This window comes from Neofelis nebulosa, chromosome X, assembly GCF_028018385.1.
Source record: "Neofelis nebulosa isolate mNeoNeb1 chromosome X, mNeoNeb1.pri, whole genome shotgun sequence".
Classification (NCBI taxonomy): Eukaryota; Metazoa; Chordata; class Mammalia; order Carnivora; family Felidae; genus Neofelis; species Neofelis nebulosa.
This window is the reverse complement of record NC_080800.1, coordinates 769,820-841,383: the sequence shown is the minus strand read 5'-3', so window position 1 is coordinate 841,383 and position 71,564 is coordinate 769,820. Positions and strand designations below refer to the sequence as shown.

Genomic DNA, 71,564 nt, shown 5'->3' with positions numbered 1-71,564 from the left:
GTCGTGGGCAGCAAGGAAGCCGGGCTTTCCCGACACACAGTGTGTCTACCCTCCCATCCTATTTGGAACGTTCACGCATGCTGGTCCGTTTCACGGCCGACCGCTGTCCCGTTGCGTGGACCCCTACGGTGTTCATCCCTTCACCCGTCAGTGCGCATCGGGGTTGAGGCCACCCTGTTGGGCTGTTGGAGATGTATTAGCCAGGGATCTCCAGACAGAGAGCACGTTTTCGGTCTATTGATGCCCTCAACTGATTAGACGAGGCCCACCACAGACAGCCGTCCGTGTCATCAAGTCCAACGAATCAAAATGCGACTCTCTTCCGGAAACATTCTCCCGGGCACACCCAGAAATCACGTGTGACCTCCTATGTGGGCGCCCTGAGGCCCAGTGAAGGTGACACACACAGTTAGAATCAAGCCTCACAGCTTGTCCGTAGGAAGCTGCCCGGACAAGTTTCTGTTTGGGCTTTGGTGCCCTCGGGTAGAGACAACACTGCCCTCCCCGCACCCCAACATCAGCTGCCGGTCGAGGGCCCCGTCCGGGCTTCCCATGACCCACCCGCCAGGCTCAACAACTCACTGGGAAGACTGACAAAAGTCAGGACAATATGTTAGTGACATTTATAGATTATTTATTATAAAGCTTCCAACGTTATTTATGTACTTGTTTATTTTGTAAAAATTTTATAATGTTTATTTATCGTTGAGAGAAGGAGAGACCGAGTGTGAGCCGGGGAGGGGCAGAGAGCGAGACAGAAGGGGACACAGAACGGGAGGCAGGTTCCAGGCTCTGAACTGTCGGCTGTCAGCTGTCGCAGTCCGTGAGCTCGAGGCCCGCGTGGGGCTGTGTGCCCACAGCTCGGAGCCTGGAGCCTGCTTCCCCATTCTGTGTCTCCCTCTGTCTCTGCCCCTGCCCCCCTTGTGCGCTCTCTCTCTCTCTCTGTCTCAAAAATAAATAAACATTAAAAAAGAGAAAAAAGAAATGAGGCATTTCCATTTTCAACCATAAAGACTCTTTTGATGAAAAACGGGTAAGACAAGCCACGCACACGCCGCGCACAAGTTCACCACGACCCTCGTCCTACAAGGACGCATTTGCACCTCCCTAGGCGCCCAGTGCGCCCGCAGGGGCCCGATTACCCGCTTTGGTGGGATTCGGGGGAGGACAAGGGCCTCCCAGGCTACCCCCCACCCCCCACCCCAACATGCGTGTTCTGATCCGTCAGTATTGAGCACGGACGCACGAGGTGGCCTTCACATTCCTATTCTGAGCCAACGGCAGATCTGTGCGTCGCTCAATGCGACAGGTCAGGGGAAGCGTTGGCCAGGGCGCGAGGGTGCGAGGCGCACAGCCCAATGGGCGCACCTCCCCCAGCCGCTCCGAGGGCCGTTCACCGCCTCTCCGCGTAGCCGGCAAGACGCGAAGGCTCGGTCACCCGCCCCCGCAGAAACGTGGGTCCTGTATTCAGCGCCTCGCTGGTCCGCGGGAGACGCGCCCGTGGCAAATCAGGCCTCGGAAGCGATCTGTGCATCTTAAGATACGCACATCCCCTTGGCGGCTGCGAGCGTCCCCCAGGGATGGTTTAGCACAAACGGCGTTTGCATATATTGGGCGGCGCGGGCTGACTTCTCCCTCACGCGTGACGACAGGCACTCAGCAGCCCAGAGGCTCTCGGAGGAGCCCGGCCACGGGAACAACCGCGCGAGCGGACGGGGTCATTGGCCGCGAAGAGGGCGGGCGGGCGGCGCGCGTTGACGGCCGGACGGGGGATGGTTTCCAACCGGGGAAGGTGGGGACGAGGTGTCGTCGTGCGGGGACCACACGCTCCCTCCCGGAACCTGGGGAGGAAGGTGGTGATCGCAGGCGCTGCGCAGCTCGCTGCTCCCTGAGGAACTTTTTCACGTCCCTGACTTCCGACCGCGGAGACGTGTGGCCGTGACTCTGGGGGCTACGAAGTGACCACCGACACCCTGAAGAGTTCAGTTGAAACTCGTCCACCACTTGCCTCCGGCATTTGCCGATGTTGAAAGGGGTTTGAGCGCAGCCATGGGGACAGTGGGACCCGTGAACGCACCACAAAGCTGGCAAAGCGTGAGGTCAGAAGGGCCCCACCCCCCCACCCCCCCACCCCCCGCTCCGCGATCCCAGGCCCCCTCGCCCGAGCGGCTGCAGGTGGGTCTGGGAATTGTTTTCCCCGGGACGCAGACGACAGTCGGCTCTACAGGAGACGGTTCCTTAACATAAGTCCGTCCCAGAGACCACGTGGGATAGACTTATACGGAGAAGGACTCTGACCTCCAGAGCTCCCGGCCCTGGTGTGCCTGGCAGATTTGCTTCGTGTGTGTGTGTGTGTGTGTGTGTGTGTGTGTTTCCTCCCGTCCTGGAGTCTAAAACACGTCTGCTTGATTTCACGTCCTGAGCGGGCGCCCGGCTGCCCTGTCCTGTGGTCACGTCACGGTGCCCGGGACGGCCGTGAGGGCCAGGACAGAGATGCCGTGAACCACCACTCAGAGGGGCAGCTGGCAAGGACTGCAGACCCGGTGCTGGGCAGCAGGGGGCAGGTGGAGATGCATGACCAGGTCCTGGAAGGTTCTAGAAACACACAACAGCCAGTGCAGTGAGCCCTGGGAGGAGGCAGCATCCGGGGGGAGGACAGATGTCTGGAGAGGACACGGCCACACGCCCCCGTCCTTGAGGGCCACGCACAGGCCCACGGGTCCCACCCGCGGTCACCACCTTACCTTCTCCGGATACATCGGTGGCCCCGAGACGATCCCACGATGAAGCAGGAAACGCGGAGACCCACAGCTGCTGCTCATGAGCAGGGTTTTGCAGGGTGAATAGGAGTTTGCCACGCAGCCACACCTCCGATCCTCCTTGGGGATGGGGGGGCCCTCGAGTCTCAGCGCTCCCCCCCGGACACGCTGCCTTCTCACCCCTGCGACATGCACAACGGTCAGCTCTGAGATTCAGCAACAGGGACAAACGCTGCCCAAAACAGCACCCCCCTCCATACCCCTCTTGCCAGGGCTCTTAGGGCCCGTTTGCCACAAGTTCGGTCCTGGATGGAGGCCGGAAAGGCGGCCGCCTCCCCCAGGGGCCCCCACAAGACCGGCCAAGCCTACACGCCGGATGGTGTGGGAGGGGGCTCCTCCAGTCCAGGGCCCCCGTCTCCTCTGCCACGTTATTGGCGACTCAGGTTCTGGATTTTGCTTGAATGTTAAAGAAAAACACACACACACACACACACACACACACACACACACACACAGAGCCCCGCTGGACGAGGCGTTTAATGAAAACAGAGACGCAGCCCCGCACAGGCAACGTGCTAATAAGGACCAGATGGCCCGACACGACCCAAACCCTCTTTCTTATTATTGGAAAACGGGACCCACAAAGGCAGTCTGTAAGTTGGTTCATAAGGACTTAATTTTGCCCGGCAATAACAGGGCCATTAAATCTGCTTAGAGCAGGGATTACTAGGAACCGGGAAGGGTTTATGCCGTGGCCCCACCACCCAGCCTGCCCCACGGCACGGCGCGCAGAGACCCCAAAGCGGGGACCACGTCGGGAAACCCGCTACCCCTCAGCCCGCTGCTGCCGCGGACGCTTCAGACCTAAACCCACACTCAGGACGGGAGGCAGATTCACACGTGCCGAGCCGGGGGTCACGGGGGGGCCCACGGACGGATGAAGCCCCGTCCCGTGTCCCCGAGTCAAGGCGCCTCCTGCCCCCTCTCCTGCGTGTGCCCTCCTCCCTTTCCGGGGGCAGAGGTTCGGGACGGGACAAAGAAACCCAGAGTGGCTCTCATTCTCCTCTTTTGTGTAAAAAGGAGGTTACATTTACATAACATAAAATTGGCCGGTTTTTCGTGTTTATTTCATTTTTGCGAGAGAGGGGGAGACACAGAATCGGAAGCAGGCTCCAGGCTCCGAGCTGTCGGCCCAGATCCCCACGCGGGGGCTCGAACCCACGGACCGCGAGATCGTGACCTGGACAGAAGTCGGACGCTCAATGGACTGAGCCACCCAGATGCCCCCAAAGTCGGCCGTTTGAAAGCACAATTCTGGGACCCTGGACACATTCACAACGTTGTGCAATCAATCACCACTTGTCTCCAGTTCCAGAACGTTCTCATCCCCCCAAAGGAGACCCGTCCCCATGAGCACTTGGTCTCCGTCCTCCTCCCCCAGCCCCTGGCAACCCCTAACGTGCCTTCTGTCTATGCATTTGCGTCCTTGGGACACTTTATTAAATGGAATCACACACTGTCTTTTTGCGTGTGGCCTTTTCTGCTCAGTATCACGTTTTCCAGGCGATATCCTGCTCTTCTCCACACACCGCGAGCAAACGCACGCAGAAGGTCCCGACACTGATGGCTTCTGCAGCCGGTGAGTAGCCAGAGGCGGGCTTCAGGCGGGGCTGGCTCAAGCTGCGGCGAGGAAGGGCTGGAAGGGGTTCTAGGGGGTCTGCAGGCTGTCTTACCCTCACGCTGCTTCAGGGAGTCACAGCCCTGCAGGGGAAGCTCGTGTCCCCAACGCCCCGGGTGCCGGATGTGAGCCCGTAAGTTTCATCGTATTCTTGCATCCAGTTCCATCTTGTTTTAGACGAATGACGCGAAGCATCTAGAAGAAACATCACACAATGTAAGGGAAGGGGGGGGGGTCACCTGTCTGAGAAAATGCTCACATTTTTCTACCGGCTGAAAAAGGCACACGGGACGGTGGGGGCCGCTCACGGGAAGGGACGGGCAAGCCATTCGGACCTCTGGAGGGATGCCCGTGTGCACTCGTGACCCCAGCGGCACAGAGGCCAGTCCCACCGCCGACTTTTGAGGAACCTCGAGACCCTTTCGCACAGTGCGCAACCCCACCAACAGTACACGAGGCTTCCTTTCCCTCCACACCCTCCCCAACACTTGTTATTTCTTATCTTTCTGATCCTAGCCGTGTGCAGCGCTAGGAACTTCCTTGGACCCCCAAAGCCCCCTGGCCCACTCACCCAGACATCTCAACATGCTTTTGAATTGCATTTCCCTGACGGTGAGTCACGTGGAGCGTCTTTTCACGTGTCTGTTGGCCGTGTGGACGTCTTCTTTGGAAAAGTGTCCATTCAGGCCTTCTGCCCGTTTTAAAACGAGTTTTTTTTTCCAGTTGACTTGCTTGAATGTCTTATACAGTGCAGATGATCATCCTTGACCAAAAATAAATAAATGATAAGTACCTGTGTGAATGGCAAAGTATTAACTAAGCTTGTGTTGGTCAGATTTCACAATATACACACGTTGTTGGTCAACTACATCTCCATAAAACCTGGGTGGGGGTGGGGGGTGGGGGACAATTATATCTCAATAAAACCCAGGGGGGAGGGTCAGTGAGCTTGAACAAGGAACATGGGGTCTAACGGGACAGAGATGGCCTGGTAGAGTGTCACTGGATGGGACATTCTCTGCAGACATCACCGCACGCCCCCAGCATCACCAGGAATGCTCGTCAGAGGGAGGACAAACGTCCCCATCACGATTGGGTCACTGCTGGGGCAGCCGAGCGCCCTGTGCCAACCTGAGCTCTGACGGCTGGACCCCGTCCGGGGGAAGGGGCAGGACCCCGTAAGCCCTCCAGTCGGCCCCAGGACCCTGTGCGGCCGTGAAATCTCGGCCACTTCACATTTATGGTATTCTCATACTTGAGGGCAATTAAATAAAACATTTACAAGCCGTCCATAAAGAGTTTAAAACTCTTGGGCAAAAGCCCGAGAATTAAGCCACATTCGCCTTGGCAGGAAAGCTGGAAATGACTTAATGCCGTCCCTCAAACCACCTAGTGAGCCGGCCACAGTCGCCCAGGTGAACTTGCGGGGGGGGGACCCCCAGCGCTCCTGGGGGCACGGCTGGGCCACATTCGCGGGCCTGGCAGGGATGGACCGTCACCCCCCAGGAGGGGACCCCAAGGTTTTCCAAGATGGCAGCGCCTTCTGGGACCTGCAGGAGAGCCCCCTGGGGCCACCGTCCCCGACACTGGGGAGCACCAGGATTCTTTCCTGCTTTCTTCTTTAGTGTTTAGTTACTGATTTTGAAAGAGAGACAGAGAGGGAGGGAGGGAGGGAGGGAGCGAGCATCGGAGGGGCAGAGGGAGAGGGAGACAGAGAATCCCAAGCAGGCTCCAGGCTGTCAGCGTAGAGCCCGACGCGGGGCTCGAACCCACAAACCGCGAGATCGTGACCTGAGCCCAAGTCGGACGCTCAACGGACTGAGCCCCCCAGGCTCCTCCCTACTTTGTTTCTTTTTTTCTTTTGCCAATGAGACTGGTCTGAAGACAGCATGTCATCGAGGTCTGCATTTGTCCATCAGGAACCGTGCGTCACAGCCCTATTCTAAAATAATAACCCTCTGAAAATAAAATAAAAATAAAGTAAATAAAATAAAATAAAATAATAAAATAAAATAAAAACCGCTGAAAATAAAATAAAATAAATAATACCCTCTGACAATAAAATAAAATCCCCTGAAAATAAAATAAAATAATAACCCTCTAGGTTGATGGGGGTGGGAGGGAGGGGAGGGTGGGTGATGGGGATTGAGGAGGGCACCTTTTGGGATGAGCACTGGGTGTTGTATGGAAACCAACTTGACAATAAACTTCATATATTGAAAAAAAAAAACAGAACCAGTTCTGGAGATAAAGGTACTTTAGAGTTACAGGAAACAATGCAGATTTAGGTCCTAAATTTAGATTTGACTAAGAATCCAATAAAGAAGATTATCACTAGAAAAATAAATAAACAAATAAATAAATAAAATAATAACCCTCTGAAAATAAAATAAAAATAAACAAAATAAAATAAATTAAAATAATAAAATAAAATAAAAACCCCTGAAAATAAAATGAAATAAAATAAAATAAAATAAAATAAAATAAATAATACCATCTGACAATAAAGTAAAATCCCCTGAAAATAAAATAAAATAAAAACCCTGTGAAAATAAAATAAAATCATAACTCTCTGAAAATAAAATAAAATAGTAACATTCTTAAAACAAAAGAAAACAAAAAAAACAGTAACCCTCTGGGAGAAATCCAACGTCCAGAGCCAGCAGGAAGGACCCATCCACTATGCACTTTCCACCCAAGGGACGTCACAGAGCCACCAAAGCAAACACATGTCCGCGACGCCGTGGACCTGAACCCTCCCGGTTTCCCGTGGAACATTCGTTCTGACACATAACACTGCCCACAGTATAGACCGTTTTCGTAAAGTGAGACGCACTTAACACAGAGACGTACGCTGACTCAGGGTAGCAAACAGAGACACGGATGTCGGACGGCACGACTGTGTTAGATCGCGTTAGACAATTAAAAGTAACCAGGACTCAACAGAACCGCAGGGTTGTATTCGAGTTTTGATTTTTTTAAAGATATTTATTTATTTTTGACAGACAGAGAGACAAAGCATGAGCGGGGGAGGGGCAGAGAGAGAGGGAGACACAGACTCCAAAGCAGGCTCCAGGCTCCGAGCTGTGAGCGCAGAGCCTGATGCAGGGGTTGAACTCACGAACGGTGAGATCATGACCTAAGTCTCACTTCACCAACTGAGCCCCCAGGCACTCCCGTATTTGAGTATCAAAAACACTAAAATGTACACAGAAGCTGACATACGTAAATGCCGAAACCAGTCGTCACAAGCCCAGGGGCCTAATTTCCATTTCCAAGCCCCTAGGGACTAATTAAAGCAACAACCATAGTAAGATGGGCCCTAGCCTCTGGCACTTGGTTTGTGGGGACAAATGGGAACATGTCTGTTCGATTCAGACTTCACCAAATCTTCTGCTTTTTGCCCCAGATCCTGTCTCTCCCCGGTAACCTCAGCAGCTCGGCTGTTTGGATGTTCTGTGCTTTTCCCGTTAGACGTTCCCCACACCCACACTTTTAGCGCATTTGCGACCACTGCCCCATCTGCGTGAACTCTCCCCAGGGTTGCCTGGAAAACTCCAATTCACCCTGCAAAACCCTGCTCACCCTACCCCTCCTGAGTCACCTTGATCGTCCCGCACAAACCAACCTCAGCGTTTCCTCCTGTCGTATGTGCATAACAATTGCTCTCTAGAGTTTGCAAAAGGAGGGCGCCCTCCAGCCACGCTGGGCAGCCACGCTCAGCTTAGACACATTGTTGCATTTTCAGCAAAGAGCTGCCAGGCTAAATGCTGCTTTCCAGGTGCGTGTGTCTCCTGCTGGTGGGACACGGGCCGCTTAGACGGCCCCTTGGAGAATTTGCCCAGGGCCGCCTGGGGCGAAAGGCTGCATGGAAAACCCGACCAGGAGACACATCGCCTCCGCCCATGGTGGCACAAACGCCCCGGCCAAATCAGGCGATGGCAAAGTATCTGATAAGGTCTGCAAACCTCTGTTTCTCTCTTGGCCGGTTCCTCAACTCAGATTTCCCCGGGGACCATCCGAGGCCACAGAAATGAACGCCCCCCGGCCCCCCCTCCCGTACCAGGTCCCCCCCCCCCACGCCGCTGCTCCCCTCAAACTTCTCGACTCCTAATTGGGCAACAATAAAACTCGGCATTCCAGTGTCTGATTACAGACCCGCACTTCATCTCATTCTGTTATTACGTTGCGAGTGTGTCCTTACAGGAAACCGCACACTTGAGAACTTACACACGAGTCCGTCGGAGTGAAATGTGTTTCAGGTTAGAGGGTCTAAGGAGCCAGCGGAACCCGCCCCCCCCCCCCCCCCCGCCCCCTCTGCGATCGCTGGCTCAGAATTGTAACAAAACTGCGATCGCTGGCTCAGAATTGTAACAAAACTGCGATCGCTGGCTCAGAATTGTAACAAAACTCAGCAGAAAGCACTGGGCCGGAGGCGTCCTTTCAAAGCCTCAGTGACGCGGCCACATAAATCGTGCTGGGCCCGAAAATAGGTAAATAACACGTATTAAACTGGCTGCACTTTCCAAGAGGCGATTGTGGCCGGTTGGGGCTTGGGCTCTGGGTCCTATGACATGGAGGGAAGAAAGCAACGGCCGGTTGAGCGCCTAGGACGCCAGACTGTGCCTGAAACGCCAGAACATTCTGCAGAAAATCCTGTGGTCCGAGGTCCCGAGGGCCTACGCGCAGAGAGTCTGGTCAGCGTTTGCTTCTGAATGGTCCTTGCTGACTCTCTCCTCCCCACCGGGACCTAAAACGCAGCGTTTTGACCCTTTCCAAGTGCACAGGTTGCCGGCATTTAGCACGCTGACCCTGCTGTGCAAACCCCGCCAGCTCGATGTACTTCCAGAACATTCCTATCATCCCACAGGCACCCCTGTCCCCATTAGGAGGTGGGCCCCAGCCCCCCCCTCCCCGCCCGGGCCTTGGGAACCCCTAGGACTGCCCCCCACCCCCACCCCGACCCGGGAACGCCTAGGACTGCCCCCCCCCCACCCCCACCCCGACCCGGGAACCCTTAGGACTGCAGGCCTTGGCCTACCCGGGACATGTTGCAGGAACAGAGAGGGTGGGTCTCCCTCCTCTGGGGCTCCCATCCGTCAACACGGCAGGAAGACCCTCCCCCGAATGCCGTTTCATCCGTACGGGAGTCTCAGCGACCACTAAGTGCCCCCTGTGCACCTTCCCGCCTGGCCTGCCCCCAGCCTTCTCCCTCCGCCGTGGCTCCTGCTGGACACATGCGTGTCTGTGCTGCCCCAGGCCTCTGGGTCTCTGTCTCCGTCCCACCAACCCACACACCAGCCACCTGCTCATGACTCAGATCCCCTTCTGTTTCCTGTGCCCACGGGAAGGGCACCTCCTGATCTGGTGAAGAAAACACACTCCAGTCTTGTGTTTTCACAGATAATTGGGGGGCGGGGGATGGGACCGGTTTGAGTAACTCTTTACAGGGGGCTGTTGGCCGAATGCACACAGGGGGAAACGGCTGGTGTCAGTGTCCTGGGGCACCTGTCAGAATGAGCACACATACAGGGAGAGGGTACAACAACAGGGACGGACAGGACCACTGAGATCCAGGCAGGGCAGGGCTGCTGAGATCCAGTAGGGGCAGGGCCACTGACATCCAGGCAGGGCGGGACCACTGAGATCCAGGCAGAGCAGGGCCACTGAGATCCAGGCAGGGGGGGACCAGTGAGATCCAGGAGGAGCAGGACCACTGAGACCCAGGCGGGGCAGGGCCCCTGAGATCCAGGCAGGGCAGGGCCACTGAGATCCAGGAGGGGCAGGACCACTGAGACCCAGGCGGGGCAGGGCCCCTGAGATCCAGGCAGGGCAGGGCCGCTGAGATCCAGGCAGGGCTGGGCCGCTGAGATCCAGGCAGGGCAAGGCTGTTAGGATCCAGGAGGGAAGACCACTGAGATCTAGGGGGCAGGATCACTGAGATCCAGGCAGGGCAGGGCCGCTGAGATCCAGGCAGGGCTGGGCCGCTGAGATCCAGGCAGGGGAGGGCCACTAAGACCCAGGCAGGGCAGGGCTACTGAGATCCAGGAGGGAAGGACTACTGAGATCCAGGAGGGGCAGGGCCACTGAGATCCAGAAGGGGCAGAGCCGTTGAGATCCAGGCAGGGAAGGGCCCCTGAGATCCAGGCAGGAAGGACCAGTGAGATCCAGGGGAGGCAGGACCTGAATGGACTGAGCCACCCAGGAGTCCCATCAATAGACATACTGATGAGATCATTTCACGGTTTATCCTGAGGAAACACAATGTACCTGCGACACTGAAAATCAGTGAACCGTCGTGATCCCCACACAGACCTTGATGTTGGATGTTTCGATTTGGTGCCCGGAGCTCAGAGAAGGGAACAGACTGTGGGTCAGCCGGGCTATAACCCTCATAGAACCCACTTTGCGGGGGTGAGAGAGCAACTCACATTTGGTTGTGATCGATCCCCCGCATTCATTAATCACAGATTCTCAAAGGTATTGACTGACAGTCCATACGACCCAGAAAAAAAAAAAAATACAGTTCCAGTGAACAGAAATGTAGTTTAAAAGGCACCAGATAAAAACGTATTAAATATTTAAATGCACTTGTAAGGCCACTCTGGTTTTTAAACAAACCTACGTAAAACAGCTGCATTGTTAAAACGAGTAAGGAAAGACCTCAATCTTTGAAAACTCCTGTCGGTCTTTTTTTTTTTTTTTTTTTTCATGCAGAAAACAACCATCGCCTTTTATTATTTCTGTCTGCGTCTTTGTAAGACGGGATTCTTCTGAACAGGTCTGAGTTTCCAAGACGCGGGAAACAAAGGGATCATGTACCAGGAGGAAAAAAGAGAGAGAGAGAGAGAGAGAGAGAGATCATAAAACAGGCAAGAATTGTTGAGGAAAGAAGAAAAAAAACGGACTGAAAACACAGTGTCTATGACAGGAGAGACCACTCAGCAGGAGAGCCCGGGATGGAGAGGTGGAGGGGCGGCCGGCACAGACCGTGGGCTCTAAGTGATTATAAACACATGTTCTGGGGGCCGAAGGAAGCCTGTGAACGGGGGTCGGGGGGGGACTGCAATTCCAAGGACTGTTGCACAAGCAGGCACGTCGGGGCATTCGACAGCAGATGCCTCGGGACTTGAAAGGGTTTCCAAGGCGTTGCTTAAGTGCGTAGGGACCCGTGAGTGATTGCACAAAGGGTCGGTGGCACAGAAATTGGAAAGAAAAGGGGCCTGGAAAAGAATGCATGCAGGCTTTCAGCTGCCCGTGAAGAGGTGATTTATGGGCGACACCATAAAACCCAAGACCCGTATGTCTTCTTGGGCCCAAGAGAAATACCTGGGATTTTCACACCCCCTCGCTGTGCCCCGAGAGGGCAGAAATACGGCAGGAGGCATGCTTTCTTTCCCCGGGGGTTTGGGGTGGGAGCCTTCCGAGCGGTTCCCCAAGGAACGTCGATCCGCGACCTCACTCAGGTAAGCACAGAGGTGCACCAACGTCAGGCAGAAATGCCTGCGGAGACGGACTCTGGAGCCCAGCCCGGTGCCGTGCGTCAGATCCCCTCACGCACGTCTGGTCAACTTGGATGCAGTGACCTCGGATGTCCTGTCCCGCCAGCATGGTGGTCGGGAGAAATCACGGAGACCCGGGGTGACTGCTTCCTCCTCCTGCTGACAAAGCCCACGTGGTCATGCAGCGATGCAGGTGGGGACGTTCACGCAATCCACCCGCGTAGAGAAGCAAACATACACAGGCATCGCCATCCCCTCACGTGGGGGGATGTCTGGCCTCACAGTCACAAAGCGGCTGCTGCAGCTCCGGACATCATGCCCTCCGCATGGAATTCTGCACAGCAAGGATGGGCCTGAGCACAATGGAGCGTCCTCTCCTGGGATGGGGCCGGCCACCGAAAGCAAATCGGCTTCATATTAAGGAAGGAGAAAGGGAATGTTTTGATAAGAGGGAAAGAGAATGGCTGATATGAAGGGGAAATACGGGGGCGCCTGGGTGGCTCAGTCGGTGAAGCGTCAGACTTCGGCTCAGGTCGTGATCTCACGGTTCGTGAGTTTGAGCCCCGCGTCGGGCTCTGTGCTCACAGCTCAGAGCCTGCTTGGGATTCTCTCTGTCTCTATCTCTGTCTCTGTCTCTCTGTCTCTCTTCCCGTACCCTGATTGTGCTCTGTCTCTCTCGAAATAAATATCCATTAAGAAAAATTTCTAGCACAAGCTTCGTTTTTCATGAGTGGCTCTCATCACGTCCAGAAAAGTTGGATATTTTCCTTTCCATGCAGGGTTGCCACTGGGCCGAGCGGACACGACCGGGCATCCACAGCCGTTTGTCTGTGACTCAGCCCTCACTTGCCAACTGCTTGTCCCGCCAGGCGGAGTCCTGACCGTGGCTGGGAGTTCACACGCACCGTGATCTCTGATGCTATGTGGCTCTGGACAAATCACCCCCCCCCCCCACGTGTCTGAGCCTCGCTCTCCTTTTGCAAAATGTCGATTGCTTCGTTGCACTTGTGTTCGACCATCCAAAGGAAAAAGTTACATATGGGCTGGAAACTTGTCCCACAGAAGAAACCTCCCCGCCCCCCACCAGTGTAACTTGTTAATATTGTAACTTTGGGTGCAGGTGCGCCTTGCAGGTGGCAATGTATATTAAATTAAAAAGAATCGCAGGGAAACGATATTAAACACTCAGCTCTCCGTGGTCACAGGCCACATTTGAAGTATCGTAGAGCCACGTGTGGCTAGCGGCCAGCCTACTGGGTGTTGCGGAGGTAAAACATCCCTTCAGGTATTTATTGGCAGAAAAAGAAAGACATTAACAATTCCCGTTATTGCAGAAAGTTCTGTGTAGCTAGGAGCCCGCTCGTCCCGCAAGGTAGGACGTCGAGCCCCAGGTACCGGCGAGGAAACAACATCCTTCAGGGGAGTCTGTGTTTCCTGAAGGAAACTTCATCCGGGCTCGGTTCCGGAGCAGGTGCACACGGACTCCCTCCCGAGGAGAAACAACGATTGTGCGCGGGAATCCGAAAGGAGGCGTGGGGACACCAGCCAAAGGGGGCTGGGGGCGGGGGTGGGGGGGCGCAATTTTGCATCCAGCCATTTTAAGGTATATATTCTTGTATTGCCTGTCATGTCTGTGAGGGGCACAGACTAATTATGTAAGACAGACACACGTCAGCACACCCACGAACACGTATCCATGTACGAAGGTACGCGGATGGACAGTTTATTCTTCAGGAACACAGCCATCTGGCTAACAGAATAATCCAAAGCATTGAGGGCAATAAGATGACCGGGTTAAAAACCCACGTTTGAGTTTCCTGGAAAATCACCGACGTGGATCGCTTTTTAAAAATTACGGCTTTCTTTTTGGAGAGGGGTTTCAGGCTCACAGACAAAGGGGAGGCAGGTGCAGGCAGCCCCGGTTCCAGCCGAACACCGACCAGGGGACCGTGGCCGCAGCGTGATGAACAGGAGGCCACACAGATCCGTTCATAGGACACGCAGACGCCCACAGACAAACAGACTCGAAATGCGATTCCACACGTCACGCGGAAACCTGTGCAAAAGCCAGAGGAAAGAATTCGCAAAGCTGCTGCCACAGCCTGAGACTCCTGCCTACTTGGTCACTCGTGGTTCGGGCAGAGTCTAAGAAGCTGGCGAGACACCCAGGATATGAGCCACGGGACGAAGGAGGCTCCTGCCACGGGGATCTGTACGGTTCTGAGATGTTACAGAGTAATGTGTCTTTGATAACATCATCTCCCTCTCTCTGCCCCTCCCCTGCACATGCTCTGCCCTCTCTGTGTCTCAAAAATAAATAAATGTGAAAAAATATATATATGCACACTTTAAGTAAATATATACTTGATTTATATATTTAAATATGTAAATATTTAATATATATGAAATATGTAATCTATAAATTAATATATACATTAAGATAACATAACATATAATATGATATTATTAATATATATATAAATATATAGAATTATTTATAAAATAATTTATAAATAAATTTATTAGTAAATTTATAAAAAATATAAAATAATATATATAAATATAAAATATATAAAATATTTATAAATATATAAAATGTATGTATACTTATATTTATATTATAATATATTTATTATATAAATATATATATATTTATTATTAAATATACATTATTAACATATATTTATTATGTATGTATTATATATTATTATATAAACACAAATATTTATAAATATATATTATATATTTATGAATATAAATATAATATAAATTATAAATGTAATGTAATATATTTAATATATAATATAAATTATATATTAATTCAATTTATACATTTATTTATTTAAAAAATTTTTTTACTGTTTATTTATTTTTGAGACTGAGAGAGACAGAGCATGAACGGGGGAGGGTCAGAGAGAGAGACGGAGACACAGAATCCGAAATAGGCTCCAGGCTCCGAGCTGTCAGCACAGAGCTCGACGCGGGGCTTGAACTCACGGACCGCGAGATCATGACCTGAGCCAAAGTTGGACGCTTAACCGACTGAGCCACCCAGGCGCCCCTCAATTTATACATTTAAATATATATATATATATATATATATATATATATATATATTTAAGCCTGTGCTTCTGGAGACAGAGACACAACATATGTATTGTTTTGCGGCTGATTTATGACACTAAATAACGCTTTATGGTCGCTTGAGTACTTCTCACTCGGAAACACGTTTCGCAAACCACCCAGGGCACACAGAAGTCACAGGCAAAGGAAGACAAAACACAGCCCTACGGTTTTGGAGAGGCTGGAGGCCGCAGGGGACTCAGGACGACCGCTTTGGGGTTCCTCGTGGTGGCGGGGGGGACCCACAGCCCCGTGTTTTATAGGATTCCTAATGCGACTCGTGGAATCATCCCACTCAGATTTCCCAGAACGCGTTTTGGAAAGCAGCACGGTCCGTGGCCTTATTCTTGCTGGCCACATGGGCCCCTGTTACAAGGATGTCATTCAACCTGGATGGACCTCCAGGATTGTCTGCGAAGCGACATAAGCCAGACACAAAAGCCAAATTCTGTATGATTCCACTCATGCCGAGTCCCTGGACGAGTCAAATTCATAGGAGCAGACTGCAAAATAATGCTCAGGGAACCTGTAAGGAGAATACGAAGCCAAGACAGTACATAGGTAGACCTTACATACGTATATTCGTAAAAGAAATCTCTGGTGATGAGTTTCGAGCGACAAACTCCAGCCCCGAGCTCCCTACCAGCCAAAGAGAAAGAGGAAATAAGATGAGTTTAAAAAGTTCACATGGCGTAAGAGAAAAATAAATTCACCTTAAGAGAAACAAACAAATAAAAATTCATAGGGACAGAAAGTGCATGGTGGGGGCCGAGGGCTGGGGTTAGGGACGGGCAGTTAGTGTCTCATGAGGACAGTGTTCCAGTTTGGGAAAGGGGAAAGTTCTGGGGACGGATGGCGGGGTGGTTGTACAACAGTGTGAATGTGCCTGATGTCACCGAGCTGCGCATTAAAAACGGTTAAGGTGGTAAAGTTTATGCTGCGTGTATTTTACTGCAACAGAAAATATTGAAAAAAATAGCTTTTGTACTTTAAAGAAATTAACAATTGGAAAAAACCATAAATGTCAGTTTTGCAGTTTGGGAAAAAACTTCATCAACGAACTAAAATCCTCACTTACTCAACAACAACAAAAGGAAATCTTGCAGTTTGCGTCCTGTTTCAGAATTTTATTTGAAACCCAAAGGAAAATGCCAAATGGCCACACGGAAGGACAGGAAGGCAATGGGTCATGTTGAACTCGAAGCCACAGCGGAGCCCGGGTTTACTGATTTCAAAGCCGTGGAAATGTGGGAACGTGGGGGTCCAAGGGCTCGACACAAGGTGCTCAGAAGAGACAACATCAACTTCTCCCTGCTGTCTGAGGACGCCCACGCACCCCGCATCCCAGCCTAGAGAGTCACTCTGCCTGGGGTCTCGCATGCACCCCACAGCCCAGGCTGGAGGGTCTGACTCTGTCCGGGGTCCCCCATGCACCCCACAGCTCAGCCTTGAGGTGTCTGACTCTGTCCGGGGTCCCCCATGCACCTCACAGTGCAGCCTGCAGGCGTCTGACTCTATCTGGGGTCCCCCATGCACCCCACAACCCAGCCTCTAGGGTCTGATTATCTCCAGGGTCCCCCATGCACCCCACAACCCAGCCTTGAGGTGTCTGACTCTGTCCGGGGTCCCCCAGGCACCCCACAGCCCAATCTGTAGGTGTCTGATTCTATGTGGGGTCCCCCATGCACCCCACAACCCAGCCTGTAGGGTCTGATTATGTCCAGGGTCCCCCATGCACCCCACAGCCCCGTCTGCAGGTGTCTGACTGTCTGGGGTCCCCCATGCACCCCACAACCCAGCTTGGAGGGTCTGATTATGTCCAGGGTCCCCCATGCACCCCACACAGCCCAGTCTGCAGGTGCCTGACTCTGTCTGGGGTCCCCCATGCACCCCACAGCCCCGTCTGCAGGTGTCTGACTGTCTGGGGTCCCCCATGCACCCCACAACCCAGCCTGTAGGGTCTGATTATGTCCGGGGTCCCCCATACACCCCACAACCCAGCCTGTAGAGTCTGATTATGTCCAGGGTCCCCTATGCACCCCAAAACCCAGTCTGCAGGTGTCTGACTCTGTCTGGGGCCCCCATGCACCCCACAGCCCCGTCTGCAGGTGTCTGACTGTCTGGGGTCCCCCATGCACCCCACAACCCAGCTTGGAGGGTCTGATTATGTCCAGGGTCCCCCATGCACCCCAGAGCCCAGCCTAGAGAAGGTCTGCCTGGGAACCCCCATGCACTCCCAATCACGACCGCCCTCTGGGGAGGAACGAGGCGAAGCGGGGACCCAGTTCCCTTCCCTGTTTTCTGGCCTCGGGCTCCAGCAGGGGTGGGACGGTCAGGCTGGACGCCCGCCGGGCAGGGAGGCCGCGGGCTGGGCTCCCCCTGCACCAGGTGACAGATCTGCTCTGGGCGCCAAGGGACGGAAGGGTTCGGGGTGGGGGGCTGGTGCACACACACCTGGGGACTCAGGGCTCTCAACGGCAGGTGCCCCCATCCCCAGTCCTGGGTGTCTTACCTCTCCCCAACGGGGCCCCCGCCTTGCTTGTCTCATGACCAGTGATCGTGCAGCGACGCGCGCGCCCTGGACCGCGAGGGTCACGTCCTGCTCCGCCCGCCGCCCCCGCCGCCTCTGTCGCCGCCGCGGGACGTCCGACCGGACTGTTGGCTAGGCCAGACGCGCCCCCCGCAGCCGCCGTGGCGGGAGGTGTGGCGCGCACAGCCCGCTGCCGGGGTTAGCTGTGTTCCAACGAGTCGCTGGTCAGTTACGGGTCCGGCTGGGCAGGCTTGCTTTGCGGGGCGCCCACGTCCGTGGAGGGGTCCCACGGCACCTGCGTCCTGCCCGGTTTGCGTCTCTGCGCCGTGCGTCCGCGGCCCACCTGCTCTCCAGCGGGGTTTTAAGCGCAGCGCACGGCGAACGGAGCCAAGACGGCGCGTCCCGCACGTCCCGGCGTCCGTGGAGGTGCGGGTGTGGTGCCCAAGGCTTCCACGGGCGGACGGCGGGCTCCGCGTTCCAGGGAAGGTGTGCGATCTCCCCGCGGAGCCAAGTGGCCTCGGGCTTGGCTGCGACATAAGCCTGCCATGTTCCGGCTTCAGACTTCCCAGCTCCGGCCTTGGGGCGGCTCCCGGGACAGCCCGAGGGGCCCCGGCCCCTCCGTCACTTGGCGCCCAGAGCAGATCCGCCACCTGGTGCAGGGGGAGCCCAGCCCGCGGCCTCCCCGACCGTCCCCCTCCCCCACCCCCACTTCTGCCCGTGTATCGTCTCCACGGATCAGCGTCCGGGGCTGGTGTTACGTCGCGAAAGTCAAGGGTCCGAGGTGGGAGCCGTGCCTCCCCGGGGCGGGTGTGCAGACGAGCCCGAACGCGGGGGCCTGATTTGGGGGTGCCTGGGGCTGGCAAGCATACAGCCCTCCCGGGAGGCACACGATGGAGAGGGTGGGAGGGAGCCCATCCGTGCGTGGTGGGAAAGGACCTGGTGAAGGAGGCCGTGTGCAGACAAGGCCAGGCTCGCGGCCAGCGGGCGACCCCACTGCCCAGCCTTGACGTGCCCGGAGACAAAAGTGTTTCCTACGTCCGGAGACTGACATGGACCAAGGCCGGAGAGGGGCTCAGAGGAGTGAGCTCGTCCCCCCAACCCCCAAGTGACCCCCGTGGCAGGAACACTGACTCCGGGCTCTGCACAGTGACGAGCGGGGCCTCCCAAAGCCACCCGGTCACTTACTCGGGACCGCAGCCCCTCTGTGCTCACGCCCTGTCTCTCTCTCTCTCTCTCAAAAATAGAAACAGTCAAAACATTTTAAAAGAGTCCCGCTTCCTCCCCGACCTGTGACCCCCGACTGCTGCATCCGAGGGACGGCAGATGCCTCACGGGGCCTCCCTCCTCCCTGTGGTTTCTGGGGACTGGGCTGTGGCCTCTGCACGCACTGATTTCCGCGTCCCTGAGCCTCTCTGAGGCGCAAACACCCAGGTGTGAGTGAGACCCCCAGCTCTGGCCGGATGAGCCCCCCAGTCCCCAGCACTGGGAGCTTGTTCCTGTATCACAGGGACCAGATACCTCCCCCTGCCCCCCACCCCCCTGCCCCCACCCCCGGTCCGAAACGTATGGGGTTGTGTGACAATTTAAGGCATAAGTGCTCTGCTCCGTGATGCAGTTAACAGACTGCATCACCGCTCTGCTTGGGGACCGAGGGGGCGGTGGAACATTGAACGGGTCCGGACACCGGCTCCTGGAATGTCACCGTAAGCCCTTTCCTGGCAGATGTGTCTGTGCTCAGCTGGGGTGTGGACACAGACAAGCCAGGAGGTCTAAACTAACAACGTGATTGACCGTGGGCTCACTGGGTCACCTTGTATCCGCTTGAAGTATCCGCTTGAAGCCCTCACGGGCTGGGGGCTGAGGTCAGCCACACGCGGGGTTGGGGGGCGGTCAGCCATGCCTTCGTCACTGACCCCAACAGAACCCTGGTCACCAAAGCAATGTTCTCCAAGACCTGGCCTCCTGGTCTGACCCCCAAGGGGCAGGGGAGCCAGAGGGAGGGTGGGGTCAGCGGGAGGGAGGGTGGGCAGACCAGAGCTCCACGGCAAGACCACAGGGACCACAGGGCACCACCTCCCATGATCCTTTGGCAACCTGGGGTAGACGTGACTCAGAGAGATTTCTCCTGGCCACCCCCCACCCCCACCCCCGTCTGCCCCTTCTGCATGGCGGGGGCTCAGGAGCCGGTCACGCCCACATTCGTGTGGTTCCCCGTGGAATGTCTGATACCCACTACGCATAGTAAGGTCCCCAAGGCTACGGAACGTGGGAAGAGTGTGTGAATGTGTCCATGCGTCTGTTTCCAAGTCATCCAACTCACCAACAAGTTGCAGACTTCTGTGACCGACTTCGGCTCAGCTCACGATCTCACGGGTCGTGGGTTTGGCTCAGCTCACGATCTCACGGGTCGTGGGTTCGAGCCCCGCGTCGGGCTCCACGCTGACGGCTCGGAGCCTGGAGCTGCTTCAGATCCTGTGTCTCCCTCTCTCCCTGCCTCTCCCCTGCTCGCCCTCTGTGTGTGTCTGTTGTCGGCTGTAGGAGGCACCGTCATGAGCCCCCTGAGGAACTGAGGTAACACGTGTCTACACATTGTGGGCTGCATTTGTGACATCGTTTTCCCCGCAGAGCAGAGACCCGTGAACCTGGAGCTCTGCTGTTCCAGCACTTTCTGCTCCCGTTTACGGATCGCCCCTTGGGTGCTCAAAGGAGTCCTCTATGCAGATGTATTTCACAGTTAAGTCTCCCCCCCCCCCCCCATGGAGCCTCTTGGAAGATATTCTGCAGCCTGCCAGGTGGGACCGAGAGCATCGGAGGGCTTTGTCAGCGGAGAAATGCCTCCCTTGTGTGGTTGCAAGTTACCCCAGGATGTGGCCATGACCACAGCTGTCCGGGCCCCAGAAGAAAGAACACGGGCCCCTCCCTGAGCCCCAGTGGCTTGTCTCTAATGAAGAGGTGGCTCGTCCAATGGCCTCAGACGGGTCCTGGGCAGCGGGGCAGAGAACACAGGAAACCGCACGACTTTGTTCTCTCGGGTAATCCGAGGTGCTGTGGACACAGGCTGACTTCCATCCACACAGGCAGAAGCTCCTCTGATGCCTCTTGGCTGTGTGTCTGCCAGGCCTGCTTCCTGCCCAGACCCTGGGTGACGGGTTTTCTTTGGCTCTGGTGCCGAACCTGAGACTCACCGGCTCGTGCATCCACACACGGCTGGAGGGGAGGTGTTGCAAGGCTGGATAAAGTGACCAGAACGACTCCTGTCGCTTTTGGCCACTGTGGTTCTGTTGCACAACCCTCTCCATCCCCAGAGATCACAAGGCACCAACTCGCTGTCCAAAGTGAATGGGTCTGTCCTGATGTTAGCCTGCCTCCAGTTGTGGAGGCCAGAGTCTGAGACCCAGGCGGGGAAGGGCCACTGAGATCCAGGAGGGGCAGGGCTGCTAAGATCCAGGCAGGGCTTCTGAGATCCAGGAGGGGCAGGACCGCTGAGACCCAGGCAGGGAAAGGCTGCTGAGATCCAGGCAAGGCAGGGCCACTGAGATCCAGATAGGGCAGGGCTGCTGAGATCTAGGCAGGGCAGGGCTGCGGAGATCCAGGCAGGGCAGGGCCACTGGGATCCAGGAGGGGCAGGATCAGTGAGATCCGGGGGGGTGGGGACGGGGGACAGGACCACTGAGATCGAGACGGGGCAGAGCCGCTGAGATCCAGATAGGGCAGGGCTGCTGAGATCCAGGCAGGGCAGGACCACTGAGATCGAGACGGGGCACGGCCACTGAGATCCAGGCAGGGCAGGGCCACTGAGATCCAGGCAGGACAGGACCGCTGAGATCCAGGAGGGGCACGGCCACTGAGATCCAGGCAGGGCAGGGCCACTGGGATCCAGGAGGGGCAGGATCAGTGAGATCTGGGGGGGTGGGGAGGGGGGACAGGACCACTGAGATCGAGACGGGGCAGGGCCGCTGAGATCCAGATAGGGCAGGGCTGCTGAGATCCAGGCAGGGCAGGACCACTGAGATCCAGGAGGGGCACGGCCACTGAGATCCAGGCAGGGCAGGGCCACTGAGATCCAGGCAGGACAGGACCGCTGAGATCCAGGAGGGGCATGGCCACTGAGATCCAGGCAGGGCAGGGCCACTGAGATCCAGGCAGGACAGGACCGCTGAGATCCAGGAGGGGCAGGAACTCTGAGATCCAGGCAGGGCAGGACCGCTGAGATCCAGGTAGGGCAGGGCTGCTGAGATCCAGGCAGGGCAGGGCTGCTGAGATCCAGGCAGGGCAGGGCCCCTGAGATCCAGGAGGGACAGGACCACTGAGATCCAGGCAGGGCAGGGCTGCTGAGATCCAGGTAGGGCAGGGCTGCTGAGATCCAGGCAGGGCAGGACCGCTGAGATCCAGGTAGGGCAGGGCTGCTGAGATCCAGGCAGGGCAGGGCTGCTGAGATCCAGGCAGGGCAGGGCCCCTGAGATCCAGGAGGGACAGGACCACTGAGATCCAGGCAGGGCAGGGCCGCTGAGATCCAGGTAGGGCAGGGCTGCTGAGATCCAGGCAGGGCAGGACCACTGAGATCCAGGAGGGGCAGGAACTCTGAGATCCAGGCAGGCAAGGGCCACTGAGATCCAGGCAGGACAGGGCCCCTGAGATGCAGGCAGGGCAGGACCACTGAGATCCAGAAGGGGCAGGGCCCCTGAGATCCAGGAGGGGCAGTTCCACTGAGATCGAGGCAGGGCAGGGCCACTGAGATCCAGGCAGGACAGGACCGCTGAGATCCAGGTAGGGCTTCTGAGATCCAGGAGGGGCAGGACCACTGAGACCCAGGCAGGGAAAGGCTGCTGAGATCCAGGCAGGGCAGGGACGCTGAGATCCAGATAGGGCAGGGCTGCTGAGATCTAGGCAGGGCAGGGCTGCTGAGATCCAGGCAGGGCAGGGCCACTGGGATCCAGGAGGGACAGGACCACTGAGATCCAGGCAGGGCAGGGCCGCTGAGATCCAGGTAGGGCAGGGCTGCTGAGATCCAGGCAGGGCAGGATTACTGAGATCCCACTGGGGCAGGATCAGTGAGATCCAGGGGGTGGGGAGGGGGGACAGGACCACTGAGATCCAGACGGGGCCGGGCCGCTGAGATCCAGGCAGGTTGGGCTGCTCAGTTCCAGGCGGGACAGGGCCCCGCTCCCTCCAGAGGCTCCAGGGGAGGGTCCTTCCTGCCTCTTCCAGCTTCTGGGTCTCCAGGCATCCCTGGGCTCATGGCCGCATCCCTCCCGTCTGTACCCCCGGCTTCACGTGGCTTCTCCTCTGTCTGGGTCTCCTGTTGTGTCTCTTACAAGGAGCCCTGTCATTGGATTCAGGGCCCCCCTCCTCCAGGATGAGCTCATCTCAGACCCTTCACTCCATCACATCTGCAAAGACCCTGTTTCCAAATAACTGTCTGTTCACAGCCTCTGGGGTTGAGGACAAGGATGTATCTTTGGGGCCACCACTGAGCACCCTCCTTGCAGCTGCAGGGTGGACCCTGGTGTCTCTTTAACGTTCTCTAGGTGACTGTCTTCGGTCATGGAGCTGGTCAGTGGACCCCAGCCGCACCCCCAGATGGCCTCAGGCAGGTGGCACTGGGGACCGTCCAGTGCTGGTCTCCCTCTGGGCCCCTTTGTCCTGAGGACACAGCAAACATCTCACACCTCACTGGACGCTCACCCGAGTGCCCCAAGTGGAGACCAGCCAGAGTCCTGCCCACGTGCATGGGCCCCAAAGGGAATTCGCAGCGACAGGGCCCCCCTCTGGTATCATAGAGTTCCCGGCAACCAGGGAAGTGTTTGGAGGCTGGTGTCGCCCTTCACAAGTGGGATGGTCTTACGGAATTGGTGCCCGACATCTCACGGCTGGTGTTCGGCCAAGCCAACCGGGGACGTGTCTCAGGCACAAAGGAGTGGCTGTTAACCTTTCCTTTAAAGAAGGAAACGTCTCGTCCTATCGGAAGGGAACAAGTTTATGCACACGGCCCCCACGGCCAAGCGGTCCCTGAATGTTTTCACTTGAGTCACCGCGATGTTTGAAAACACCCAGCCTGTCACGGGGCAAATGGCCGTGGATTTAAGCATAATAAATTGGAGCACAGCGCTGTGTCTGTTGATGGAATCGCTCATCGGAGGTGCTGGACGTGAGACGGGCTCATCTACAGGACACAGAGCGGGTGGCTGATGAAAACGGGGGCTCCCGGGGCCCCGAGTCCTAAAGATGCACTGAAACGAGAAATGAAATTTCTCCCTTCACTCTCATGCCTGGACAGGAGGCAGAGTTCTCTACCCCTCTGTGGCTGGGACGGGCAAGTTTCTTTGCACACGTTTGTCATGTAAAATATGTTCCGTTCGCATGTAGTTTAAAGAAAGCATTTCATGGGGCGCCCGGGGGGCTCATTCGGTGAAGCGTCCGACTCTGGCTCAGGTCATGATCTCGCGGTCCGTGAGTTCCAGCCCCGCGTCGGGCTCTGTGCTGACAGCTCGGAGCCTGGAGCCTGCTTCGGATTCTGTGTCTCCCTCTCTCTCTGCCCCTCCCCTGTTCATGCTCTGTGTCTTTCTGTCTCAAAAATAAATAAACATTAAAAAAATTTAAGAAAAAGAGAAAGGATCTTAGATCTTGTCTAAAAGTATGAATGGCCAAGGTAGGTTTCTCTCTCTTTCTCTGTCTCTCAAATAAATAAACATTTAAAAAAATTTAAAGGAAGGATTTCAAGCTGGACTGTGTGATCTTTGGTCGAAATAGAGATTAAAAGCATTGGAAAAGCACTCTTTGCTTCTGACGTAACGGCCTGTGGTTTCTACCATTTTCAAGACTGAGGCTAATTATTTAGTCAGTGCTGATGGACCTTAAATGTATGCCCTTTTAGGGAAGCGTTAGCTGTGTTTTTCTCGGGTGTCTGTGAGGAATTCTTTATTCCAACCACATCAGTGAATATTCGTGGCTTCTAACTATTGCTATTAGAAAGATCTGCCAGGGTTTTAATGCATGGCCAGGTCATTTTGGTTTTGTTTTGTTTTTACTTAAGAACAATTCTTGGGGCGCCTGGGTGGCTCAGTCGGCTAAGCGTCCAACTTCGGCTGAAGTCATGATCTCACAGTCCATGAGTTCGAGCTCTTTGTAGGGCTCTGTGCTGACAGCTCAGAGCCTGGAGTCTGTTTCAGATTCTGGGTCTCCCTCTCTTTCTGATCCTCCCCCGTTCATGCTCTGTCTCTCTCGGTCTCAAAAATAAATAAACATTAAAAAAATGTTTTTAGGGGCGCCTGGGTGGCTCAGTCGGTTAAGTGGCCGACTTCGGCTCAGGTCAGGATCTCGTGGTCCGTGAGTTCGAGCCCCGCGTCGGGCTCTGTGCTGACGGCTCGGAGCCTGGAGTCTGTTTCCGATTCTGTGTCTCCCTTTCTCTGACCCTCCCCCATTCATGCTCTGTCTCTCTCTGTCTCAAAAATAAATAAACGTTAAAAAAAATTAAAAAAAAAAGAACAGTTCTCATGCTGGGCAGTGGGGTGTCTCGATTTTGTCTCACCTTATACCCTGATGTACGGTCGAGGGAAGGGAATGTAGGACGTGTGGAAAAGGTGCCCTGATCCCAGGCTTGCTGAGCCAGAGTCTGAATACAGAGGGTCCCAGACTCAGTGCATATGGTTGCTCCTAAGAGCTGTTTGTGGGGTGTATCCTTGGCGGTTCTGGAGGGCGGAAGTCCAAAATGGGTCTCACGGCCCTGACACCAAGATGTCGGGAGGGGAGAACCTGTCTCTTCCCCTTCTCCACCTTCTGGAAGCCACCTGAGTCCCCGGGCTCCTGGCTGTTCCTGTGGTTGGATCCCAGCACCTTCCAATCTCCGGGCGTCACCTCACTTTTGGCTGCCCACTTTCTCCGTAACAGGTGACCCCCCGCCCTTAGCCTGTGTCTTAGGAGGACCCTTATTTCGACTCAGAAAATCAGGATGATCTCCCACCTCAAAGCCATCAACATCTGCCTCCTGGCTCTTAGATGGTCATCCTGCCATTTTGGCCCTCACATGGACAAAGGGGTGAGCGGGCTCCTTGGGGTCTCTTGGAAAAGAACATTAATCCCATTAATAAAGGCTTCACCCTCATGATGTAATCACCACCCAGAGACCCCACCTCGTAATATCATTGCCTTGGGGATTAGGAGCTCTGCCCAGAGACCCCATCTCCTGATATCATTGCCTTGGGGGTTAGGAGGTCAGCATAGCTGGGGGGGACACAGATATTCACACCATAAGGTCATAGACGGTCACATTCACAGCTTTGAGGGATACCGACATGGACGTCTTTGGGGACATTATTCTCTCCACCACATGGGGATTAGAATATGGATGTCCCTGTGGCCTGCACTTGGAACCACTAGGCACCACTGTTTCTCTGGAAACTTTCTCCATCTCTAATGTCATTGAGGACTGGCCCCCAACACGTTAATAATATGGCTACATGTCCGTCCCAGCCCTGCAGGCTGTCACCTGGCTGTGGTTTCTTCTGGGGCATCTATCACCCCCAAAATGTGTTCTACTGTATGTCCATGCCGTGATAATGTCACCTCCACGGGGACAGGACTGGTCACGGCTGCAGGGACTGGCATATAGTAGGTGCTCAATAAATGCTTCCTGATTGACCAGAGGATTCACAACAGCTTCATCTCTGGTACCCACATCACTTGGCAACTCTCCCACAATGACGCCATCCAATATGGCAGCCAATGAGCACATGTGGCTGTTTAAATGTAAATTATTACAGTTAATTAAGCACTCAGCTCTTCGGTCGGCTCAGTCACATTTCCAGGGCCCGGTAGCCATATGTGGTGTTCTAAATGTAAATTAACTGCAATTAATTAAGGCAAGCATTCAATTCCTCAGTCACCCTAGTCAAACGTGGCTGGCGGCTGCCATATTGGACAGTGTGGAATGGAACGTTTCCATCGTCACAGAGACTTCTGGGTTGAATTGCGTCCCCTAGAGAAGACATGTGGAAGGTAGGGATTAGGGGAATAGGACCCTATTTGGAAGTAGGGTCTTTGCAGGTGTAATCAGGCTGAAGTGAGTCCTAAACCAATATAATTAGTGTTCTCATAAGGACACATCGCAGCCCACACATGCACGAAGAGACGATGATAAGCCACAATGAAAACGTGGTCATGTGAACATGGGGCAGAGACTGGAGTGATGTAGGCACAAGACAAGGGATGTGTCTCAGATGGCATGAAACATGGGTGGGGACGACCAGGAAAAACAGGATGCACGAAATTATGCAGCTGCCATCTTCTTGGGGAGACAGCAGAAACCAGGAACGTGGTGAGCTGAGCACACTCTACCCTTTGAAAGTTGATTTCCTAAGACAGCTTCTGAACCACTTTGGTCAACGTGGAGTCAACCTCTCTTGTGAGCTGTTGCTTAATACCCAGGGAGAAAGCACACCGATGAACCGCTCCAAGTTCTGGGTCTGACGTTACCGCAAACTGGGGACATGCTCACCTTTGAGGATGAGAACGTTCGCCTAAACGGGTTGCAAAGGATTGCCTGTGCAGAGTTGTCTTCAGTCGGAAGTCCGTTCTGCAACATGGGACCTTGCAAGCATCCTAGAGGTGGTAATCGTGTCCTAGCTCAGAGGTGGTAATCGTGTCCTAGAGGTGGTAATCGTGTCCTAGCTCAGAGGTGGTAATCGTGTCCTAGAGGTGGTAATCGTGTCCTAGCTCAGGGTCAAAAGAAAGGGACTCTGATGACCGTATTAGGTTGAATCAGGCACATGCCCTCCCTGTGAATTCTGGAGGAGTAAGTAAGCGTCATGTGGACAAGGCAGCTTCTAGGTCTCCGTGGGCCCGTGATTTACCTTCATTGCATCATCAGGAGACACCACAGAATATGCTCCCCAAGGGCTAGGAGAACCCACGTGGGCATTACAGAAAACTCCAGAGTCCTCGGTAAGCATCTAAACATCCAGCTGTAAGTGTGGCCTAGACATGTAAGGAGCCATGTCTGCATGTTGGCCACGTTCCCTTCACATTGGAATCAGAAGTATGAATGATTCATTCAACACACCCTCTGAATTTTTACATAGGCTGATTTTTTCTTTTTTGATTGAGTGTAAAACGTTAGCACTCAGTGACTGCTTTGGGCATGCGGTGGAAATAGGTTGAAAAACGTGCTTCGGAGCATCAGGTACTCGGGAAGAGGAAAGAGATAAGACCTTACAACTTAATCAAAGTGAAATTACTTTCTCTAAGGAAATGCCAAGGATGCTCTGGGACCCATTTACAAAGTTATGAGACAGAGTGGGAAGTCAACGTTATTAAAGAAAACGCATTAACAAATTTACCAGATATCAGGGGAAAACGGCAAAAGCTAACTTATCTCTATCAGAAACGTCAGAATATCTTTGGGCGATGAGAAAAATGATCCTCTCCCAGCCCCGACAGAGAACAGTCTACTTTAGAAAAAAAAAAAAAAAGGAAGAGAGCCAAAGTGGAATTATTAAACTTTGTGTGTTTAATGTGCTTTGAGGTTGCCATTGAATTGAATGAATGTTTCAGAGTAAAACGAACAATTAGCCACTTCTCAGAGAGATGCAAAGAAATCCATACAAGTGTTGTGCCGGTTTATAAAGTCAGTAGGAAGAACATACTAGTGATTCCCCCTCGAGAACACACTTGATTCCTGCAACAGCAAATTTATCAACAGAAAAAAGATGAGACTATGCTAAAACCTTGGTTTGCAGCAAAATTTGTTCCGGACGCATGCTTGTAATCCAAAGCACTTGTCTATGAAAGCAAATTTCAAGAACCATTGGCTCAGGGGCGCCTGGGTAGCTCAATTGGTGAAGCATCCGACTTCGGCTCAGGTCATGATCTCTCGGTTCATGAGTTCAACCCCTGCATCAGGCTCTGTGCCGACAGCTCGGAGCCTGGAGCCTGCTTCCGATTCTGTGTCTCTCTCTCTCTGCCCCTCCCCTGCTCATGCTCTGTCTCTCTCTGTCTCAAAAATAAATAAAACATTAAAAAAAGAAAAGAACCATCGGCTCAGTTGTGGTCGTGTGATGTTCAGTGTCACGTACCCCTCGTAAAGCAAGACATTGCTCGCTTATCAAGTTAAAATTTGTTAGACATGTTTGCTCATCTTGGAGAACGCTCGAAATCCAAGGTGTTACTGTATGACCAAGACCTTTTGAAGTCTACTTTGCTCTTTAATAGCCTCTAACACACCCTGAATCGTCTCCATTTTCTTTTACATTTCCCATGTGGGCACACACTCGTATTAAGACATGTTATGGCATTTTATACATCTCATTATCGCAAGGACCATGAGCTTGGTTGAGGCAACACGAAGTCAGCAACCTGACCTGTTACAGTATGGTTGAACCCAAGGCAGACCTGTTCCCCGGCGAACGGATACTTAAAAATTTACGAAACAGCGGCAAAATACTGTCTTTCCCAGAGAGCTTCACGCACACCAGCAGCTTATGCGGTCACGGTACTGACGAGAACCAGTGAGGGAATCCACCGACGAGCTGATCTTTCTGCTGGAGGTTAGCGAAGTTGAAAATGGGGGCACCGGGAGGCTGGGGAAAGACCAGGGCAGACGCAGAGGTCAGTGAGAAATTGGGAGAAGCGTGAACCATGCTAAGAGCTTCAGATGGGAAAACCTCACATTTCAGGCAACCCTGGTGTTTTGTGTTCTTGGCAAGGTTTCAGTCACCAAGAGCCAATGAAAATATAAGGGTTTCTCTTTCTTTCCCCTGGCCCTACACAGGGTGACCAATGCTGAGCTTTTCAGGGGTAGTGGCTGAAGACAGCAGATGTGTCTCAGCAGTTCCATGGGTGAGGGAGGGTCAGACAGAATGCTCTGGGGGCACCTACTTTTCTACTCCCAGTTGTTAGACTCCTAATCCCCCACGGATGATGGGAGCCACGCGGTAAGAGCCTGTCGATTGACAATACAAGCCTCTGTGTCCGGGTACGTCATTTCCGCAGACCAGGGGGCTTCCGATGACAGGAATTCATTCTCCCATAGTTCTGGAGACCAAAAGTTTGAAATCAAGGCATCACCCCGGGTGACTCCTTCTGGTCTCTCCAGGGGAGTGTCTGCTCAAGGCTTTTCTCCAGCTTCTGGTGGCCACTGGCGATCGTTGGTGTTCTTGGGCATGTGGACGCGTCACACACATCTCTGCCCCTGTGGTCACGTGCTTGTGTTCTGGTCTCGTCTTCTTGTAAGGACAGGAGCCCCGTTGGATTCAGACCCAACCTAGTGACCTCGTCTTAACTTGACGACATCTGTGAAGGTCCCACCTGCAAATAAGGTCCCACTGGGCAGGAAGCAACGTGGCTCAACCCATGGCCCTCCGTGATACCTTCCTTGGTGAGTTACAAGGGCTCACGTCTTGCTGTTCCTAACGTGTTTCCACTGAAGGGCTCCTACAAATGTCTTCACGCTTACCAGCTGGGTTTTAACACTGTCGCAGTGCCTTCTGTCTCTACAAGAGGCCATGAGACGCAGGATCAGATTCTCAGAGATGCACATTTTTACAAAGCTAACTCGGGTACACTCTCCTCTCTTACTGCCAACATCCTAGAGAGAAGAAGATTAAAAATTAAATAGGAAGAAAGGATATTCCCTACTCCCCAACAGATGTTGCCTGGTGAGGCACAGACAGGTGGCCAATTCCCTATTCACCACCCCCCGTTTCAGGCGTGGGCTCCAGGGGGAGGAGACAGCTGGAAAGAACCCATGGCCTTTGCAAGGAACTCTCCAAAAATCACCAGAGACGGCCAACGACACATGTTAAGAAGGGCGGGCGGGTGTCTCCTCGGACCCGTGTCCGTGAGTCAACTAGGGAAGCGTGAACACAAATCATCAACCGGGGTGGCTGTGTCCACGCTCCGGGTCTCACAAGACACGCCGCAGTAATGTCCTCGTGTGAGCTTTCCGGGACTTGGGTAGCTTCCCAGAAATGCAACTGTGGGTCTTTAAGGTATGTGGCTTGATCACGTTTACTGGCGTTAAGGATGTGCTGTGAGGCAGTGTTTATCGTGGGACGTGCGGTGGCCTCTGAAATCCGTGGCACCTGGCATTTCTTGGCCAGATGTCTTGTTATTTTTTTAAAAAAGTAATTGTTTATAAAATCACGTACATCAACAATGTAGATGTCCGTTGACCAAGCAATGGATAAAGACAATATGGTGTAAATATATATAATGCTTATAATACATAACGTATAACATATAACATACAATATACAATATATAATATACTATATAATTATAATATGGTGTAAATATAGATTATGCTTATAATATATAATACATAATATATAATATACTATATAATTATAATATGGTGTAAATATAGATTATGCTTATAATATATAATACATAATATATAATATATAATATAATATATAATTATAATATGGTGTAAATATAGATTATGCTTATAATATATATTATAATTTTATATGTTATATATGATAATTATATATTATAAACATAACATATATAATACTTCTATTTCTATGTATATAATATATAATGATTGTATAGGTAATATCTACATATTCTATCTGTATTCCTTTTCTTTTTCTTTTGTTTTTTAGAGACAGAGCAAGCACGAGTCGGGGAGGGGCAGAGGGAGAGAGGGACAGAGCCCCAACCCACGAGTCGTGAGATCATGACCTGCCCTACGTGGACTGAGCCACCCAGGCGCCCCCGAAATTCCTTTTTCTCTATCGTGACTCGACGTGCGTTAAAGACAAGAGAATTTATGTTGCTAGGGCGGAAACCAACGTCACCGAGATGCTGGCCCATAAACGCTTCCTCCCTTGGAACGTCGGGTGACACGTTGTCATGGAGAAGAAACCCTTGGTAAACACTTTGGGTCTCTCTTGATGGTGCTGGGGGGTCCTTATTTCTGCAACCTTTGGAACTTTCTGGTAATCACCTGTCCCCTTGTGTCTGTCTACCTTCGCGGTGCTGGTCAAAAGGCACATGTTCCCGTCTGGTGTCACCCCCCAGGCTTTGGACACCCACAAAGGTTTAACCGGCCAACGTGACCCACCCATACAGCACCCCAGACCCAGCACGTCACCGCCTTGCACCTTAAATAGACCCAAATTCTATTTCGCATAAACTGCTTATGTTTCCAGCGAGATTGATGCTGTTAATATTAGCTTTCAAAATGACAGATTAACATCACCAGTTAATCAGAGCTATTAGCGGATAGATATCTGTAATTCGATCACCGGAGTAATTTCTTTTCCAATAATGTGATTTACAAATGCAAGTGATTAAGTAATTAGCTTACATCTCCATAGATTACCGGTCCTCCCAGGCTCCGCCTGGAGATTAACCCCGGGTAATTAGAGGGTGCCTGCTGGTAACCTGTGCCCTGAGAGCTGGGAGTCACCTTCCCCGAGTGCCCTCTGCACACAAGCAAAGCCAACGTGCATGAGGGGCCCCCCTTGGAAAGGGCATGGGCCCTGAAGTTTCCCTTGGAGATCACACGGCCCCGAAGTTCCCCTTGGAAAGGGCACAGGTCCCGAAGGTCCCCTTGGAGAGGGCACAGGTCCCAAAGTTCCCCTTCGAGAGCACACAGGCCCCGAAGGTCCCTTGGAAAGGGCACGGGCCCTGAAGGTCCCTTTGGAATGCTCACGGGCCCTGAAGTTCCCCTTGGAAAGGGCACGGGCTCCGAAGGTCCCTTTGGAGACCTCACGGGCCCCAAAGGTCCCCTTGGAAAGGGCATGGCCCCTGAAGTTTCCTTTGGAGAGCTTATGAGCCCCAAAGGTTCCCTTGGAAAGGGCATGGCCCCTGAAGGTCCCTTTGGAAAGCTCACGGGCCCTGAAGTCCCCTTGGAAAGGGCACGGGCTCCGAAGTTCCCTTTGGAGAGCTCATGGGCCCCGAAGTTCCCCTTGGAAAGGGCACGGGCCCTGAAGGTCCCTTTGGAGACCTCACGGGCCCTGAAGGTCCCCTTGGAAAGGGCACGGGCCCTGAAGGTCCCTTTGGAGAGCTCACGGGCCCCGAAGGTCCCCTTGGAAAGGGCACAGGCGCTGAAGGTCCCTTTGGAGAGCTCACGGGCCCCGAAGGTCCCCTTGGAAAGGGCATGGCCCCTAAAGTTTCCTTTGGAGAGCTCATGAGCCCCAAAGGTCCCCTTGGAAAGGGCATGGCCCCTGAAGGTCCCTTTGGAAAGCTCACGGGCCCTGAAGTCCCCTTGGAAAGGGCACGGGCCCTGAAGGTCTCTTTGGAGAGCTCACGGGCCCCGAAGTCCCCTTGGAAAGGGCACGGGCCTGAAGTTCCCTTTGGAGAGCTCATGAGCCCCAAAGGTCCCCTTGGAAAGGGCATGGTCCCTGAAGGTCCCTTTGGAAAGCTCACGGGCCCTGAAGTCCCCTTGGAAAGGGCACGGGCCCTGAAGTTCCCCTTGGAAAGGGCACGGGCCCTGTAGGTCCCTTTGGAGAGCTCATGGGCCCCGAACCTCCCCTTGGAAAGGGCACGGGCCAGAAGTTCCCTTTGGAGAGCTCACGGGCCCCGAACCTCCCCTTGGAAAGGGCATGGCCCCTGAAGGTCCCTTTGGAAAGCTCACGGGCCCCGAAGTCCCCTTGGAAAGGGCACAGGTCCCGAAGGTCCCCTTGGAGAGCACACGCGACCCAAAGGTCCCCTTGGAAAGGGCACAGGTCCTGAAAGTCCCTGACTCAGTGCTGGAGACAGACTCCCAGGGCCACTCGCCAGTGCTCGCCTTTGTGCCGCCCCTCAGTTCTGTGTCTTGTGTGGCAAGGTGAGAACTGCCTGCAGAAAACCTGGGAAAGTTGGAAGATGGGTTACAATGGCGCCCAAGAGGGAAGAGGAAAATCCAGAGAAACATGTCCCCTGAGGAAAGGGCTGCAGGGAGGACCCGTCCTAGCGTTCCCCAGGCGGGCGCCCCTCGGGGTCCTGTGCCTCCAGGCGCACTGAGATAGATCCGCGCATGCGCACGGGGAAGAACCCGGCTGACCATGACCCTGGGGTCCTGGGTGACGCGCTTTAGTGCGTGTGGTGGATTTTTTAAAAAATGTTAATTTATTTTTGAGGGGAGGGGCAGAGAGAGGGAGAGAGGGGATCCCAACCAGGCTCTGAGCTGTGAGCACAGACCCGGAGGCGGGGCTCGAACCCACGAACCATGAGATCGCGACCTGAGCCCCAGCCCAGGGCTTCACCAACTGAGCCCCCCAGATGCCCCTGGAGGGCGTTTAAACGCAGGGACTGAGACAAAGCCACACCCCCTGCCCGATGGCAATGCCCCCAACCCAGCCTCCAAGATGGGCCCCCCCCACTTGTGTGTGTGTGTGTGTGTGGGGGGGGGTTATGTCGTCCCACAGCCCCGCTCACCTCTGAGTCGGAGAACGTGGCCGATTCGGGGCTGACCGGTGAACGTGGTCACGGGGTGCCGCCCGGGACGCTGGTTCTCGCATTCTTTTTTTGCTTCCTTCTTTTTTAAAAAAAATTTCCACTTTACTTATTTATTTTGAAAGACCGCTAAAGCAGACTTGAGACAAAAAGAGAGAGAGAGAGAGAGAATCCCCAGCAGGCTCCGCGATGCGAGCGCAGAGCTGGACGCGGGGCTCGAACCCACGAACGGTGAGATCGCGACCTGAGCCCAAGTCGGACGCTTCACCCACTGAGCCCCCCAGGCGTCCCGCCCTTCTCAGATTCCGCACCTCAAGGGCGTTTGCGTGTGGGTGGTGTAGACGCGGGTTGGAAGCAACTGACCCAGCGTGTGTCAGGCCTGTGCAGACAGAGCCCGTGGGATGTGGTTATGGCGACACAGAGAGAGATGGCGACACAGGGACGCAGGGGGGCCAGGGCGCGGGTTCCTCTGCGGGGACGCCCGAGGAACGGGGCGGGGGGGGGGGGGCGAGCTCCAACGGTCGCCCTGCAGGGAGGCCCCCGGGGCAGGGAACCGGCTGCTACGAGCTGACAGCTCCCCGGGACCCCAGGCACCAGCGCCCCCATTTCAGCGTCTCCCGGAAAGCTCAGAAGGCGGTCGAAACCGGACCGCATCCGAACAGAAGCCAGCTCCGCTCCTCCTGGCCCCCCCGGGGCACCCGGGGCTCGCGGCAGCCGGGACGGGCCGTCCCCCGGCGAGTGACGGGCGGCCGGTCCGCGCGCGTCGCTCCGGACACCTGGCCCGCGCGGCCCCCGCGGCCGCTGATTAGTATGGGCCTCCGCGAGCATCCCGAGAGCTGGTCCCCGAGTGGCTGACGGGCTCCTCCGGTTGCCCTGGCAACCGCCTCCCAGCCGGCTGGGCTCCGCCCCGCCTGCTGCTGAGGTAACGTGCGGGGACGCACGCGGGCCAGGGCGCGCCTCACCTGTCAACGCGGCGGCAGGGCCGTTTGATCACGCCAGCCGCCCGGCCCGCCCGGACCGATCACTCGCTGATCACAGGACCCTGCGAACGCAGGCAGCTCCGCGGGTCCTGGGGGACCCCAGCCCCGAGATCGGCCGCTTAGGAGCTGGGTTTCATCTCGCGAGCGCGCGGCTCGCGTTGTGTCTTGTGCCAGGAATGACACGGCGATTTGCGTCCGGGACGCGAGCGGCTCCTGAGGGGTCCGTGTGACAGGACCTGAGCGACGGCGCTCTCTCTGTGCCCGCGTCCCCGAGTCTCTGAGGAAAGGGGTCGTGTAAGCGCCCCTGTCGTCCGTGGGCTCAGTCCTGCCCTCCCCAAATTTGCGTGTTGGTGCCCCAACCTTCAGACTGTCGCTGAGAACAACGAGGTCAGAAGGCTGGGCTCCCCGATCCCGTAGGACTGGGGTCCTTAAAACACGGGACCAGGCACAGACATGCACACAAGGACACCCAAGAGAGGACACAGGACAAGGCGGGAGCTACAGGCCCAGGAGAGGGGTCAGGAGCAAGGAGGCTCAGCCCCTCCTGGACCTCAGACCCCCAAGCTCAGCCCCTCCTGGACCTCAGACCCCCAGCCTCACCCTCCCTGGATCTCAGACCCCCACCCTCAACCCTGCATGGACCTCATACCCCAAGCTCAGCCCCTCCTGGATGTCAGACCACCAGGCTCAGCCCTACCCAGACCTCAGACCCCCAAGCTCAGCCCCTCCTGGACCTCAGACCTCCAGCTTCGGCCCTGCCTGGATCTCAGACCCCCAGACTCAGCCCCATGTGGACCTCAGACTCCCAGCCTGAGCCCTGCCTGGATGTCAGAGTCCCACCCTCGACCCGGCCTGGATCTCAGACCCCCAGCCTCAGCCTTGCCTGGATCTCAGATTCCCAGCCTCAGCCCTGCCTGGATCTCAGGTTCCCAGCCTCGGCCCTGCCTGGACCTCACACTCCCAGCCTCAGCCCTGCCTGGACCTTAGACTCCCAGCCTCAGCCCTGCCTGGATCTCAGACTCCCAGCCTCTGCCCTGCCTAGACCTCAGACCCTGAGCCTTGGCCCTGCCTGGACCTCAGACCCCGAGCCTTGGCCCTGCCTGGACCTTGGACCCCCAGCCTCGACCCTGCCTGGATCTCAGACCCCCAGCCTCAGCCCTGCCCGTATCTCAGACTCCCAGCCTCCAGTCCCACCTGGATCGAGCTTCCCAGCCTCAGCCTTGCCTGGATCTCAGAGCCCAGCCTCAACCCCTCTTGGATCTCAGACTCCCAGCCTCGGCCCAGCCTGGATGTCAGACCCCCAGCCTCAGTCCTGCCTGGATCTCAGACCCCCAGCCTCGGCCCTGCCTGGATCTCAGTCTCCCAGCCTCGGCCCTGCCTGGATCTCAGACCCGCAGCCTCAGCCCCTCCTGGACCTCAGACCCTCAGACTCAGCTCTGCATGGGCCTCAGACCCCAAGACTCAGCCCCTCCTGGATCTCAGACCCCCAGCTCAGACCTGCCCAGATCTCAGAATCCCAGTCTCAGCCCCATCTGGATCTCAGACCCCCAAACTGAGCCCTACCCAGACCTCAGACCCCCAAGCTCAGCCCGTCCTGGATCTCAGCCTCCCAGCCTCAGCCCTGCCTGGATCTCAGACTCCCAGGCTCAACCCTGCATGGACCTCATACCCCAAGCTCAGCCCCTCCTGGATGTCAGACCACCAGGCTCAGCCCTACCCAGACCTCAGACCCCCAAGCTCAGCCCCTCCTGGACCTCAGACCTCCAGCTTCGGCCCTGCCTGGATCTCAGACCCCCAGACTCAGCCCCATGTGGACCTCAGACTCCCAGCCTGAGCCCTGCCTGGATGTCAGAGTCCCACCCTCGATCCGGCCTGGATCTCAGACCCCCAGCCTCAGCCCTGCCTGGATCTCAGACTCCCAGCCTCAGCCCTGCCTGGATCTCAGGTTCCCAGCATCGGCCCTGCCTGGACTTCACACTCCCAGCCTCAGCCCTGCCTGGACCTTAGACTCAGCCTCAACCCTGCCTGGATCTCAGACTCCCAGCCTCTGCCCTGCCTGGACCTCAGACCCTGAGCCTTGGCCCTGCCTGGACCTCAGACCCCGAGCCTTGGCCCTGCCTGGACCTTGGACCCCTAGCCTCACCCTCCCTGGATCTCAGACCCCCACCCTCGACCCTGCATGGACCTCATACCCCCATGCTCAGCCCCTCCTGGATGTCAGACCCCCAGGCTCAGCCCTACCCAGACCTCAGACCCCCAAGCTCAGCCCCTCCTGTACCTCAGACCCCCAGCCTTGGCCCTGCCTGGATCTCAGACCCCCAGCGTCAGCCCTGCATGGATCTCAGACCCTTAAACTCAGCCCCTCCTGGACATCAGACCCCCAGCCTCAGCCCCTCCTGGATCTCAGACTCCCAGCCTCAACCCTGCTTGGACCTCAGACCCACAGACTCAGCCCTGCATGGACCTCAGACCCCCAGCCTCAGGTCTGCCTGGATGTCAGAATCCCAGTCTCAGCCCCATCTGGATCTCAGACCCCCAAACTCAGCCCTACCCAGACCTCAGACCCCCAAGCTCAGCCCCTCCTGGACCTCAGACCCCCAGCCTCGGCCCTGCCTGGATCTCAGACCTCCGGCCTCAGCCCTGCCTGGATCTCAGACCCCCGGCCTCAGCCTTGCCTGGATCTCAGACTCTAGGCCTCAGCCTTGCCTGGATCTCAGACCTCCAGCCTCAGTCCTGCCCTGCCTGGATCTCAGACCCCGGCCTCAGCCCTGCCTGGATCTCAGACGCCCGGCCTCGGCCCTGCCTGGATCTCAGACCCCCAGCGTCAGCCCTGCATGGATCTCAGACACTTAAACTCAGCCCCTCCTGGACATCAGACCCCCAGCCTCAGCCCCTCCTGGATCTCAGACTCCCAGCCTCAGCCCTGCCTGGATCTCAGCCTCCCAGCCTCAGCCCTGCCTGGATCTCAGACCCCCAGCCTCGGCCCAGCCTAGACCTCAAACTCCCGGACCAGCCGGGGTTTCAGACTCCTGGCTTTGGCCCCGCCTGATCTCAGAGGCCCTGCCTGGATCTCAGACCACAGGATCAGCCCTGCTTGGATCCAACTCCCAGCCTCTGCCCTGCCTGGACCTCAGACCCCGAGCCTTAGCCCTGTTTGGATATTAGACCCCCAGCCTTGGCCTTGCCTGGACCTCAGACTCCCAGCCTCAGCCTGCCTGGATTTCATACTCTGAGCCTCTAGCCCTGCCTGGATCCAACTCCCAGCCTCGGCCCTACCTGGATGTCAGACTCCCAGCCTCGGCCCTGCCTGGATCTCAGACCCCCAGCCTTGACCCTGCCTGGATCTCAGACTCCCAGCCTCAGCCCTGCCTGGATGTCAGACCCCCAGCCTCAGCCCCTCCTGGATCTCAGACTCCCAGGCTCAGCCCTGCCTGGATCTCAGACTCTTGGCCTTGGCTCTGCCTGGATCTCAGACCCCCAGCCTCGGCCCTGCCTGGACCTCAGACCCTGAGCCTTGGCCCTGCTTGGATATTAGACCCCCAGTCTTGGCCTTGCCTGGACCTCAGACTCCCAGCCTCAGCCTGCCTGGATCTCATACTCCGAGCTTCTAGCCCTGCCTGGATCCAACTCCTAGCCTCGGCCCTGCCTGGATTTCAGACCCCCAGCCTCAGCCCCGCCTGGATCTCAGACCTCCAACCTCAGCCCTGCCTGGATCTCGGACTCCCAGCCTCAACCCCTCTTGGATCTCAGACTCCCAGCCTCGGCCCAGCCTGGATGTCAGACTCCCAGCTTCAGCCCCTCCTGGACTTCAGACCACCGGCCTCAGCCCTGCCTGGATCTCAGACTCCTGGGCTATTTGTTAGAGCCACTCAAGCAAAGTCTTACAGCCCCAAATCCTTGGATGGGATTGAGGACATGTAAAGTCAGACTGAATGTGCATTGTGTGAGGGGGTCCGGTTCTCAGTTCCCCGGTGATTGTAGTCCATGCTGGTGAGGCTGGGTACCAGCCAGTGCGCGAGCGGCACCCCCAGGACGTCCCCCTCAGCCCCACCCATCTACGTCCAGAGCAGTGGCTCCCACGTGCAGCTGGACGGGCACGGCCCCTGTGTCTCCGGGTCCTTATTTCCCGGACACGGAACGCTCTGCCTCCCCATCAGACGCACGGTGGGTTAAGTCATTGGCCATCAAGGGGCGTCTGAGGAGCTCAGTCGGGTCAGCGTCTGACTCTTGATTTCGGCTCAAGTCACCATCTCACGGTTTGTGAGTTCAAGCCCCGCATCAGGCTCTGTGCTGACAGTGGTGAGCCTGCCTGGGACTCTCTCTCTCTGTCTGTCTGCCCTCTCCCCCATTCTCTCTGTCTGTTTGTCAAAATACAATAGAAAAACTTAAGAAAAAAATGAGTGGCCATCGGTCAGGGCGGGACCTCCGGTCACAGGGTCTGTTCCCTCGGCCTCCGGCTTCTGTCTCATGGGATTCCTAGACGTCACCCGTTCACATAACGAAAGACACGTCGTGCCCCTTAAGACGTAGGACATCCGCTCAGATGCTCAGTCCCAGGAATGGGGAAACAGCGAACCTCTGTTTCTAGGGCAACAGCACGCCGACTGTCCAGCCCCGTGATGCGCTTGGTGACCCAGAAGCCCGTTCTGCAGCTGCCATCTTGGGGGGGATTTTTCCTCAGCCCCCCTGCATTTCGCCCTATTACTGGCTTGCCCAGCTGTGGGCTCCTGCAGCGAGCAAGGGTGTGGGCTTGGCTTGGGGCACCTGGGGCCCCCGGGGGACGGGGTTCCTATGCTTGAACCCAAAGCGCACTCGCACATGCAGAGTTTTACAAGCACATTCCCCACCCCGGGCAGCAAGCATTCCCTCCACGGCTCTGTCTCACTTTTAATCTCAAACATTCCGTCCCATAAAACGCGAATCCCACAGACAACACAGCCTCACATTCCATCCGGAGGTACACGGGCTTTTTTTTTTTTTTTAAATACCCCCGCCTTTCCGCTTATGATTGAGGGAGTCTGCTGCTCATTGCACGCTGGGAAATACTCCGCATTTCTGTTTCTAGGGGTGGGGACGCACGTAAGACCAGCTCGGTCCGTGCAGAAAACCCGCCTCGTCACCCGCCGGGATCCTCGGCCCCTCGTGGGCAGAGATGCTGTGACACAGCCCTCAAGGTACACATGGGCGTCCGTCCCCCGCAGAGGTGCTGATTCCCGAGACTGCGTTCTTCCTGCCCTCCCCCGGCCCCCCCCCCACATACCCTGTGCCACGGGTTCCATCCGCCGTGCCACAGGACCTCGCTATAAATCGGCCTGTCGTTAAGTCAACGACCCGCGAGTTCCTGTTTTCACACGCTTCCGGGGGCTGAGTCACCCCAATAAAACCCCGTTGCCAAAGTACGGAGTGGGGATTGGCGGATTCCGGGGCTTTACGGCCCTGCCAGCAGGCGCACTGTGTGGCCTGAGGGAGCCACGCCGCCTCTCGCTGGTCCACGTGGCACCTGTCCACGGCACTGGGCCGCCCAGCGCTCTACCTCCCTCAAAGCGCTGCCGTGGGCGGGCACTAATTTGAGCCACTGAAGCCCCCTCCCCACCCTCACCCTCGGCCGGTTCCGAGCGCCCGCGGCCAGCGCGAGTCCGGCCCAGACCTTGGTGCTGTTGGCCCAGACTCAGAAGGGTATCCGACCCCATGGCCGCTGGGCCGCCTGTCGGCCGTCCTGTCGGAGAATCTGCCCGTGCCCACTGGCTGCAAAGCCTTCTCCTTGGGGACGTCCAACACTGGACCTTCCGTCACCAGGCAGACCTTCACGTGACGCGTGCCCTTAGGACACTCTTAGCGTCTCCGAGAGCGGGCGGCTGCCTTTGGAAAGGCGTCCCCACGAAGTCACATCCACAGAGCGTCTCCATCGAAAGGTGCATACTCTCGCTTTTTGGTTAATGTTCATTTATTTTCGAGACAGAGAGAGACAGAGCGTGAGCAGTGGAGGGGCAGAGAGAGAGGGAGACACAGAATCCAAAGCAGGGTCCAGGCTCCAAGCTGTCACCACAGAGCCCGACCTGGGACTTGAACCCACGAACCTCGAGATCATGACCTGAGCCGAAGTTGGATGCTGAAACGACTGAGCCCCCCAGGCGCCCCTAAAAAAATTCTTTTTTCTTGCCCCTAAAATTTTTTTTATGTTTATTTATTTTTCAGAGAGACAGAGACAGAGAGAGAGCACCAGCAGGGAAGGGGCACAGAGAGGGAGACACAGAATCCAAAGCAGGCTCCAGGCTCCGAGCTGTCGGCACAGAGCCCAACGTGGGACCCGAAACCCACGAACCGCGAGATCAAGACTTGAGCCAAAGTCGGACGCTTAACTGACTGAGCCTCCCAGGCGCCCCTAGAATGGATTTTTTGTTTTTGTTTGCATAATTTCCACGTTTGCGATGGGAGAATGTTTTTGATTGGCGGGGCCACTGGCCAGCCTACACTGTCTACGGTGATCATGACTGTCAACATGTGCACAGACCTGGTTCTTAGGCTGAGAAGTGGCCTTGGGATGCATGTGGCCTTGCAAAGCGCACAGGGGGTGGTTTCTTCGACTTAGAAGCACGAGTGTCCTTCCTCCCGGGCGGGAAGGGGTGCCCTCCCAACAGGTCGGGGTCCTCGGAGGAGGGAGAACCAGGGGATTTCGTACCACTGCCCTCACCGGGCAGGATGTGAGCGTCACAAACATCGCGGCATGCACGCTCTTCCTCTGGCAGGTGGGCACATGCAGATCACGAATGCTTCTTGCAGGACTCCGGAGGAAACCCAAAAATGTGGACAAGAGCCTCCAAGAGGGGGGTTATGCAGGCACGGCCAGTTCGCGGGTCCACAGGACACAGGAAGAGGCTCCTGAGCTCACAGAACCAAGAGGAGGTGATGCTATCCGGACCCTGTGGGTGAGACCACGTGAGGCAGAGTCCATCCGGGAGATGATAATGTGGGGGTTGATCAGACGTGCCCTGAACTCCCCTCCATTTTGATTTCATCATTTCATTTCATTTCAATTTCATTTCATTTCAAGGAAGGTTCATACTCAGCACAGAGCCCAACACAGAGCGCATACTCATGACCCCAACATCAAGAGCTGAGCTGAGACCACGAGTTGGACGTTCAACCAACTGAGCTACCCAGGCGCCCCTGAATCCCCCTTTATTGGCAAGAGCTCTCACATCTGCTTCTCTGACATTTTTTTATTTCAACGTTTTTTTTTTTTTATTTATTTTTTTGGGGACAGAGAGAGACAGAGCATGAACGGGGGAGGGGCAGAGAGAGAGGGAGGCACAGAAGTGGAAACAGGCTCCAGGCTCTGAGCCATCAGCCCAGAGCCTGACGCGGGGCTTGAACTCACGGACAGCGAGATCGTGACCTGGCTGAAGTCGGACGCTTAACCGACTGCGCCACCCAGGCGCCCCCTCTGACATTTTTTTAAAAGCGTCCATACATTCGGGTGACTTTAGGCACATTTCTCATTGGTACGAAGGATACAAGATGCATTTCATAACGGTCCTGCCCCGACAGAGGCATTTGTCTCCGGGAAGGAAATAAGATAAATTACTACTGTTTCTGGTTCTGATGTAAACAAAATTATGTGCTATGGTGCACATCTACTGGTGCACTCCCAGTCTGGTATTGTCTTATGAAAAAATACTTCTTTCCCCCTGACTCTGGTTATTAAAAAAATTTTGGGGATATGGAAGGAACAAAGATTACCACCTGGTTGTGATAATCACTCATAGCTTTTGTATTTCTTCTAGGATTTGCCCTGTGGGTATAAGCCATGACCATGTGCATGATCTTACCATGATGTCTCATAGGTTGCTTTTTCCACCCTTTTCTATTGTTGAAGCCTATTTTTATAATCCCCCTAAATTATCCCAGGAAAACAGCATTCTTGAACACACACATTCATAGCGGCAACATTCACAGTGGACAAGAGGTAGAAACCCATGTGTGCATCAACGAAGGAATGGACGGAGAATCTGGTCCATGCACACAGTGGAATATAACTCAGCCTTGAAAAGGAAGGACGTATGTGCATGGACCTTGGGGACGTGATGCTCAGTGACATGCACCAGGCACAGAAGGACAGATCCTGTGTGATTCCACGTATATGGCGTCCCTAGAGGAGTAGCATCCATACAGACAAAGTGCACATGGGGAAGCCAGGGTCTGGGGCTGCGACTGGGGAATTAGTGTTTCATGGGGGAAGAGAGACATAGGGTGGGGATTGGTGAGTCCTCCTCCCCTGACATCACAACGTAAAGCCAAATGTGCTGTGTATGTTGTAAAGACACAGGAAAGAGTATTAAATCACAAAATTGTCACTAGTATGGATGAACATCAGGGTAAAGGAAATGGACATCTGGTATACCTCAAATCTACTGAAAAAGGTCCTAAACGCATAGGAAAATGGAAACGGGACATCTGGTATACCTCAAATCTACTGAAAAGGGTCCTAAACGCATAGGAAAATGGAAACGGGACATCTGGTATACCTCAAATCTACTGAAAAGGGTCCTAAACACATAGGAAAATGGAAACGGGACATCTGGTATACCCCCGCAACATCTCATAGACAAGCAGCCTCAGCGGCACGAGCCCTCCACCACATGCGATAGATTCGTACGTTGGAGTATTATTCAGCCTTAAACAGGAAGGGAACGTGCTCTACGTGCCAACACGAATGAACCTGGAAAGCATCACGCTTCATGAAATCAGCTAGTCACGGAAGGACAAATCCTGCATGATTCCACTTTACGGCGAGATACTAATCCACAAGCAGAAAGTCTCAATTACACAAATTGCAGATGAATAATATCTAGACATCTGCTATACATCATTGTCCTTATGGTTAATTACACCATATTGTACCCTTAAAACTTTTTCAAGAGGGTTAGATGCCAGTTAAGTGTTCCTACTGCAATAAAAAAAAATATTACGGTTTTATGACCCTTTCCCCCCTTAAATCTATATTAAAAACAGTTTCATGTGTTTGAAACAAGAAAAGAAAACTGGAGAATGTGCTTTGAAAATAGCAATCATTTTACTGTGACCCTGGTGGAGGCGAATGACTGATTTATGGGTCAGAACTGCTACGAGGGGAGGGACAAGGGTCAATGGACTGAGGAACTCACCTGTCTTGTCTGGGAAAAAGGCACCATTGGGACTTTTCCTCTCTCCTCGAACTTCAGTAGAATTTTGCAGGATACTGTTACCTGTCTTTACCTGTAAAGATCCTCTCTTTATTTTAAAGTGTTCATATTTCCTTATCATGGGTTTCTTTTTCGATTGCATTCGATTGTTTAGAATCATTGCATTAGAATGTTTCTTGTCCCAGTAACTAAGTTTTTGCAGCCCCCTCCCCTAAATTTTCTGCCCCAACCACATGCCTCAGCCTAGCCCCAGCCCCGTGAGTGATGACCCAACCTGGGAGTGTCCTGGCCAGAAAAACCAACCCAGGCCATCTACCGGCATTTCACAGTGGGTGTCCCCGTGTGTTACTGCGGCCAGTGTCCGTGGGCCCGTTACTCTAGCTGCGGAGAGGATCCATCGGAATTCATTTGACATTGAACGCTCGATCCTAATCAGATATCCGGATAGCTAAAGTAATGGACAGAGTCCGGCCTAAAAATCGATTCGTCAGATAACTTATGAACCTATTAATTGCTTGTTAGGCAATCTATCATGTTGTCCCGGGATCGGCGAGTGACGTAGGCTATTTTTCTAATGAACAAGCCAACACTCTAAAGATTTCAATTTACGCTTGATAAGTGAGTGAGTTACGAGACCCTCGCTCTCTATTAATGAGCTCAGTGGATCATTACGGCCCAGGAAATATTAGAAACATGCTCCGCTAATTTACTTCACTGTGGAGAAAACGGAGGCCAATGAAGGCGGAGTTAAAATCCAGCACGTTTCCTGAGACAGCGTGCTCGCCTGTGCGGACCTGTGGGGAACACCGTGCCGACTGTCCCTCAGGGCGAGCGGCACAGGTAGACGGGGTTCCTGTAGCAAAAGTGGAGACACTGGGATTAAGTTTTCAGAGCAAATACTTGGGGGCAAATTCAGGGTCTCCGGGAGGGGTACAAGGGTCTCCTGAAATGACCCTCTATGCCCTCAAGGTAGGCAATATCTTACAAAAGAGCTGGGGAACCTCACGGTGCGCACACAGGTTGCACGAGATGAAAGAGATTTTCTACCTACTTTTGTTTGTCAGATTCTGCACATCAAAGCTGAACGATGCCCTTTGCTCTTTGTGCCGTCTTCCCAGGAACTTGTGGTTTCACAGTTGGGATCGCGCCAGGCTTCCGGGATGCTGCCGAACGAGCCTTGTCTCACTGAAGGGAAGCAAGGCATGACCTACAAGAGGCTGGTCCTGTAGGATCCGTACCAACTCAATTGGCAACCGCAGGTCCCAGGGGGTGATGCCTGGTCCTGCCCCAGCCGCTGCACCCCTCGGGGGGTTGAGGCGAGACCCGGGGCTCACGTTCACGCTCACCCTGACGTCGGCTCCGAGTGCCCCAGGCTACGCCAGATGGCACCAACAACACAGCTACCCCAGAGCACAGCCCTCTCCAAAGGCCTCCCTGCAAATAAAGACCAGATGTCGCACACTCTTTATCTTAACAAGCGCAGATTCCGATTAACCCAGAATTTGTACTCCTCTAGAATTAGTTTGATTTAGGTCTGTCTCAACAACTAAGCCAAGGGGGTGGGGGAAAGAAGTTTAAAAATTATATGCAGAGGAAAAGACGGGAGAAAACAATTTGGAACACATGGTTCAGCCTTATTTGTACAGCAGACAGAAACATCCATTAGAATTACGTTGATTTAGCAGACCGTCGGCGACCCTTTGAAAGACGTTAGTGATGGCTGCCTTGCGCACGGGGTCCGCTGTCTGCCATCCCTCCCTCCCCCCACCCCCGGCTCTCGACGTGTAGCGATGGATTTGTCACTGTGCGGGCCATTCACTGCCGCCCACTGAGCTTGGGAGCAGAGAGCACGACCAAAGTCTGTGGAATCCGAGGAGAACCTTGAGTACGAGAGCACGTCCACCCGGAGGAAATGGTAGAATGCGGAAACAGTAAGCGTCCCCGGTGACTAGCATAGATACAGACATTCTTGGACAGGATCCTCAGTCTTTAAAGCTTTTCTGGAAGAATTTGGAATGCAAGGAAGCAGAATCATGGCATCACCTATCCCCCCCACCCCCGCCTCCCCCCCCACCGCCCCCCCCCACACCTCCGCCTGGACACGGGAGAATTTTTACTTCTGGGAAGGGAAGGCACACGCTGAAAATTACCGATTACAAGTGGCCCCTACACTTTGGGGCTGGAAACACCCAACGCGGCTTTCTTGAATCACATGAGGTGATGTCGCGGGATTTGGCGGGCCAAATACTTGCCCACACTTCCTGGATGCTTGGGGGGCCCCCCTGGTGTCAGGACACAAAGAGAAAGGGAACGTTTGACCAGGAAGATTAGCAAAACAAAAGAAGACAAAAACCCAAACGTCTCACGATGAGGTGAAACGTCACACATACCTGGGTGCCTCATGGTGCATGTTTCGGGTAAGGAGCAGTAAGCCAGATCCTACCGTCGTGCCATTTCTCACTTTGTAGTGAATTTCATTTAAACTCTGAACCTTTTGATAGGTCATTATAGGCAGGAAGCCAAGCACATATGAATTTTATATTTATGGTCCGTACCAAGGTCACCCTTGAAAATTCCAAAAACTGCCTTCAGAACGACGTTTCTATTTTAATTGCCCTTCCCCCTGCCTCTGGTAGGGCACGGCCAGCTGAAAGAAGAAGGAGGAGGAGGAGGAGAAAGAAGAAAGAAGAAACACAAAATAGAACAGAACGGATGTTTTCCAGGACACGTGGGGACTCTGGCAGCACCCTGGGCATCCCCCACTGCCGTGACCACAGACACCACGTGGCAGGACAGTCAGCCTGGATGAGGAAGTTATTTTCCTCCCTTCAACCTCCTTTGAAAAAATGATGTGTTCAGGTACTTCACTGAGGCACACCTCACTGTTCGTGGAAATCGTGTAACTATGAGTCTCCACAGGCATACAGGTAGGAACACCGTCTCCATATCTCGCAAGAACAGGGTCCGCTGGGTGCTGGATGGAGCTTCCTGACGGCTCTCCTTCCAGCGCGTCTCGGGGGACTTTCCTGCTCCCCTTCTCCCTTCCCCTTGGTCTTCTTATGTTTCCTTGTTGCCTCCATACCCTTCTCTCCCACCGCCATTTTGGTCCTTTGAAAGTCAGACCGTTATGTTCTCCTTCTTGGCACCCTATTCTAGCATGGTGAGTAGAGCGTGCCTTCACCATCAATGGGTGCTTGTGGAATTTATCTTCTGCCCGTGAGTCCAGGAAACCTTTGCCGATAACCCTCCCGTCCATGGCGGAAGCTCAAATGCCAACTATAACGGCCTTGACTTCAGGTCAGGGCAAGACCTTGCTCCCAGAGATCCAACGTGTGTTTGCTGAACACCTTGGAACGTGCTGTGCTCCTTCTTCTGGTGCTTGGGTCCATCTAGGAAGATGTGGGAAGGAAGGCATCATTGGGGACTCTGCCCGTGGCTTCAGAAGGATGTGGCCACATGGATTCAGACTTGCTGTTTCTGGGGATGGCTTTGTGCACACATACGCCTCATTCTCCACATCCGGTTCCCCCCTGGAGACTGCCATCTGGGGTCACGGGAGGTCTGTCTCAGCATGGCAGTTGCCCGCATCTGCCTCTTCTGCCCACGTTCCCCTCTTCCAGGTATCAGGACCACCATTCTGCCTGGCTTCTGCCCTCCCACTGGCCCATACCAATCAGTCTTCAAACTCAGTCATGACTGGGTCAACCGTGCTCCGACGTGCAAACTCACGACTCGTTGCAATGGTAGAGTTTGTCATTTTTTTAAATTCCTACTTCTTACATGTGTTCCAACTGAGTTGTGTCAAAAGTACAGAAAGAAGATTTTACACAACCGTCCATCGCTCTTGGGATGTCGGCTCTCACACGGTTTTGCGGTGTTCTTCTTGTCACTGTTTTTGTTTCGACTTCATAGTGCTTTGCACAGATGCGATTTGTGGATCCAGGATCAGGGAGGACGTTAAAAATTTTTTTTAATGTTTATCCATTTTTGAGAGACAGATAATTAGAGTGTGAGCAAGGGAGGGGCAGAGAGAGGGGGAGACACGGAATCCGAAGCGGGCTCCAGGCTCTGAGTTGTCAGCACAGAGCCGGATGTGGGGCTCGAACCCACGAACCGCGAGATCATGACCTGAGCTGAAGTCGGACGCTCAAGCAACTGAGCCCCCCAGGTGCCCCTCAAGGAGGACATTTTTAACGCCTCTCGTTAGTCAACCAACTTCAGTGGGGTCGCATTGTCTTAAAGACCGTATTTCCATCGCGTTTTACCAAAGTCCAGCATTTTCTGTTGATTATTGGCCATTTGTGTCATGTTCTTTGGCTGTTTTTCTTTACTGGGGAACTTTATCGGTGATTTGAAACAGTCCTTTATGTATTAATGATGCTTTTGGTGTATAATGTATTTTCCGTATGTTTCCTCACATCCCCTTTAATTTTGTGTATATTTCGCGACACACAGAAGTCTTGATTTTTTTTTTTTTTTTATGGAATGAATTAGAAAAACCTCCTCTGTCACATCATAAAATCTTGGCATATTTCTTCATTGTCTGTCTATTCACGTGCCAGCCCCTTACTGCTTTCATTTATTATGTCTTTATAAAGGGTTTTATTGTCTGCTAATGTATGCTTTCTCTGTTCAGTCTTCTTCAGAAATGGCGACAGATTTTCACCACGTGATCCTTGCGGGAGCATGTTGGAATCACCGTACTCTTTGCAAACTTAAAAACCAAACAAAACAAATTCCTGGAAGAGTTAAGCCTATATTTAAATTTGGGAAATATCGATCTATTTATAATAGTAAACCCTTTACATTCAGGAAGGCAACACGCTTCTCCACTGAAATATTCTTTTATGTGTGTTAGCAAAGCTTTTCAGGGTCTCCTTTTCAAAAGCTCTGGTACGTTCCTTATAAAATTCACTCTCAGGCACTTTACATGTTGTTGCACTGATGGCATGACCCTTTAATATGTTTTTCATTTTGTATTTCCATCATATGTATGCTTTTTCTTGTTGCCAAGAAACTTTTTTTTTTTCTTCAAAATAGTTTGCCCCGTTTACTGGCTCCTGGTTTCTATTTTCGTTTCATCCTTACTCAAGGAAATCTGTTCTCAGATCTCATAATTACTAGTTACTTATTTCCCTGCTGTCTAGAACCTAGCGATTTCACCAACAGTAATCCTAATTTTGTCTGCTTTCCAAAAATCAGGCCCAGGGTTTGTCTTTTGTTCCTTGTCGTGACTTGAAAAGTAGCGAGTTCTTTCTGTTTGTTTTTTAAGTAGGCTTCTCACCCAGCGCTAAGGCCAATGCTGGGCTTGAACTCATGACCCCGAGATCAAGACCTGAGTGGACATCAAGCATCAGATGCTGAACCGACTGAGCCACCCGGGCACCCCCCTGAATGGTCTTAACTCACCAATAGCCTGCTTCCTTCCATCAGTGTGTATTCTTCCGACATCTCAATTTTCAGGGTAGGCGGGAAGTTCATCCCTGTTTTAGGAGTCTCTCTTCTGGTGTTGTGCCTTTTGTAGTCTCTTGGCGATCATGCCTCTTTCCCTGTCTCCCTGGCACAGCCCTTCTGAACGCCTTCTCCCCACTGTCCTATCGGTCTCGTCCATCCCACACCCCACCACCCAACTCACTGCCCCAAGCCAGCTCCCATCATGCTGTTGTCCTGCACAGGGCTGTGCTGTCTTCCAGACCCACCGCACCCCCTCAACCGTCTTGAGCCTCTGTTAGCTGGCCCCCAACTTGCTCTCCAGCCCTACCCAATGTCACGTAGTGCAGGTCATGCCATTGTAACCCAAGATGGCACACCATTCCTACGAGTTGTGCCTGCCCACCTCCACCTTTCTTTCTCCCCCACCCCTCCCACTGGCAGATGCTGTGCTGCTGTATGCCCATGCTAACTCGTGTCATGCTGAGAGCACACTGTTTCACCATAGACAATCCTTCTGGTCCCAACGGATAAATATGGCGGCCATCACCAAGTGCATCCATGGAGCAGCATTTGGTATCTACCAAACTCTTCCACACATGCCTCCCGTGAGGGAATCCACACTTGAAGGTGGGGAAACTGAGGCACAGAGAGACACTCCCCTGTGCCACACTGCGGGCACTCTTCGGCTTCATGGGGTTGGAGGTCAGTACCCCAAGCAGTCAAGGATCCCTGGGTGGGACCAGGTGTCCATATGCAGTAAAACCTTCGATCGCAAGCAACTTGTTCTGCGAGTGTTCTACAAGGCGAGCAAACATTTCTCATAAATTTTAACGTGACGAAGGAGCAACGTCTTGCCACACGAGTCGTACGTGATGCCGAGTGTCACAGGATCACAACCGAGCCAATGGTCCTTCACATTCAATCTGTTACACACGTGCTTTGGATTACAACCCTGTTTCTGGAATGAATAATGCTCACAAGCCAAGGTTTTACGGTATCTCAAAGATCCCAGGTGACCACGGTATGGGAGGAAAAGGCATGCTTTGAGGCTCTTGGAGTCCCTGCCTGGATCTCAAAGTTCCCCTCACAAGGACAGGTGAGCAGGACGGACGCACGCAGACTCCCAGAGCGAACGTTGATTGGGACTCGGGAGCCTTCGTAAGGAAATGTAGACACAGGTGCCTGATGCCTGGTTTGGTGGGGACAAGGTAGGCGGGTGGAGGGGTGTGTGGGGTGTGGGGCACACGGGGGAACCTAGCACAGCCTGCTTCTTGAGACTCTGTCTCTGTGACCCTCTGTCTTGGGGATAAGGGTCGTCCTCCCCTCTGAATGCAGGGAAGGCACCTCCCACCTGGGAGGGAGGGCACCACCCATTTCGGGAAAGAGACGAGGTCAGGTGACCTTTCTGCCCCTCCTGCTGTCTCAAAATCCTTCAGCTTAGCATATCCATTGTGCCACGGTGCCATATTTGGGATTGTCTGTCCCCAACCCCCCCCCCCCCCCCCCCCCCGCCCCGCGTATTCTCAGTCACCCCATCAGGTGCTCTCACTGTGCTCCCCGCAAAGCCGATTACCTAGTAGACAATAAATACACACGAAGTTCAAGGACTCAGGGAACCACCAGAATCCTGCCTTCCTTTCCACGTAAACCTACACATCTTCCCGTCTGACACGCGCCTGAGACTATTTCCGTCTGTCAACCTGGTCTTTCCGTGAGCCTCCCGGGCCCGGGGCCCTAAACTCAGCACCAGGGATGTGCCTAGGTCCTGAGTCACAACTCTCTTTGCGCGATTAAAATGTCTACACATCGGAGCCCTCTCCGGTACTCAGCCCGTGTTTTTTCACTTGCACAGATGACAGAGGCCTCCAAGCACCGCTGAGCACACGATGTTTTTCTCATTAACGGGCAAAATTTCAAAAGGCCGAGCCCCGGAATCCGGGCTCTGCGTTTTCGCTGCACCTGCGAGGAAGCTGAGAGGTTCTTCAGACAGCGCGGTCGGAGACGCTGAAGAAACGCGGCCCGAGGAATCGGCATTCTCCGCAGGCTCGTTGGAACGGCATGGGCTGGGGGTTCGCGGGGGGCTGCAGGGAAGACACGGCGTTTAAGAGCAGATGACTATCAAAGGCTGTGGCTGAGCCCCATTGATATTAGTCAGGGATGTGCCCAGACGGTGGCAGACTGTGGGCCATTGCCGGCGTCTTGGGCGGCCGATTTCCTCCACCAGTGGGTGGCGCGGTGGGGTTCGCCCAGCCTGGGGTCCCCGGGGCCTCGGGATCCAGGATGCAGCGGACCCAGGACGTGCTCAGAGACACCCTGTCGGTAAGAGTGCCCAGTGAGTGTCTCCTTCCAGACGCCGGGGAGAGAGAAACCTGCCAGCCACGTGGGGCACCTCGTGGGGCCTCCAACTCACGCTGGGGCCTCTGCTGGGAACGCAGACCAGCCTGGAGGCAACAGCTCTGGGCCTGGGGGCTGTGCTGCAGGCTGGCAAATGGCCCGTGCAAGGGGCAGTTCCTGTGGAGAGGCTGGGCCCAGGCAAAAAGAGGCAGATTTGAATACGAAAAGCTTCCACACAAAAGGCCGGACCCCCTGCCCAGCTGGTCTCTACAGAATCCCCTGGTCTTTTTTGTTCTTCTCACAAAGCCCCTGGGCCCCTGGGGGCAGCCGGTGACCTCCTGAAGCCGCAGAGAGTCCTCAGGCTGCATTCGTGCAGAGCCCCACACACTTGATCAATTCGGTGCTTGTTTTTCCGTTAATGTTTCCCTGATGACCAGCGGGAGGCTGCCGTTCCGAGGGCACTTGGGTTGCTGTGAATGAGAATCTCACAGTTAGGGGAGGAGTGACAGCCAAAAATCAGAGCGGGTGATAAGAAAGGAGATCGCTCCTGCCAAAAGGAGAGCCAGGAGGCAAAGTGCTTGTCTGTTTCAGGGTTTTCAACACCAGGGCCAGAGCCACTGGGGGCTAAATGGGTTTCTGGGGTGGGAACCCCTGTGCACTGCAGGGTGATGACGACAGTCCCTGATCTCCACCCACCAGATGCCAGGAGCAACTCCCCACTGGTAATGACAGAAAATGTCCCCAGACACTGCAAAGTGTATCCTAGAGGACAATCACTCTGGCTGACAATCACTGCCATAGATAGATAAATACATAGATAGTTGGATAGATAGATGGATAGATGATAGATAGATACAATGATAGATGGATAGATAGATATACAGATGGATAGATGATAGATGGATAGATAGATAGATAGATAGATAGATAGATAGATATGATGGATGAATAAACAGACAGATAATAGACATAATGGATGGATGGATGGATGGATGGATAGATAGATACATAGATACAATGATGGACAGACAGATACATAGATAGATATAAAGATGGATAGATAGATGATAGATGATAGATAGATACAATGGTAGATAGGTAGATAGATGGACAGATAGATATACAGATGGATAGATAGATAATAGATAGATACATAGATAGATATGATGGATGGATAGATGAATAGACAGGCAGATAATAGACATAATGGATGGATGGATGGATATATAGATACAATGATACATACATATATAGATATAAAGATCGATAGATAGATGGAAAGATAGATAGATAGATAGATAGATAGATATGATGGATGGATGACTACACGGACAGACAGATAATAGACATAATGGACGGACGGATGGATGGATGGATGGATGGATAGATACATACATACATACATGTGATGGATGGATGATGGATGGATGGATAGATAGATGATAGTTTCTCATGGTCAGGGCTTCTCAGCCTCTGCACCACTGACACTTGGGGCTGGAGCACTCTCTGATGTGTGACGTCCTGTGCATCGCAGGTGCCGAACAGTGTCTCTGGTCTCCACCCACCACACGCCAGTTCTCCCCAGTCATGACACCTCAAAACGTCTCCGCACATTGCCAACTGCCCCCTGTTGCAGAATCGCTCCCGCCCGTACAGGCAAGGACCACTCATCTATCCCTACTCTGCTTTGTGTGAAACCTGGGAGCAAGACTCCTCCCAGCCTGGGACCTTACAAATAGGTCTCCGGGCTCAGAGAGACACTTTAATCTGAGACAACACAGCCACTAATAAACTTTGGAAGGAAGCAGGTCTCCGACTGGCAGAGATGTTTCTGTCCAGAGGCATGAGAGCAAAATGCATTCTGTGCTGTGTGGGCCCCTCACCCGGGTCACGTAGTAAAATGGTCTCTGTGCTTGGTCACAGGAAGCTGGCTCATTCCCTTTGGGGGAGGTGAATGCATGTGGCACAGGAGGGCCAGGGACATGGGGAATTCACTGCCTGTGTGCACGACAACCCTCGGGGACCCACAGAGGACATAACCACGTCCTTAAGTTTAGTTACGCCCCACGGACAATTGTAAGAAGTCCCTCTGTTGCAGTAGACTATGGGAGCATTCAACTTGCTCAGACGGGCACAGTAGGATATAGGGTGGTGAGTCTTCTGTCTTAAAGCAGTTTCATGGACGTGGAAAGATTTCAAGGTGGTGCCTAGTCAGTTAGAAAATGCTGTCCATCTGCGACCTTGTCCTGTTCATGGGTTCCTGTCCTGACCAGCCTTGCATTCGTTTTCCTCAATCCATTAAAGGCCAAGAAATAAAGCAAAAAAAGTATCCCCCAGCCCAAGTCCTTGTAGCTGACGTCCATTCTTGGCCTCCCGTGTTTCATTGTTGTGAAGTGAAAATCCAAGCTGGCCCCCAGAGATGCAGAATGTGATTCTCACCCGACGGTGTGGAAGCCATTTTATCGTTGGGAGCATCTCCTTGCATCCGTGGACGGAGGAAACGGACCATGGTGCATTCCTAAAGTGGAGTATCATTCGGGCAGGAAAAGGAGAAAAGCTCTCACACCTGTTGCCACATGGATGGGTTTTTGGAAACGTGATGCTGAGCGACAGAAGATCCACGTGGCGTGTGGTCCCGTCGATGTCACTAGTCAGAGCCTGTCTGGCTGTGGGGTCCACGTCATGCCCTCTGCTGTGGCAAGACTCCGTCTTCTGGGTGATCCCACCCCACGAGGGCAGCGGTGACGGTCGGTTTCCTTTTGGGGGGAACAGAAGGCAGGTAAGCTCAGAGAGAAAGGCTCTCGTGTACCTGTAGGTTGCCAGCTGCCTGCACCTGAAAATAATCAATCCTGCAAAGACACACACGCTGGGGCTGGGGCCACATCCCGAACTCTTATGAACCTGTTTCTGCGTGACATATTTCACTGCCCTTCCATGGATACAGGGTCTGTTTTCAGGGGCACGAGAATGTGCTGGAAACACAAAGGGGTGGTGTTTCCAGACCATGGTGAATGTGCTGGCCGCCCCTGACTTATATAAACGGCTATGTATATATTGCGTGAATGTCACCCCGATTTTAAAAAGTGCATTAAACAATTAAAATGGGTCAACAATTTAAAAATAAAAAACGTTCTTAAAAACTTAAAAAGCCAAACCAAGGGCGCCTGGGGGTCTCAGTTGCTTAAGCGTCCACCTTCGGCTCAGGTCATGATCTCACAGTCTGTGAGTTCAACCCCCGTGTCAGGCTCTGTGCCGACAGCTCGGAGCCTGGAGCCTGCTTCAGATTCTGTGTTTCCCCCACCCCCCGCCCCGCCCTTCTCCTGCTCGTGCTGTGTGTGTCTCTCTCTCTGTCTCTCGCTCTCTCAAAAATAAATACACATTAAAATAAAAGGCAAAACCAAACAAACATGCAATTCCTTAAAGCATAGCATACAGCGGCACGGGTGCTGAGAGTACAAATGTGGCCCTCTGCTTGTGTTTGTAAATAAAGTTTTATTGGCACAGCTCTGCTAAGGAGCACACGGTGACCTCCGGTCTGGACCAGAAAAGCCTGGATGTCAGAGAGTAGCTGTCCCTGTAACTAGCAAGACTGAATTTCAGAGTTGCCTCATTACTTTTAAGCCCCTGAAACTAAAAACTCTTTCATCCTGAAAAATCCTCATTATCTGCACAAGAACGCAAGCTGCTTTTTCTTAATCTTCAGGGAGTTGAGCCCGCGGTAGATAAAAGGTAAAGTTGCATTGTCTTCCAGACTTGCTGATGAGTGGACGCAGGGAGGCCCAACCTTTGCCCACATTCTTAAGTGCGTCGAGGAGGAGAATCCACGTGCTGGCCCCATGGCTCGTAATTCACCTCAACATCCCAGAGCTCTTGATGGATTTCGTGGTTTTGCCCCCAGTCCATTGGATGCGCTTGAGTCGTGGTAAAGATCCTGTTTTCTGTTGTTTGGACGTCTGCTTTCATTTGCTTCTAGATGGTTCCCCTGGATTTAGCAGCTCTGCGTTGATGACGTGTCTGGAGTAGACGTGGTCTCATTGTCCCCCATGTTGTTTCTGGTTTTGGTGGATGCTGAGGACACGATAAACTCAGCCTCTGGTTTTGTTATCATTGTCCACAGTGATGCAAAGAAATGAGTAATGGGACTGAGTCACAGGGAAGGACAAGGAAAGGAGGATGGAGGGAGGGGGGAGGGGGGGAGGGAGGGGGGAGGAAGGAAGGAAGGAAGGAAAGAAGGAAAGAAGGAAAAGAAGGGAAGGGAAGGAAAGGGAAGGAAAGGGAAGGGAAGGAAAGAGAAGGAAGGAAAGGAAAGGAAAGGAAAGGAAAGGAAAGGGAAAGAAGGAAAGGAAAGGAAGGGAAGGGAAGGGAAGGGAAGGGAAGGGAAGGGAAAGGAAAGGAAGGGAAGGAAAGGGAAGGGAAGGAAAGGGAAAAGAAGGGGAAGGGAAGGGAAGGGAAGGGAAGGGAAAGGAAGGGAAAGAAGGAAGGGAAGGGAAGGGAAGGGAAGGAAGGGAAGGGAAGGGAAAGGAAGGGAAAGAAGGAAGGGAAGGGAAGGGAAGGAAAGGAAAGGAAAGGAAATGAAAGGAAAGGAAAAGAAAGGGAAGGGAAAGGAAGGGAAGGAAAGGAAAGGAAAGGAAATGAAAGGAAAGGAAAAGAAAGGGAAGGGAAGGGAAGGGAAAGGAAGGAAAAGAAAGGGAAGGGAAGGGAAGGAAAGGGAAGGGAAGGGAAGGGAAGGGAAGGGAAGGGAAGGAAGGGGAGGGGAGGGAAGGGAAGGGAAGGGAAGGGAAGGGAAGGGAAGGGAAAGGAAGGAAAGGAAAGGGAAGGGAAGGAAAGGGAAGGAAAGGAAAGGGAAGGAAAGGAAAGGAAAGGAAAGGAAAGGAAAGGAAAAGAAAGGGAAGGGAAGGGAAGGGAAAGGAAGGAAAGGAAAGGGAAGGGAAGGGAAGGGAAGGGAAGGGAAGGGAAGGGAAAGGAAGGGAAAGAAGGAAGGGAAGGGAAGGGAAGGGAAGGAAGGGAAGGGAAGGGAAAGGAAGGGAAAGAAGGAAGGGAAGGGAAGGGAAGGAAAGGAAAGGAAAGGAAATGAAAGGAAAGGAAAAGAAAGGGAAGGGAAAGGAAGGGAAGGAAAGGAAAGGAAAGGAAATGAAAGGAAAGGAAAAGAAAGGGAAGGGAAGGGAAGGGAAAGGAAGGAAAGGAAAGGGAAGGGAAGGGAAGGAAAGGGAAGGGAAGGGAAGGGAAGGGAAGGGAAGGGAAGGGAAGGAAGGGGAGGGGAGGGAAGGGAAGGGAAGGGAAGGGAAGGGAAGGGAAGGGAAGGGAAAGGAAGGAAAGGAAAGGGAAGGGAAGGAAAGGGAAGGAAAGGAAAGGGAAGGAAAGGAAAGGAAAGGAAAGGAAAGGAAAGGAAAGGAAAAGAAAGGGAAGGGAAGGGAAGGGAAAGGAAGGAAAGGAAAGGGAAGGGAGGGAAGGGAAGGGAAGGGAAAAAAGGGGAAGGGAAGGGAAGGGAGGGAAGGAAAGGGAAGGGAAGGAAAGGGAAGGGAAGGGAAGAGAAGGGAAGGGAAGGGAAAGGAAGGAAAGGAAAGGGAAGGGAAGGAAAGGGAAGAGAAGGGAAGGGGAGGGAAGGGAAGGGAAGGGAAGGGGAGGGGAGGGGAGGGGAGGGAAGGGAAGGGAAGGGAAGGGAAGGGAAGGGAAGGGAAGAGAAGGGAAGGAAGGGAAGGAAGGGAAAGAAGGGAAGGAAGGGAAGGGAAGGGAAGGGAAGGGAAGGGAAGGGAAGGGAAGCGGAGGGGAGGGGAGGGGAGGGGAGGGAAGGGAAGGAAAGGAAGAAACCACAGGGTACTGCCTGGGCTCACAGCTGATGGCATGTGGGAGCCAGGCCTCGTAAGGTCCGTCCAGCACCGTCTAGGACACATAACACGGCCCCGTGTGCTGACGACCCCCTTGCACACCTGTGGTGCCTCACAGTCCCCTTCCCTCCACCGTGACAGAGACTCAGAATCCTTCTTAACACATTTTGCAAGGCGGCCTTGCTCACTGGCTCCCTTAATGCAAACTGGAAACCGCTGCCAGCCTCGGTCCCGGAAAGTCAAGGAAGGCTTCCCCAGTGCACGGCGTGGCAGCGGGTTCCTCAGGAGTCACACAAGGACGGGACCAACGGGCAGGGGCAGAGGAGCCTCTAGCATAGAAAAGTCAAAGCAGAAGGTCGTGTGGTCCGAGTGCCAAGGTGCAGATGCCAGTGGGGCCCTGGGCAAGACCCCACCTCGTGATGCGTGACTGTGCGTGCTCCTGACGAATGTACTGAGAAAATATGCGAACGCTGCAAATGGTGCGGCTTCCAAGCATCCCTGGGCTGGTGGCCGCGTCTCTCCTATCTGTGCCCCTGGCCCCATGTGACTTCTCCTCTGCTTGGTCGGTATTTCTCCTCGGATCCTGGGGTTTCCACCAACAGCAAGAGGCAGACCCCACAATGGGAAAAGCCAGAAAACATCCGTATCACAAGGGCAGAGGGGTCTGGAGAGCATTTTGACCTATAACTTACATAAGTGAATGATTCAGTCTTCATGCAGGTCAGCCCCTCATGCCAAAGCCCCTGTCACCCAGCAGGCTTATGTCACTGAGCATCATGTCCTCAGGGTCCATCTATGTTGTCTCAGGTACAGAATGTCCTTCCCTTTCAAGGCTGACTCATCCCTCCCTCCCTCCCTCCATCCATCCGTCCATCCATCAATCCATCCATCCATCCATCCATCCATCCATCCATCCATTTGTCCATCCATCCACCGACCCACCCAGCTATCCATCCATCCATCCATCCATCCATCCATCCATCCATCCACCTATCTACCTATCCATCCATCCATCCATCTATCCATCCCTCCCTCCCTCCCTCCATCCATCCGTCTGTCCATCCATCCATCCATCAACCCACCCACCCACCCACCCATCCATCTGTCCATCCATCCATCCATCCATTTGTCCATCCATCCACCCACCCATCCACCCACCGACCCACCCAGCTACCCATCCATCCATCCATCCATCCATCCAACCATCCAGCTACCCATCCATCCATCCATCCATCCATCCATCCATCTACCTATCCATCCATCCATCCATCCATCCATCCATCCCTCCATCCATCCGTCCCTCCATCCATCCGTCTGTCCATGCATCCATCCATCAACCCACCCACCCACCCATCCATCCTTAATCCATCCATCTCTCCATTCATCCATCCGTCCATCCATCCATCCATTTGTCCATCCATCCACCCACCCAGCCACACCGACCCACCCAGCTACCCATCCATCCATCCATCCATCCACCTACCTACCTATCCATCCATCCATCCATCCATCCATCTATCCATCCATCCATCCATGCACCTACCCATCCATCCTTCCAAGCATCCATCCATCCACAGACACATGGATGGCTTCCTTCTCTTGCTTACTGTGAATCATGCTGTTGTGAACTTGGGGGTGCAAGTATCTGAGCCCCTACTTTCAATTCTTTTCGATAAATACCCAGAGGTGAGATTGCTGAGTCACAGGGGAGGGTTCTGGTTTTGAGGGTAATGGCACCTCCTTGCCAGGTGGCCGTGATACCCAGTGGGGTGCTCGCATCAGCCCCTCATGCAGGGTGTCCCACAGAGTGGATGCCAACACATGTGTGTTGATATGATTGCCTCTTAACAGCAGAAATGTCCAAGCGAGTGCCTTCGGTGCAAGTCTGTGGCCATTGTCCCTTACCCATCCAGAGTGCAAGGGTAAAAATGCCAACACTTTCAGGCTTAACCATTCCCCCCCCCTTTTTTGGAAATGTGTGAATAAAAACAAATGCTCGGCAGCTCCCAGACCACTATTTACTTTACCTTTATTTCATTATTTATGTGCTATTCCCAGTATAATAACATGAAGCATGGGTTGTATTATGCGATGGAAATTTTATTATTTATACACAATAAATGTATTCATTAATAATTGACTGAATTACATAGACAGCACACAAATAAATATAGCAAATTATTAATTTATAACACACTGGAGGGATTTATAAAATTCCAGTAAATACAGTCTTTAATCAACTATAGACTTCTAAAAAGCTCTTTATATTAAGGTTCAGATCCTGTTTATCTGTATCCACTAATTAAATATTTATATATTTTCATAGTAGCACATAGGAGCTACATTTAAAAAAAATGGACGCGAAGATATCCTTTTGGAAAAGATTCAGTGCCAAAGAGGAACACAAAGACGTTGGGTGGATGAATGGATTCGCTGTGACTGAATACGCAAATTGAGATTCTGTTCCTGTGTCTAAAGTAGGAACACTCAAGTGAGCTAAGGTACCTACTTTCTTGAGAGCCCATTTGTAGACGCTAACTCAGTGTTAAATGTGTGCACATTCCAATCCATGTGTTTTCCTACGCTCCGCCCATTTTTTTTCGTATTATAAGAATTGAAACTAAGACACGGGATGTGAAGCTACACGAAAAAAAATGCAATACCTAGCCTTTGCGTCTCTTGTGTGCTTGGGTCTTTGCGACTGTGCCTGGGACAGCGGGACCCTGTAGGGGGGTGAGAGCTGGGGGGGTCTACCAGCTGGGGGGTGTTGTGTGTGTGTTGCTGGGGGGTCTACCAGCAAAATGACGAAGACATTGACGTACACGTCCTTTCCGGGTCAGGAACCACAGTAAGGACGGGACCTGCTGGCTGCCATTTTGCACAGAGGCTATCACACTTATGCCTCATGCACAGAATTTAAATGAACCCTATTGAGACACCCATTTGGGAGGCCCATTGATATGCTCACAAACTCCACGGAACAACCCTCGATCCAACTCGGTGAAGACACTTGGCCTCAAAGGCGGCTGCTCGAGGGCTCTCCTGGCCACGAAAAGCCATGGAGAGGTTCTGAATCGGTTTCACAACGGATGTGGAGGGATAAAGGGATGTGACGGGTGGAGAGGGCCGGGGCACCAGAAGGCGCAGGTGGAAGACAGAGTGTGTGCACTTTAGGGGAGCTGAAACCCCCCTGGGGACATCTCATCTACAAGAAGCCTGGTCCAGGAGAACCAGCCGTGGCCAAGCGGTAACGGGCAGCTGGATGCCTCGTGTGCATCAGGCCGGGAGACATGCTGTGCCCTCTGTAGGCCCCTCAGAGGGCAGCCGGGAGACCGCCTCCTTAAAGGCAAGAGCCGTGTGTACCCTGGGTAACACGTATAGCCCATCGTCCTGGTGGCGGGATTTGGATTATTTTTGAGTAAAAGTGACAGCCAAGATCTACGCCCCAGGGAACCCCCTGACTGCTCCCCCGTTGAAGAAACTTCTCACCAAATTACATGTTTCCATCTGCTTCACGGAGCCATTGCCAAAACCATCCAGGAAGGAGTCTTCCCCGCTCAGGTGTTTCATGAGAAGATAATACGATTTCATGTGAATAGAAAAACACCGTGTTTCCCCAAAAGGAACCCATCAGAGTCTCTCTGTCGTAACCTATTGAGCGAGAAGAAATGCACACAGAATCAGCCCCTTCAGAAACAGCTGGGAAATACAGAAAAAGAGTGTGTTTTTTTTTGTGCCTGACACACGATAAGTCAGAACACATCTCCGGGCTCAGGAAAGGACGGTGGAAACGTGTTTACCAACGTGTGAGGGTGTTATGATGTCCTTGTAAGACCACGTCTCCTCTGCTCTCTCCAGATCCCGCGGGTGTGGGGGGTGTAGGCAAACTTACCTGACAGGTCCTCTAACATTTGACGAAATGGTCCACAGGCCCCCCAGCAGCAGAGGACGCTTTCTCTAGGACGAGGTGCTTGTTTTGAGCAAAGGAAGCATTCTTTCTTTCCTTGTCTTCTATGAGGGTCCCGGGGCTGCAGGAATAAACCACCAAATCCAGGAGACTGGAAACAATGGGAATTTACCCTGATACAGCTTTGGAGACCAGGAGAAGTCTGAAATCTAGGGGGGACACAGTTGTTGAGAGTCAGGCAGGACAGGACCACTGAGATCCATGAGGGGCAGGACCATTGAGATCCAGGCAGGGCAGGGCTGCTGAGATCCAGGCAGGGCAGGACCACTGAGATCCAGGAGGGGCAGGACCATTGAGATCCAGGCAGGGCAGGGCCGCTGAGATCCAGGCAGGGCAGGACCACTGAGATCCAGGAGGGGCAGGACCTCTGAGATCCACGCAGGGCAGGAGCACTGAGATCCAGGCAGGGCAGGACCACTGAGATCCAGGCAGGACAGGGCCGCTGAGATCCAGGAGGGGCAGGACCACTGAGATCCAGGCAGGGAAGGGCCACTGAGATCCAGGCAGGGCAGGGCCGCTGAGATCCAGGCAGGGCAGGATCACTGAGATTCAGGAGGGGCAGGGCTGCTGAGATCCAGGAGGGGCAGGACCACTGAGATCCAGGCAGGGCAGGGCCACTGAGATCCAGGGGGGACAGGACTACTGAGACCCAGGCAGGGCAGGACCACTGAGATCCAGGAGGGGCAGGACCACTGAGACCCAGGCAGAGCAGGGCCACTGAGATCCAGGGGGGACAGGACTACTGAGACCCAGGCAGGGCAGGGCCACTGAGATCCAGGAGGGGCAGGACCACTGAGATCCAGGTGGGGCAGGGCTGCTGAGATCCAGGAGGGTCAGGACCATTGAGATCCAGGCAGGGCAGGGCCACTGAGATCCAGGAGGGGCAGGACCACTGAGATCCAGGCAGGGAAGGGCCACTGAGATCCAGGCAGGGCAGGGCCACTGAGATCCAGGCAGGGCAAGGCCGCTGAGATCCAAGCAGGGCAGGACCACTGAGATCCAGGTGGGGCAGGACTGCTGAGATCCAGGAGGGGCAGGACCATTGAGATCCCGGCAGGTCAGGGACACTGAGATCCAGGCAGGGCAGGGCCACTGAGATCCAGGCAGGGCAAGGCCGCTGAGATCCAAGCAGGGCAGGACCACTGAGATCCAGGTGGGGCAGGACTGCTGAGATCCAGGAGGGGCAGGACCATTGAGATCCCGGCAGGTCAGGGCCACTGAGATCCAGGCAGGGCAGGGCCACTGAGATCCAGGCAGGGCAAGGCCGCTGAGATCCAAGCAGGGCAGGACCACTGAGATCCAGGTGGGGCAGGACTGCTGAGATCCAGGAGGGGCAGGACCATTGAGATCCCGGCAGGTCAGGGCCACTGAGATCCAGGCAGGGCAGGGCCACTGAGATCCAGGCAGGGCAAGGCTGCTGAGATCCAAGCAGGGCAGGACCACTGAGATCCAGGTGGGGCAGGACTGCTGAGATCCAGGAGGGGCAGGACCATTGAGATCCCGGCAGGTCAGGGCCACTGAGATCCAGGCAGGGCAGGGCCACTGAGATCCAGGCAGGGCAAGGCCGCTGAGATCCAAGCAGGGCAGGACCACTGAGATCCAGGTGGGGCAGGACTGCTGAGATCCAGGAGGGGCAGGACCATTGAGATCCCGGCAGGGAAGGGCCACTGAGATCCAGGAGGGCAGGGCTGTGCTCCCTCCAGAGGCTCCAGGGGAGGCTCGTTCCTGCCTCTTCCAGATTCTGTGGCTCCGGGCGTCCTTCAGCTGGTGTCTGCATCCCTCCACTCTCTGGGTCTGTCTTCATGTGGCTTCCCCTCTGTGACCATGTCCCTTATCAGGACACCTGTCATTGGATTTAGGGCCTTTCCACGACACTTTGTTATGGCATCCAGAGGAAGCGAATACAAAAGGGAAGTCGTTCAGTCCAGAGGACAGCTGACACCCTCCCGAATCTGAGAAGGAAAAAGGCCGTCCTCCAGCATCCCACTTTTCCGGATCTCAGTTGGAAAACTGAACAAAGTCTCCCAATATTCATACCGGGGGCTCCCAGTCACAATACAAATGTGCTTTGTTCTAAAACGCTAAAGAGGTTAAAGGTGGAATAAAACACAACTGGACTTGAAGATGGGGTGGGGGGGGGGGGTGGGTGAGCGGGGCGTTTGTTTTCTCGGGAAGAAACAGGGACAGAAGCCACGAACACCAGCACGTTGGTCCGAATCTGCCAGGGGTGGAGCGTTCGCTTGGAATCCAGACATCAGGCATCGCTCTGGGGTTTTTATGACTAGTGACATTTGCGTGAAGCCTGTTCCTGGGCCAACGGTTCCCCTTCCGTTTACGTGCCACCCCTGCAGCGAAAAGCGTTGTGAACAGAGCCCGTGAAGGGAACCGAACCACCCCCCGTCTGCCGCTCGACCGATTCGAATCAGTGCTCATTACCCTTTCCATGATGGCGGTCCGTTCCCCAAAATGCCTCCTGTCGCCCCAACAAAGCACGAGCACTCGACAGGGGTTACAGTTGTGTCCGTAAGCCCCACGTTGATCGCGGCATGCTCAGAAGACATCGTGAATTAATGCCCAGCCCCCGTCTTGGTCGCAACGTGAGCAGCTACATCGTTGCCTCCAACCCATGTCAATCCCACCCAGCCTCCGCATCTGGTTTTTCCAATATGGCGGCCCCTTGACTCACCATCACCACCAGTCTCCGGAAGAAACGCAAAGTCACTCCTACGGTTTGATCTTCTTGGGTCGTGTCTCTCTACCGTGGCCTTTGGCGTTATGTCTCAACATGGCAGACCCTTCATTATTCTCCTGGCGACCCCTTCACTTTTGGAAACAGCCCTTTATATCTGCCCATCCGTCCACCTACTGATCACGTCTCCTGCTCACCACGGTCCACCGTGTGTCCTGCTCTCCTTCTTTCCTGTCCTTTAGGCTGGTTCCTCCATACAAACCAGACCCCACCCCTCACTTCACCAGCTTCCAAACAGGCACCCAACCCCACCAACCCCAAGTACACAACTAGATGCGTCATGGCAGACCAAGAGAACGGAGCGATCTTTCGAAGACACGGAGGGAAACACAGTGCGAACACAGCCCTCCAAGAAACACGTGCAATGTGGTGGCACCCAGAGAGAAGGGTATGCAGACAGTGCCGTGTATGATCTCAGTCTCAGAAAGCTACAGAGCAGGATCCACACATGTGCACCCAATCTCCCACACAGCCCTGCGTGCCCCCACATGCACCCCTGAGCAGAGCGTGTGGGACATGTGGTCTCAACATGTACCCGTCCTCTTGCCAAGTGATCTCACGTAATTTATGATCTCTGGGATTCCTCCATTCATCCATCAGCAGAGACACATGGATCTTAATAATTAATGCAATAAAGAAAAGCTTTTCAGGGGACTCAGGATCATCCCAAGTCGTCTCATAACTGCTGTATTGATCTTCAGTATGATTTACATCTCTGATATAGTAGCCTGCTGTCTGCAATCCCAGACTGTCAGGTTTCTAGGGTTTGTGACGATTCCTGCTTTGGATGTTTAATAGATGAGGGTGACTGGATGGATGGATGGATGGATGGATGGAGAGAGAGAGACAGAGAGATGATAGATAGATAGATAGATAGATAGATAGATAGATAGATATAATGGATGGGTGGATGGATGAATGGATACAGGGATGGATGGATACAGGGTTAGATGGACAGATAGATGATAGATAGATAGATAGACAGATAGATAAATAGATATAATGGATGGGTAAATTAATGGATGGATACAGCGATGGATGGATACAAGGATGGATGGATAGATCATAGATAGATAGATAGATAGATAGATAGATAGATAGATAGATATGATGGATGGATGGATGGATGGATGGATAGATAGATAGATAGATAAATATGATGGATGGATGGATAGATAGATAGATATGATGGATGGATGGATGGATGGATGGATAGATAGATAGATAGATATGATGGATGGATGGATAGATAGATAGATAGATAGATAGATAAATATGATGGATGGATGGATAGATAGATAGATATGATGGATGGATGGATGGATAGATAGATAGATAGATATGATGGATGGATAGATAGATATGATGGATAGATAGATAGATACATAGATAGATAGATAGATATGATGGATAGATTAGATAGATAGATAGATATGATGGATAGATAGATAGAAGATAGATATGATGATGATGATGATGATGATGATAGATAGATATAATGGATGGGTGAATGGATGGATGCATACAGGGTTGGATGGACGGATAGATGGATAGATGATATCAAGATGGATGGATAGATAGGCAGATAGATATGATAGGTGGATAGACAGATATGGTGGGTGGATGGATAGATAGATAGATAGATATGATGGATGGGTGAATGGATGGATAGATAGATAGATATGGATGGATGGATAGATAGATAGATAGATATGACGAGTGGATAGATACATATGATGGATGGATGGATGGATAGATGGCAGCTAGCTATTGAAGAGTGATTATCGCTACACTGTAAAAGACAGACCAACTTAAAAAAAAAAGTACAGGTTTTTGCCGTTGTTACGAAAGCTGCCATCTCCCGATTCTGGCCATCTGTTGTCTCTGTGCTTTCGAAACAATAAGTGCCCCCTTGCCCACCCAGTGCCCTCTTGTCACCACCGTTGTGACCTCCTGATAGCTGGAGAAACCCCTCCCCCGACCCGGTCTTCCTGGAAGGTGCACCTGTGCCCAGGGACATCTCGCTCCTGGGGGACAGCGAACTGGCTGAGACGGGGACCCCACGGCTCTCCGGAGCTCCGTCCCCATACTTGCGGAAAGATGCCTCCTGCCTGTGCACCCGCAGCCTCCAGAGCCTCCCCGTGGTCAGGGAGAAGGTTCCCATGTCAATCAGGGTGCCAGGACCAACCCCGTGTCCCTGACCTGAGGGCAGGGGGGATAGCTGCGAGCATCAGTTAGATGCACGCTTGTGGCCACGACGGAGCAGGTAAGAACCCGCACAGCAAAACCTGGCCTATTTTCTATGGTGCGCGGGAGCCCGGGGTGCGTCCTCCTCCCAAACCCGGAACCCCGTGGTGCATCCCACGACAGACTGTTACCGGAGCTCCCCGGAAAGCAGCTGTTCCTGTGACCCTACGGGCTATTATTTTATTAGGAAATCAATAGATCGGCAAAGCAGCTTAGCCGATTTGGGGTGCGTTGGGTTTTCTGACAAGAGATGTCTCTGGTTTCTACAACGGGGGAGAAACGCTCCTGCACAAACAATACATTCATTCGACTGCTGCTTGAAGGTGGTGCTAAGGACCTGGGGCAGCTTGTTGGTTCAGACTCCCATCTGTGCACCCTCGGCACTTGAATCCCTGATGTGCTGCATTCCAGAAGGTCTCCCTCTTGCCCGCGACCCCCGCCTTGCTTCTGCGTTTTTGGGGCTTTGCAGGGCTGTTTTCCCCCAGGCACAGGGCGGGGGCTCAGCTCCCAGATGCTGGCTTAGGGAAGGTGTCAGGACGGCCCTCTCTGCTCCGTCCACAGTGGAGGACGGGCAAGCTGCGAAAACACCAGACATCTGGACGCTTCAACTTTTAGCCCCCAAAGCCCTGCCTACACTTGTCATAACTCAGCCAGCCCCCCTCAGCTCCCGGCCGTCGGCCCCTAAGTTGGAAGGGGACGGGGGTGGGGCGGGGGGGTGGCTGAAACACGCCGAGCTGCCGCGTTAACGGCGAGCGAATCGGAAACATCTGGAGTAATATTTCGGTGAAACATTCCTGAGTTAGACTGAGAGGGGTCTTGGGAAGAGACCATGGCAGACAGCAGGAAAACGGTCTTGAGACGTGGCGTTGAGCGCAGGGCCGGCCCCAGCGGCCGCGTGTCGGAAAGAGAAGCCTTGCTTGGAAGTTTCTAGGCGTTGCACCTGTCTGCCTTGTCGGTTTCCCTCCGGCGTTTCCGGCATCAGCCCCGTGTGGGCGCCCCAGGCGCCCTCATATGTACATGGCGTCCCTGCAGCCTGTGCCAATGTCCTGCGGTCTGTCCTCCGCGTGGGGTGCCCCCTGTTGCTCCCCAGTTCTACCGCGGATATTGACGTCCCCTCACGAGTCTCTGCTCACGTCGGGGCTTTGATCCTGAGGCTACAACGTGCTCCCAAACCAGGAGATGCTGGGCATGGACAGACAGGCCGAGGGGCAGCCGTGAGTTTGGGGGGCTGGCTACGGGCTGGCAGGTGCTGAGGAGGGGAGACACGGGCACGGGGGGCGGGCAGGTGCGGGCACGAGGGCGTGTGGCCAGGCGGCCGGCTGGAGGGCTGGGGTTCCTGCCCTAGGTCTGTGCTGGACCCCCTGCCCCGACCCCCACACACCCGGCCGGGGACCATCCAGGCAGTTGAGGACAAGGGAGCCCCTCGTGCCCCGAATCGCCCCCAAGACCTCCCCCTGGCTCTCGGGCCACCCTCGCAGCCCAGAGGGACCCACACACTCTCTTTTATCCGCCAGCCTCCCCGCTTCACGGCAGAGCCGGGATCCCGCGGGCGACCTCCCCGCCGGCTCCGAGCTGGCCTCCCCTCCCTCCGCCTCCAGGAACCTGTGCCAAACACCCTTCAGTCTGTGGCAGTGCCGTGCGGTTTATTATTTTAATTGGTGCCGGGCCCCTGCAGGTTTACAACTCCCATGTTTACACTAATGGTGCTTTTAATAAGACGCCTAAGACCTAACAGGAACCCAGGGCTCTATAAATGTTTTAATTCACACAAACCCACCCACGGACTTCCATTTACACCCACTGTGGTCAGGACATAAAGTCCACGGCCGTCTGAGGTGCATTTTCTGCCCCCCCTTCGCCCTGCCTCTCCGAGAACCTCCCCCTCCCCCCCTGCTCCACGGCCAGCCCAAGTGTTCGGGGTTTTCAGGTGGCACTCCGGGCAGGCCGGGGGTGAACGTGCACCAGTCCCGACCCCCACCACGGACGGGGGGCCTCGGAAAAGCCGCCTGCACCGCCCGGACTCCACGCCTGGCCAGGACGCCCGAGCGGAAGGCGGGGTGCATGTGGGACAGGACGTCCCGCGGGAAGGAGGGAGGCTGTTCGGACGGGAGCCCAGGCACAGCCGGCACTCGGAGCGGCTGCAGGGGGGACAGTGACGAGGAGCCCAGGACAGGACAGGCCGCGGGCACGACGTCCGAGGTCCTGAGTGTGGCCAGGCTTCCACACTGCGACTCGGGGGCTGTCTGCTGCGGTCACAGGAGCTTGTCACCGTCACCGGCCAGGACGCACCAGGCAGAGGTGACGAGACAGACACTGTTTGCACGACCAGCATTTCTGCAGCCCATCCGATCCCGCCCTCTTGGGCCAAAGGGACATTTGTCCACACGACTCTACACATTTGCTGCAACATCATGGATGTGTTTGCTGCAGCTGCTACGACAAATACTCCAGACTGGGGGGGCTCAGATATGGATTGTTAAAAATTTTTTAATGTTCATTTATTTAAGAGAGAGAGAGAGGGAGAGAGTGTGAGCAAGGGAGGGGCAGAGAGACAGGGAGACACAGAATCTGAAGCAGGATCCGGGCTCTGAGCTCTCAGCACAGAGCCCAACGCGGGGCTCAAAACCTAAGTCAGAGGCTTAAGTGAGTGAGCCACCCAGGTGCCCCAACATGGACTTTTCATGGTACTGTAGTCTAGCAGTCTGAGATCCCTGCAGGGCTGAGGCTGGGGGTCTGAGATCCCTGCAGGGCTGACGCTGGGGGTCTGACCCATGCAGGGCTGAGGCTGGGAGGCTGAGATCCAGGCAGGGATGTGACTGGAGGTCTGAGATTCAGGCAGGGCCGATACTGGGGATCTGAGATCCAGGCAGGGCTGAGGCTTGGAGGCTGAGACCCAGGCAGGGCCGAGGCTGGGGGTCTGAGATCCCAGGGAGGGCTGAGGCTGGGAGTGTGACGTCCAGGCAGGGCCTAGGCTGGGTGTCTGAGATACAGGCAGGGTCAAGGCAGGGAGTGTGAGGTCCAGGGATGCCTGAGGCTGGAAGTTTGACATTCAGGCAGGGCCGAGGCTGGGATTCTGAGAATCAGGCATGGCTGAGGCTGGGGGTCTGACATCCAGGCAGGGCCGAGGCTGGGACTCTGAGGTCCAGGCAGGGCTGAGGCTGGGGGTCTGAGATCCAGGCAGGGCTGAGGCTGGGACTCTGAGGTCCAGGCAGGGCTGAGGCTGGGGGTCTGAGATCCAGGCAGGGCTGAGGCTGGGAGTCTGAGATCCAGGCAGGGCTGAGGCTGAGGGTCTGCGATCCAGGCAGGAGTGAGGCTGGGATTCTGAGGTCCAGGAGGGGCTGAGGCTGGGGGTCTGAGGTCCAGGCAGGGCTGAGGCTGGGTGTCTGAGATCCAGGCAAGGCTGAGGCTGGGACTCTGAGGTCCAGGCAGGGCTGAGGCTGGGGGTCTGAGATCCAGGCAGGGCCGAGGCTGGGGGTCTGAGATCCAGGCAGAGCTGAGGCCAAGAGTCTGAGGTCCAGGCAGGGCCGAGGCTGGGGGTCTGAGGTCCAGGCAGGGCCGAGGCGGGTTCCTCCTGAGGCCTCTCTCCTTGGAGCGTAGACTCCGTGTTTTCCCCGTGTCCTCACGTGGTCGTCCCTCCGTGCGTGTCTGTGTCCTCAACCCCCCTCTCTGCAAAGACCCCGGTTCTGTGGGATCCGGACCCACCCAGTTAGCTGGATTTACTTTAATCCCCTCTTAAAGACCCCACCTCCAAATCCAGCCTCATCCTGACGTCCGGCGGGCCAAACCTTCCCCGCGTGCGTTTTCGGGAAGGGACACGCGTGAGCCCACATCAGTCACCGGGACCCGGAATCCCTCTCGTGTTTAGGGGAACCTTTCAGTGAAAAGCAGGGCGTATCTCCATGATGCTCAGTGATGGGATTTTGGATCAACTGAGGAACAGAGGAGGAGAAACATGCCGCACGGGAAAACGACAGCCTGAGGGAACGTCGTCGGGGCCGGTGACCTTGCCGCCATGTGGGCGGGATGAGAGCCTGGCTGTGAAAGGCCCTGATGCACAGAGCTCTCCGTGCTGGCCGTCCTGAGTCTCCTGCAGTTGGGACCCACGGCCCGTGGCTCCCCGGCCGGGATCCCTGGGAGCCCCACGGCGGTCGGGCACCTTCAGACGTCACAATCTCGGCTGACCTGCTGTGGCCACCGCTGCCCAGGGCAGACAGCTCGAGTGGGGTCCAGAAGCATCGTCCCCCCCCAAAAAAAAAAACCAGTCCTCCGAGGGCCCTGCTCCTGCCCGTTCGGCCACAGGACGTCTGCAAACCTTCGCAGGAGCCAGAGCGCCGCGGGAGATATATCGCTGCCTTTACGACGCGGCCGCCCGGGACCCGTAAATCACATTTCTGTCCTCTTCAGCCTGTCCCTCTGCCCCCAAACAGCCGTTTGGTACATTTCCCCGTCCCTCGCCCGCCTCGTGAGGATGTCACCCCCCGACCAGGAAGTGCAGCCACCAAGCGTTTTGAAAATCCCCACGTAAATTTTACGAGCGGGAATCACGGGACGGCGTAAATTCTGTGACGACAACCGACAGACGTTGGGGGCAAACCCTCCCCCCTCCCCCAACTTGAAATAATTAATACGCGTTTCTTCCTTTCGGCCCGTCAGCATCGCCGCTCTCGGGGTGATTAGCGAGCCCCGCGTAATGGACTTACCATGCGTGGCTGGTCACCACTCCCCTGCCCCCTCCCGGCCCAGCCGAACACGTAGGAAATTAACAAAGTCTGTGACCCAACAACGAACAATTCATAAATTCATTAGATTAAAAAAAAGAGAGGGAGAGACGGGGGGGGGGGGGCAACAACATAGCAATTCGTTTAATAGGTT

General features: G+C 54.3%; 1 long non-coding RNA gene across 2 annotated transcripts; it reads right to left on the bottom strand.

Moving 5' to 3' along the window:
- Positions 1 to 28,073: 28,073 nt before the first annotated feature.
- Positions 28,074 to 35,098, bottom strand: LOC131502582 (uncharacterized). 2 transcript variants are annotated; one of them, XR_009257083.1, is made up of 4 exons: positions 34,938 to 35,098; positions 33,958 to 34,057; positions 30,041 to 30,172; positions 28,074 to 29,165 (listed from the first exon to the last, which is right to left on the bottom strand). It is a non-coding gene; the product is annotated as an uncharacterized LOC131502582 (long non-coding RNA). The 2 variants fall into 2 exon arrangements; XR_009257082.1 differs by lacking the exon at positions 34,938 to 35,098 and having other exon boundaries at positions 33,958 to 34,139.
- Between the last annotated feature and the right edge of the window lie 36,466 nt (positions 35,099 to 71,564).